The 71,779-nt window shown below is 34.6% G+C and overlaps 8 protein-coding genes, 1 long non-coding RNA gene and 3 pseudogenes across 18 annotated transcripts in view; 6 read left to right on the forward strand and 6 right to left on the reverse strand.

Moving 5' to 3' along the window:
* Positions 1 to 3,040: 3,040 nt before the first annotated feature.
* On the reverse strand, positions 3,041 to 3,854 carry LOC142550322 (2-oxoglutarate-dependent dioxygenase DAO-like; annotated as a pseudogene).
* A 494-nt stretch (positions 3,855 to 4,348) lies between these two features.
* On the reverse strand, positions 4,349 to 7,198 carry LOC142550323 (uncharacterized; annotated as a pseudogene).
* A 32-nt stretch (positions 7,199 to 7,230) lies between these two features.
* Positions 7,231 to 10,606, forward strand: LOC142550324 (proline dehydrogenase 1, mitochondrial-like; annotated as a pseudogene).
* Positions 10,607 to 22,786: 12,180 nt separating this feature from the next.
* On the forward strand, positions 22,787 to 24,228 carry LOC142549928 (S-adenosylmethionine decarboxylase proenzyme-like). Its single transcript, XM_075659166.1, has one exon. It carries the CDS (start codon positions 22,944 to 22,946, stop codon positions 24,021 to 24,023), a length of 1,080 nt encoding a protein of 359 aa, XP_075515281.1. The 5' UTR covers positions 22,787 to 22,943; the 3' UTR covers positions 24,024 to 24,228.
* Positions 24,229 to 25,558: 1,330 nt separating this feature from the next.
* On the forward strand, positions 25,559 to 26,174 carry LOC142548308 (uncharacterized). Its single transcript, XM_075656618.1, has 3 exons — positions 25,559 to 25,636; positions 25,714 to 25,782; positions 25,928 to 26,174. Exons 1-3 carry the CDS (start codon positions 25,580 to 25,582, stop codon positions 26,000 to 26,002), a joined length of 201 nt encoding a protein of 66 aa, XP_075512733.1. The 5' UTR covers positions 25,559 to 25,579; the 3' UTR covers positions 26,003 to 26,174.
* A 4,203-nt stretch (positions 26,175 to 30,377) lies between these two features.
* Positions 30,378 to 30,695, forward strand: LOC142550325 (protein GLUTAMINE DUMPER 5-like). The gene has a single exon (XM_075659544.1). The coding sequence runs from the start codon at positions 30,378 to 30,380 to the stop codon at positions 30,693 to 30,695; it is 318 nt and encodes a 105-aa protein (XP_075515659.1).
* Positions 30,696 to 36,656: 5,961 nt separating this feature from the next.
* Positions 36,657 to 36,983, forward strand: LOC142550327 (protein GLUTAMINE DUMPER 6-like). Its single transcript, XM_075659545.1, has one exon. The coding sequence runs from the start codon at positions 36,657 to 36,659 to the stop codon at positions 36,981 to 36,983; it is 327 nt and encodes a 108-aa protein (XP_075515660.1).
* Positions 36,984 to 41,442: 4,459 nt separating this feature from the next.
* On the reverse strand, positions 41,443 to 44,523 carry LOC142549929 (putative galacturonosyltransferase 9). The gene is made up of 3 exons (XM_075659167.1): positions 44,177 to 44,523; positions 42,093 to 43,331; positions 41,443 to 41,974 (listed from the first exon to the last, which is right to left on the reverse strand). Exons 1-3 carry the CDS (start codon positions 44,333 to 44,335, stop codon positions 41,699 to 41,701), a joined length of 1,674 nt encoding a protein of 557 aa, XP_075515282.1. The 5' UTR covers positions 44,336 to 44,523; the 3' UTR covers positions 41,443 to 41,698.
* Positions 44,524 to 51,451: 6,928 nt separating this feature from the next.
* LOC142550328 (basic leucine zipper 43-like) lies at positions 51,452 to 51,976 on the reverse strand. The gene has a single exon (XM_075659546.1). The coding sequence runs from the start codon at positions 51,974 to 51,976 to the stop codon at positions 51,452 to 51,454; it is 525 nt and encodes a 174-aa protein (XP_075515661.1).
* A 9,345-nt stretch (positions 51,977 to 61,321) lies between these two features.
* LOC142548310 (uncharacterized) lies at positions 61,322 to 62,640 on the forward strand. The gene is made up of 3 exons (XR_012820959.1): positions 61,322 to 61,447; positions 61,822 to 61,884; positions 62,469 to 62,640. It is a non-coding gene; the product is annotated as an uncharacterized LOC142548310 (long non-coding RNA).
* A 1,427-nt stretch (positions 62,641 to 64,067) lies between these two features.
* LOC142549930 (uncharacterized) lies at positions 64,068 to 67,029 on the reverse strand. 6 transcript variants are annotated; one of them, XR_012821285.1, is made up of 3 exons: positions 65,687 to 67,028; positions 64,923 to 65,037; positions 64,068 to 64,083 (listed from the first exon to the last, which is right to left on the reverse strand). XR_012821285.1 is itself a non-coding variant. In XM_075659168.1 (2 exons), exons 1-2 carry the CDS (start codon positions 67,020 to 67,022, stop codon positions 65,001 to 65,003), a joined length of 1,368 nt encoding a protein of 455 aa, XP_075515283.1. In that variant the 5' UTR covers positions 67,023 to 67,029; the 3' UTR covers positions 64,920 to 65,000. The 6 variants fall into 6 exon arrangements, 4 of the variants coding, with proteins under 4 accessions (XP_075515283.1, XP_075515284.1, XP_075515285.1 ...); XR_012821284.1 differs by having other exon boundaries at positions 64,069 to 64,083; positions 65,692 to 67,029; XM_075659168.1 differs by lacking the exon at positions 64,068 to 64,083 and having other exon boundaries at positions 64,920 to 65,037; positions 65,692 to 67,029.
* A 279-nt stretch (positions 67,030 to 67,308) lies between these two features.
* LOC142549932 (WPP domain-interacting tail-anchored protein 1-like) overlaps positions 67,309 to 71,779 on the reverse strand; it is a 4,981-nt gene continuing 510 nt past the window's right edge. Inside the window, exons 2-6 of one of the 5 annotated variants that reach the window (XM_075659173.1) lie at positions 71,219 to 71,273; positions 70,278 to 70,880; positions 68,882 to 69,987; positions 68,214 to 68,411; positions 67,309 to 67,720 (exon numbers count right to left, since the gene is read on the reverse strand). In XM_075659173.1, the coding sequence (XP_075515288.1) occupies positions 67,529 to 67,720; positions 68,214 to 68,411; positions 68,882 to 69,987; positions 70,278 to 70,842 (2,061 nt within the window). In that variant the 5' untranslated portion in view covers positions 70,843 to 70,880; positions 71,219 to 71,273 and the 3' untranslated portion in view covers positions 67,309 to 67,528. Of the gene's footprint in view, positions 67,721 to 68,213; positions 68,412 to 68,881; positions 69,988 to 70,277; positions 70,881 to 71,218 lie in introns of all 5 variants that reach the window. The other 4 variants (XM_075659172.1, XM_075659177.1, XM_075659174.1 and 1 more) reach the window with 4 other exon arrangements.

Raw genomic sequence — 71,779 nt, forward strand, 5'->3', positions numbered from 1 at the left:
CGTGACTCACATGGTTTGTATTTTGGTAATTAACCGTCCAAAATTCAAAAGACAGGGATCCATATGCCTCGGCCCTCGCGTATCCATGTGTTATAGGTGGTAGGGTGGGTGCCACAATCTGATTCATCTTTTCAACTTTTTATAATTTAATAGATGTTTGACGGAGTTTACAACCATTCATAAATTGAATATGACTAATAGATGTGTAATATATCAAAATTTTATGTGAATTTCGATGATATATCATCATCATATTGGATATAATGAAACATTAAACTGGCACATATCAAAACTATATATTTGATATTTATGTGATCACTGATGACGTATTACTCATCTATTATATATATATATATATATTATATATATTGGTTGTGACATTATTTTTAAGACAAAAGGAATTTAAAATAAATAGCTATAATTAAGAACCCTATGATTAAATGATGCTTCGTTCTGCTCAATGTTATAATTATTGATAATAGTACATTTTAAATTTCATAGCGCACAACAGCTTGAATGTTTGTGCGTCTGTCGTTTTTGTAGCAAAGAATTATAATTCTCCTTCAATCGGCTATCAAGAATGGCGCTCTTTATAATTCATTAAAATCAAAACCATGATTTTATTCAATCATAAGAGCAACCATTTATCGTTTAATCCATGTCGGAAAAAAAATTATTTATTTGCAATCATATTGCTAAAATTTGTAAAGAAATATGAAAGGAGCCACCAAATGAAAAGGTGGAGAAAAAGGACTTTAAGAATCATTGATGAGGGCAGATGACTACCAATCAAACCAACAAATCAAAGTTGGTTGTGATGTTAGACAGTGTAGATTCATATATTTTAAAAAAATCAAATATAAAATTTTATGTATAATTTTGAGAGTAAGTCATTGTGAGACTTCACGAATCTTTATATCGAAACGGTAACCCACTCATATTCACAATAAAAAGTAATACTCTTAGTATAACAAAGTACTATCGTTTTTTTTTATTCATTATGCATTACAATTATTAATATGTGATTTTATTCCACATATATATTTTAATTATTTATTAATTTCAACATCTCTTATTATTTTTCCACCCCTTTCCATCAACTAACTCTTACATAAAGGTAATCACATTTAGTTCATTATTTATAATTTTTAGATTAGATGCAAAATTATAACTAATCAAATATATGAAATCTTTATTTTAAAAGATCTTAACTAAACAAATTATTTTAAAAATAAAAATATTCATATATAAAATTTTATATTATATTATACACACAATACATGTGTCGTCGTATAAGTTTTTCAACTATCCCACCAAAAAGCGTTAAAGAAATTGAGATTATATATTATCTGCCTACTATCGATTATTTTATATATAAGCAGAAAGTCCCATTAAACAGTATTATTGTATGTGTGAATAAAAGTTACCCTTCACTTTTAAATTAAAAGTTATAACTTATAATAGAAATTTATAGTGAATACTTTCTTAATTTATTTAATATCTTATAAATCTAGCAATTATTCATGATTTTTTAAATTTAATATCATATTTTTTCATTAATTTAATCATTCCTGTACATGATATTCAATAATATGATGTTGCTCTTTTTAAAAAAAAAAGGAATTTTTTTAAGACAACTCGAAGCGACAAATATCTACGTCTCCCGATCTATAAAAAAAATATATCAATAACACAGGATTGACACATTAATACAGCTTTTGACATTTAAAATTTTACATCCACGGTAATTTAATCAATATTGCTTCGGAAAAAAAATACGAAAGAGCTAATTAAATGTAATACAAAAATCTCTGTTTACTAAAAGTTATAGCTATAATAACTGTGTAATTTAAATATTTTAAACCTTATAAAATCTGTAGCATCGCATTACGATTATTTTTTAACAACTATTGCATCCCAACAATCATCCTAGATTCTTGAATTTCTTACTCCTTATGAAGCTACAGTTGTATCAAACTTTTAACAATTACCTTAAAGTTAGAATAAATTTTTCCTTGATCACATTTTGAAAAATTAGTCTAAAGTATTAATATATATGTTTATTAAATTGTAGTAAATTACTGCATCCCAGAAACGCAGCTTGCTCAAACACTTGTAACTTATCGACGCCGCCATCTCGGCTCCTCGCACTTCAATTTGCAACAAGCTCGAGCGGAGCTCAGAATATGGTGGAAAGCCAAAAAATGACGTGAACAAAATGGTACATTTAATATTTCGTGATGTAAGAGATATCAATACAACATGCTTGTCAAATGTTCTCAAGAATCACGAGCTATTGTTCCTACAAAATCACACCAACAGTTATTCATCAAATAACCGACAACACAACATCATACGACCCTCGTCAAAACTTTTCACGAGTCCACCACGTAAATGTGCCAAGACCTTCACCGCTGTGAAACTTATTTGACACTCGAAGTTTTCTGTAATCCTGATACATGAAAGGAGTGTACATACGGGATGTGCCAAATCTATGAGCTCTGGTGGGTTTCCACCATTGTCTCCTCCTCGGCCCTAAGAGAAACGAAGCTATAGAGAATCTTAAGCCAGCTTCCTTGCACATTACTCGTGTTCCACATTCAAGAATCGTCCCGTTGCTCCACACCTTTAGTTTATGCATCACAGGGTTCAAGAACAAGTTCAAGACAGAAGAAGGTTGTAGTTAGTCGTTAAGAGTTTTTCTTACAAATTTCAATCAGGTAAATTTTTTACCCTTTATTGGCGCTCCTAAAATTCGGGAACTAGAGCTCGGATTTTATTCACACACGTTGAACTTATAGATTCTAATGGCGTTTTAATCATTTGCACATGCATCACTTCACTAGATATTGGCCAAGTATAAGTACAGGTCGATCAAACTAACAATGTTCGACAAAGAGAATCATGTGTTCATCCAACAATACCTACATATGAACTAGTATTGACTAAGATTTTCAAATTGAAACAGGAAGCAAGCGAACAGACTTTTATCCACATATCATTAAATATCACCAGGCAAATTTGCTGAAAGATTTTATACTTACAGCTGCATATCTCCAAGATTGACAAGAAGCGTTCCAGGGCAGGGTCTACTGCCACAAAGTTCCACACCTTTTCTTTACTTCAAGGCCACCAATTATTTCATCGTCCTGCAGAATAGTTAGAACTGAATCTGTGTGTATTGTACTCCAGGCGAACCCACTGTTTCAGGGGTGAGGTGTATTTATTGATCCTGAACTGGCAAATCCACTTTTCAAAGGAAACGCTACTCAGCCCCAGCCCTTCTCCCATTCTTTGCCCAATATACATCATCAGTTCACTCACTGCTTTAGCATATTTCAGAACAACAGTCCTGTTGATCATAGCATCTTACAAATTAATCACGAGTACATAGCACTCTACTTAAGGTTTGTTTACTTCCATGTCAATAGGAAAAGTGGAAATTTAACCAGATTGATTTAATTTGTAATAGGTGATGCAGTTGATGAAATGGAAAGGTTGAATTTGCAGATAAGGAAATTATCCAACCTCTGGTGAGGAGTTGCATCCAACTTGGAACAGAAGGAATCGACGGCTATAGTATTCCCCATATCATAAAGCCCTAAAGCTTCGTAAAGGGGATTGATTTGCGAAGGAGCCATGTACCCTCTCCCCGCAATCACGTCCACGTTCTCCTCTGATTTCCTCCGCAACTCCAGATGATTTCACCACCGCCTTCATATCCGACATCAGAGATCCCGGAAGAATCCCGTCGAATTCACGATTCTGAAGCATCCCCATTCTTCGCACGCCTCTATAAGCTTGGATACCTGGCCCGGGAAACTCGGTATCGATAACCGGGACGGTGCCGCCATTATGCCGGAAAATGTTGGGCTTTACTTGCGGTAGCTGGAGATGGCGTCGGAATTTGTTGGAGTCGGTCGGTCTCAGGAATGTGATTAACCAATAGATTGGGTTCGGAATTTAGCGGAGACGGCGTTTTTAGTCTCTCGCATTTGGTCGGCTTCATCAGGGAAATGTCCATTTCCACATGGACGAGCATTAATTAAATCGAAACAAGAAAATAACATTTACTTTTATTTTTTTTGTTTGGGGGGGGGGGGGGGGGGGGGGTGTGGAAACAAAAAATAAGAATGGATATCATAAATTAATAGAAACTTACGACCAAGGTTATCAGATTTCTGAACAAAATAAATGGAAACCCATAATTACAGATCTATTTATTGAACCAAAATAGTAAGGAAGCACAAGCTCAGTCCACAAACTTCATGGGAACAAGCATATAATTTATTGATGGCTTGCCATAGCTTCCTTTGTCATCGATAAGCGAAAAAAGTTTGTCATTTTATTACTCAAATAGGTTCCAAATAACGGGTTGACTATAATTGTAGCTTCTGTTAGAGCTTGATAAATGCTTAATGATCCCCATCATTTCACTACCAGGAAATCTCCCGAGACATCCTCTAGCTGCAGCCAACTCGTCGAATTCAAGCACTGGTCACCGTTGAAAGCTGGATCTTGTTTGCCTTGTTTCTTTTCGACTTTTGATATCATCTACAATCTCTCACAGATGCTACGATTGGAAGTGGAAATGGGTCGAGAGAAGTTTCCAAGAACATGTTGATTCCCCCCCCCGCAGCACCAACAAAGTCTTTCAAACGACACAATGTGAAAAGGGACTGATTCAAAGCTGTGGTCCCATACTCAACTGGCGTAGAGTGGTCGCCGGTGACACAAATGTAATATTGGAATGCCCCACGTGACTCTGCTTGCCAAAGGAGCTTAGCCAGCTGGCCTATAGCTCTATCAACAGCTTCCATCCTTTGACTTTGAAAATGATCGCTTATCATGACCTGCATCGTCATCGCCTGCAATTACATAATTTAAAGCTTCATTACAGCAAAATGTTAAATCATGAATAGATTATAGATATATACATGAATATAGAAAGATTTGTAGATCAACACCTTATGTGACGAAATCCAAAATCATAGCCATTAGATTGACCAGGTTCATGCTCTTCTCACCAGGCACAAAAACATTGGGCAATAACTGCAGAGGAGCTGAGAGGGCATTGGCTTATGGCAGTTTGCCTTGGAAGTTAACAGGGTTCTGTAGTCCACCCATGGGCTCCAGGGAGCTCCAGAATATCGATACCAAGGGATAAACCCAATCCAGCAATAATTTTTAGTCGGAGCAACCATGCATGGCCGTAAACCATGTATCTTTCGAATGAAGGAACCCTGAAATAACATAATCCGTGAAAACATATAGTTTCTTGGCCATCTCAATAGATAAATTAAATGAATTCCGGCCAACAATTTAAATACTACAGGATATTATATTTTTCAGGAGAGAGGAAGTAAGATTACCTAAGTCCGCAAAAAGATTACCTCTATTCGAATACCACAACCTCGTAAAAGAACGACATTTGCAATATTCTTTCCTCAGCAGCCCTTTTGGCGTTCAGAGGGTGGGCAACCAAAATGCGAGATATTTCCTGGGATAACTCATTAACAACCGCAGCTGTGTTTTTGCTTCATCAGAATCATCAAGTGGTTGAGCTTTTAAAAGTAGGCGGTTATCCTTCAATGGATCCGTTCCTGATATGTTTCCACTTAATTTTGGTCCTTTTACAACCACCCCACATCTATGCTCTGTTGCATATCTTAAGCATACATTTCTCATATATTTTATCAGTTTAACTTCACAAGATATCAGACACAACCTGAAATCTATGTAAAAAATGAGTGCTTTGAAGTTACGACAACATAGGTGAACACCATAGATTATAAATCCATAATCATTCATTTAAGTCACCAGTTACTTTTGGATTGCAGGCTAAAACCCAAGAAAAACATGCACTGTTCCTACGAATACATAGTGTACAGAATGTATGGAACTGGAAAAAGTAGCACCTGACTCTAACTTCATACTGAGGAAAATGAGGCAGCTTCATTCCATCCAATGCTGCAGAAAGAATGGGTCCTTCTTCTTCAAAATGCCTATCTGCCCTCCGGCTAGTAACTACTCCTGTTTCTGCATCCAAGGTAGCCGAAGTTTGACTGAGTAAAATAAAAGTCATCACTGAGCCCAATAACTATAATCAAAGTTGTGCAGAAGGATCAAGAAAATCTACCGTGCGAACAAAATTTACAATACAGTCAGTATAAGTATTTTCCATTTAAAGAAACACATACAAAGTAGAAAAAATTCATAGACATTCATGCTCGAATAGCTGATTATCCGGTGAATGAAGCGTCCAAGATTTTGCAGTAAACTAGAAAATGAAACTGATTAAGAATGGAAAAATAGCATCTTATTCTAAACCCAATCCTCTTTTTCAAGAGAGATATTAATTACTATCTTAGATGAATTCCTTTACAACTACTGATGGGATAATTACGGTCTCTTGAACATGCTAAGAACTGAACCACAAAACAAAATTCTGCCATCGAAACCTGGAGAAATACTGAAGCCAGATTAGTAAGAGAACTGATAAATTCGCAAAATCACCATGTTCAATCTTCACATAAACATCGTCCCAAACATTTAGGCAGCACATAGGAACTAATCAATGCCATGATAAGTCCAAGAAATAGTGAATGCTAATCATAAGAAACTGAAAAAGAGCACAACAGGATGATGATCAAAGAGCAAGCACCTACTTTAAATGCAATGTCACCGGGAGACATTGCCATCCAGCACCCATAGACTCAAATGCACCTCGCCCTCGATAATAAACACGAGGATCATAACCCAATATAGAAAGATGTGCGGTATCACTTCCACAAGCCAACCCAACTTCAACGGGATCCATTAAGCCATTTATTCCAGCCGAAGCTATCATCCAAGTTAGGTACGTGAGCTGCTTGCAGAGGAGTCCTGTAGCCTAAACTTGGAAGTGATAATCTCCCAGTCCATCATTAGGACAAAAGCCACCCTTCTCTTTGGCTCCCCTGAGTCAACATTCCTACGTACTATGATACTACAGCCTGAAAATTGAGACAAGCAACTCGAGAGAGAATTTATCAACAATACATTCACTCCATATCCATGATAAACGAAATAGGAAAGGTCTCCTGATAGGCTGTTTCACAGCAAATTTAAATTAATTTCTTCCTCAGAGATCATATTATTGCAGTGGCTCCTGACATGCAGGAGAAGAATTTAACGAATAACAAGCAAAGGTAAACATATTACCCAAAACTTCCGAATTTCGTTCTTGGAATGGCTGGATTGTTAATCCGTAATCCAAGTATTATGCAGATGTTTGAAGAGCTTCTCCAAGGATTCGATCGCGGCGGCGAGTAGGTTTTCGGCAACCGCCGGTGAAGCGGAAAGATTTACGTAGGCTTTAGAGTTTGGAGTGAAGAAACTCCATCTCCACCGTCGAATCACTAATAGGAACAATCCTTTTTATAATGGAAAAATTATTTTAGATCGACTTTAATATTGTTAAAAAAAACAAACAACAATTGGATAGGAATTTAATTATTTTTCTATATATCAATTTGATAAAACATATTTGATTTTTCTAATTAAAATTTCAACTCAATAGTCAATAAAATACTACTCAAATAAATGCTAAATTAAGTTAAGAATATTATTATTAGAATAAATAAAATTTGAGGAGCAATAATGAAAAAGAAATTTAATAACTTGAAAAACATTATAGGTGTTATTTTATTTTCATTATATAAATCTTACAAGAATGATATGACGTATTTTGTTACTTATACATTTAACTATTTCTAAGTTCTTTAGGGGTCATAGTGTATGAGCATAACATTTTTTAAGTAAAAATTTGTGTTGAGACGCGTCTCACGAGTCGTATTTTGTGATATAGATTTCTTATTTGGGTCATCCACAAAAAAATTTACTTATGCTAAAATATTATTTTTTATGTGATATCGATATGGTTGACCTATCTCACAGATAAAGATTCGTGAGATCGTCTCAGAAGAGGACTCTACGTTATATTTCCAATTTGTTTTTAAATCGACGATGAGATTCATTAAACATTGTACGTTGTGGTCATAAAAAAATACCGATTTTTTTTCAAATCGAAATAAATTTCGATTTCAAAATCAGTATAACAAACTCCTCATTTCATTCAACATAAATATATAGAAACTATAGAAGGATCAAGTAAATATTTTATTGTATTAGAAGGTAATTAAATCTGGATGGATAAGACTAAGACTAAGCCTAAGACAGTGCGCATTCTGTAAGTGTAAGTGCTGACGGTGCATTATCATCTCATTATCTTTATATCCGGTAATTGTGTGATACATAATAATCATATTTTAATAGTTCTAAAATCAATTTTTAATATATGTGTTATAAAAAATATCATTAAAATTTTAGAGTTTTTAAAGTAAATATCTTATTTATTTATTTATTTATATATATAAGAGAGAGTATTCTTAGTGACTTTATACTTAATTTACAATTTTAACATATATAAATCACAAAATAAGAATTAAATAGGTTTTAGAAAAATAAATTTTAATTATAATAAATACACTAACAACTTATAACATGTAATTTCACAATTCCAATTATGAAAGTTAAATTAAAATATATATATATATATATATATATATATATATATATATTTAAATAGAAATATGAAAAATAATTATTTAATTCCCTTTACGCTAAAGTAATCACGCCAATGATCTAAATTTTCTACAAATAACCAATGAACCTTAATATCTGCAAAGAGCTCCCTTAGGCATTACCACTAGTGTTCTTTGATCATGGCCACCCGTAGCGTCCACCCAAAGCTTCTCAACAAGCTCCCCTCCTCCTTCCGCCGCCTCATCTCCGCCGCGCCGTCCCTCCATCTCCGCCGTCCCTGCGTTCAACCTTAATCCGGAGGCCTCCGCCTCTAAACAAGGCATGATCACCACACAAACCCGTGCGACGGACCCATCAACATCGATGATTCCAGCAAGATTTTCTCGACGGTTTCGACCTCGAAGCTGACCAAATCGTCGATCATTCTTCACATGACCTCGATTGAGCCTATGGTCGATTTTGGCATGTGGTTCTGAATTCAAAAGCTCATGGGGACTCCCCTGGTGAAGAGAATCGTGTTCGGAGCAATAGAACGTTCGTTTTACGATCATTTTCTGCGCGGGGAAAGGTTTGAAGGAGGTTGGCGGAACTGTGAAGAAGCTTTGGGATTCTGGACTTAGAGCTATGTTGGATTATGGTTTGGAACACGCAATCGATAACGAGGATTGTGATCGGAATTTGGAGCAATTTATTCAAACTGCTGAATCTGCTAAATCGCAACCTGATTCTTCTGTAAGTTCTAATTAACTTTCTTGAATCGGAGATTAGTTAGATTTTGTTATCCAAGAATCGGAATACTTATACAAGAAGATTTTCAATCCAGGTTAGTTTTATTGTTTTGAAGATTACAGCAATTGCTCCTCCTAGTTTGCTCAAGAGGATGAGTGATCTATTAGATGGGAATAAGGATAAATCCTTGCAGCTTCCTTGGAAGCTCAAAACTTTGCCCCTTTTTCTGAATTCGAACCCGCTTTTTCACACTCCGAAGAGGCCAGAGAATCTAACCTTAGAAGAAGAAACCAATCTCAAGTTAGCCCACGAAAGATTAGCCAGACTTTGCATGAAATGTATAGAAGCAAACGTGCCTCTGCTAATTGATGCAGAGGATACCTCCATTCAACCGGCGATAGACTACTTATCCTACTCTGCAGCTACAGAATACCGTAAAAATGACAATGGCCCTTTAATTTTCAACACAGGTTCAGGCTTATTTGGGGAGATTCAAAAGAGAGATTGGTTGTAGTTAAGAAATCTGCCGACGTAATGGAGTGTGTGTCGGTTTAAATTGGTGAGGGCGCATACTTATCGAGTGAGAGACAATTGGCTACTTCTTTGGGAGTCAAGTCCCCAATCCATGACACCATACAGCAAACTCATGCCTGTTACAACGATTGTGCTGCTTTTATGCTTCAAGAAATCTTCAATGGATCCGGTTCTGGCTACTCATAACGTTGAATCAGGTAGGCATTTACAGAACATTAAGAATTTTCTCGGGCGATGGTGTGTAATGAGGTTCTTGGAATGTAGGAAAATTTGCGGCTTCTAAAGCAATCGATCTTGGACTGGAAAAAGACAGTCAAAAATCTCCAATTGGCCAACTCTATGGAATGGCAGATACCCTTTCTTTTGGTTTGAAGAAATGCAGGTTTTAGAGTGAGCAAGTATTTGCCCTTCGGGCCTATAGAGCAGATTATGCCTTATCTGTTAAGAAGAGCTGAGGAAAAACAGAGGTTTATTATCTACTTCAATCTCTTGACAAGCACTTATGAGGTATAATCAAACTTTGATCACACTACTTCATTCGAATTAGATTCGAAAAATATAGCAAGATTCTTGAATCAGATTGAATCTAATGGTTCGGCGTTTCTTTTTTCTTTGCAGGAAGGAATTGTTTCGGAGATTAACTCCTAGATTTTCTTGACTTTTTGAAACAATCCAAGAATCTGATTGTTGCATTTGTACGTAGATTTGGGATTGAAACACAAAAGGGTTAATGAAAATTTGATATACATAAGAAAAAGAAAAACTTTTTTATCTTTCTGGGATAATGTCATGTTTCTTGACATTGTATATTTGGAATGAATGTAATTTGGTACATGGCTGTCGTAAGTTTCTTGTAAGACAATCTCACATAATTATATATGTAAGATGTATCGACTTGATCTATATTTGGAATGAAAAGTAACAAGTTTTTCACGGTCGAGTCAAGAAAGAGATTCGTATAACGAAATTGACTCGTGAAATAGTCTGATAAAAGTTTTTGTGATCTATTTATAATCTTTTTCTTTGTCTACGCTAGATAAAAACAATTAAATTCAATAATATCCAATGTCATGTCCCTAAAAGTAAATGAAATAACCAATCTATTTAACTAAAACTAAGTTTAAACTACTTATAGAATCAAAAACTAAAATAAAACCCTGCTATAGAACAAAATTTACAATTTTTCAAACCCCAAACCGTATAAAATTAAAAATTAATTTGTAGCGAATTTACAATTTTTCAAACCCCAAACCGTATAAAATAAAAAATTAATTTGTCCATTACATTGTTTAATGGAATTATTTTGTCCTAGTGCACCCAAGTATATTGGAGAAACACACATAAAGGATGGGGGGTGTGTGTCATAGTGTCTTTATCCAAGCCAATCATTTCCACTTGGGGCGAAGAAGACATCCAAGTTGTTTTCCATTGATGAAAGGTCCATTTAGCCTGATTTTGCTTCGAATTATTCATTTTTTATCTCAACAAAATAAATAAATATAATCATATTATTTTCTGTTTTAAGTTCAAACTATAAATTATAATAAATTTCTACACTCCCTAATGTAATCAATATATTTAATTTTATTTTACCTATTTCTCACAGCTTAATTTTTAATTAAACATAATATTTCTTTAAATTTTCTAAAAAATAATTATTCCGTAAATATCAATATAATCATAATAAAATAAAATTTATGAAATAAAATCTTATTAAATAATTCGATGCAACAATTTACTCCAAATAAATATTTACTCCTCCTTAAATGGATTGGGGACAGGCACTGCTTTTTATTGGGCTTTGGCAACATTTAAACTATTTTCCCATTGGGCTTTCGTCAATGGGGTTTGTTTAGTATACACATATATAATACATTTGTAAACATTTGGAAGATTTCTCAACCCTACCGATATTCACAATAAAAAGTAATACTCTTAGCATGAAAAGTAATATTTTTAATGGATGACTCAAATAAGAGATTCGACCCACGAAATTGATCCGTGAGATCGTCTCACGAGAGTTTTTGTGTTTTAAAATTCATGCACATTTTCCCGAATTATAAGAGATTTTATGTCAAATTTTTAAACACAAAAATTCTGAAACTGACTTATGGATCGATTTCGTGAGTCAGATTTTCAACATAACATGGTTGACTCATATCGTCATAAAAATCCGTGAAATCATCTCATAAAAAATCTATTCGTTTTAGATAACGAAAATATTGATCCAACTTTATCTCATTAAATACATGTCATCTATCCATCCTATTTACAGTACAAGAAACTCGAGTTTACCGAATTATTTTTTTCCAAAATACCATAATCGAATCACAAAAATTTGCGATTTTTAAAAAGCAAGAAAAATAAAATTTAAATCCCATGAAAACAACATAAATTTATTTATTTTTTAAAAAAGAAGTGAGGGTGACTTGGCGCCAGGGTGGCGAAGTACCGCATTGTCAGGAAGAAAATCTATTTAATTAATTAATTAATGATATACAAATTTTAAAAATTTATTGCACGTAATATATTTTTGTCCTGTTTTGATAATTTCGTTCGTTGCCAAATTTTAGTTTCATGCGAACCAGCTCATGATGATTGTTCCACCGATTGGCAATCTTATCCCCCGATCTTTCCTTTCAATTCAAAAATATTATATTAATTGCACACTCACCCACCGCTGATTAAACTTTAGATTCGCAAATATTTGTTAATAAAATTATCATGATACAATTAAAAAAAACTAATGATCCTAATGACTAGAGTACGTCTATTCTGAGACGATCTCATGAATCTTTACATGTGAGACGAGTAAAAATTATCATGATCCAATTAAAAAAACTAATAATCCTACCGATATTTACAATAAAAAGTAATACTCTTAGCATAAAAAGTAATACTTTTTCATGGATGACTCAAATAAAATATCTATCTCACAAAATACGACTCGTGAAACCATCACACAAGTTTTTGTCTAAAAATTATTGGAAAGTGACAAATTTACTAAAATATAATTTTATAAAAAAAAATTCATTAGATAAAAATTGAGTATTTTTTTATAATTTGATAGAGATATTTTTAGCATTTAAAAATGTGACACAAAGACACCGAAAGCGTTACTTTAACTCTCATGATTTATAGTATAGATATAGTATATGAATAGTATAGATACTTTATTCTCAAATAAAAAAGAAATAAATATCATTTATTGATAAGCCTTTACAAATCAATATTTTTCCAAATATATCAAGTGAGAGATTATTCGAAATGATTTAAAATAACTTATATCAATATAAATTTAAATTTATCATAATTACTCGAAAATAATTTACGAGATTTGAAATCCACCCAAGTTAATATACTCAAACAAACTAATTGATTCGAAATCTTTTATTTCAACGTGAATCCAAGTCAATCAATCTTATTCCGTAATCTCTTTCACAGACGTGTAATAAAAAAATATTTAGGTTAGAATGGTGAAACACATGTATATATAATTGATGTCCAGGGATGAACCAATCAAGATCCGGCCCAAATTTTCGGCCCATCATTAAGGCCCACAGGTGAATGGCCCATGACAAGCCCATGTATTCTCCTATAAATATCAGGTTGGAGCGTATGATTATTGGATTCACTATATTGTTTTCAGCAGCGCCCTTAGCTGCTCCCCCCATATATCCTCAGTCTCTGACTTGAGCGTCGGAGGGGCTACGTCGGGACACCCTCCTGGCCCCCTCCTAACGGTCTTATTTGTGATTTCAGGCCCATGGTAATTTTGAAGCCCGTGTCTGGATTAGTGACGCTTGCGTGGATCGGACCCTAAATTTTTCGTAAGTATCACTTGGCGCCGTCTGTGGTAATATCTGAGTTGAGACGTAGAGATGGTAGGGAGGCGAGGGAGTAGAAGAGTTAACTCAGCGTCATCGCGTCCTCAGAGGGGACCCGAACAGTCTCATGCTGAGGCGAGGCAGGAACAACCCCATCAGGAGACAAGAACTGAACAACCTCGTCAAGAGATCAGGGTCGAGCAACCCCGTCCTAATGAAAATGTGGGAAACTTGACCCTGGAGCAGTTGGGTCAATTTATCACTCGGACAGTTGATGAGGCTATGAGTAGGAACCAAGAATCTGTGTTCATTGAAGAGCAGGCCACTCGCCAGGAGCGAGAGAAAAATGTTGAGGGCCAGCAGAGTAGAATTGAAGAGACCCAGCCCCTCCCAAGCGAAGGGAATGCAGAGATTGGAGAGATGTGAAAGGAAATACGGATGTTGAGACAACAGGTGGGAAGCAGAGCGCCAGCCCAAGAGAGGAAGTCCCTTTTCACTAACCATTTTAGAAGAAGGGCTTCCTCCGAATTTTCGACAGTCGAATGTGGGAGAGTACGATGGACATACTGACCCCGAGGAACACTTGGGGAGGTTTGAGAATGCGGCTCTGTTGCACCAATATTCGGATGGAGTCAGGTGCAAGGTGTTTCTGGGCACGTTGGTGAGGTCAGCCCAGCAGTGGTTTAACACTTTGCAGCCCAGCTCTATACGTTCTTTTGAGGACTTCTCAGCTGCCTTCTTGCACCGATTTGCTAGCAGCAAGAGGCACCAGAAAAATTATTTGAGCCTGTTCGTGATGAAACAGCAAGAGAATGAAACTTTGCGAGAATTTGTCCAGCGTTTCAACAATGCAGCGCTGGAAATACCAGCGGCTACCCCTGACATCATGATAAGTGCCTTCACACAAGGACTGAGGGGAGGGGAAGTTTTTCAAGTCGCTGGTCAAGAAGCCTCCGTTGAGCTATGATGATCTGTTGGCTCAAGCTGAGAAATATGTAAACTTGGAAGATGCCCAACGGTACAGAAGGATGGAGAGCCGGCCCGGAGGAAGTAGAGTTGAGGGAGCGGAGAAAGGAGGAAGGAAGAGGGGTGCGGGGGAAAGAGAGGAAGACAGAACTAGTAGTAAAAGACAATTCTCATCCCATGTTCCCCTAGATAGGAGTCGGGACGAGGTGATGGAGGTGAGGGAGCCCGCGAGGAGGTGGGAGAAGTCGCGAAGGGTTGGGTACAGTGCTAGATTGTCTTCAAGGGATAGACGAGAAGGATCCTCATTAAGGAGTCGACAAAGGTCTCGCTCGCCCCCTAGACGTGGTCCAGGCCCTCCATGGATAAATCAGAGGATCGGGGAGCAGAGAGGGGAAGGTCGATGTCAAGATGTCCCTCAGGAGCTCGTCGAACCGAAGAGGGGAATGAATGAGGATAACCACCCTACGAGAGGAATGATTCATATGATCTCGGGGGGTGCTACTGATGGAGACTCTGGGCGAGCTCAGAAGGCACATGGGAGAAGGTTGGAGAACTTTGAGATATCTAGGGGTGCAGACTTACCACAAGACCCCGTCATCAGCTTTGGGCCGGAAGACCTCCGAGGCGTTGTGACTCCACATAACGATGCCTTGGTGGTAACGACCACCATTGCCAATTATGATGTGGCGGGAATATTTATTGATAATGGAAGCTCCGTGAACGTCTTGTTCAAGAGCACGTTAGATCAAATGAAGATGAGAGGATTTGAGTTTGAGCCGGTATCCACCCCGCTGTATGGGTTTGCAGAACACGTCATCTTGCCTTTGGGTCAGATTGTTCTTCCCCTATCCTTGGGGACTGATTCTCGGCGGGTTACAAAGATGATAGCCTTCACTGTAGTAGATACCCCGTCAGCGTATAATGGAATTCTAGGACGACCAGCCCTGAAGGATTTTAGAGCAGTAGCTTCCAGTTATCATCAGAAGCTTAAGTTTCATGTGGGAAAAGGAGTTGGAGTCCTGTGCGGGGACCAAAAAGTCGCACGTCGTTGTTATGAAAGAATCATGACGGAAGAAGAAACGAGAAGTCACGAGCATTCGCATGGAAGCTTGAGCTCAGTCTTGCAGTTGTAGAGTCATTCGGAGAAGCTTCTACGTGGGTAACTTTGTCTTGTGGAGGTACAAGAGGAGCAGAGAGGAAAGTTGGAGAATGCGCTGGGTAAGGCTCTAAAGAGTCATGAGAACGCTTACCACCTTAGAGAATATTATACTTCATTTTTGATGTATTTCGTTCCTGAATTTGTCTTACGTTATCAGTTGATATTTAATAAAGCCAAGTTCTTATATTAAGTTCGTGGTTGTTCTTGTATTATGAGGATTATATGAATTTTATTTTACCTACTTAGGCTGCGCCTAGTAGAGGAGAAGAGTGGGGGGGAGAAAAGTTAAATTTTTCCTGTTAAGGCATCGCCTAGCAGAGGAGTAGAGGGTGAGGTCGAGAATATTTATTTTCCTGCTAAGGCATCGCCTAGCAGATGAGCAGAGTCGGCGATGAGAGGAGCAGAGTGGAAGAGAAGAATTTTTATTTTTCTGATAAGGTATCTCCTAGCAGAGGAGTTAGAGGGCGGAGGTGTTGATTTTATTTTCCTGCTAAGGCATCGCCTGGCAGAGGAGTTAGAGGATGACGATGTTGAATCTTTATTTTCCTGCTAAGGCATCGCCTAGCAGAGGAGCAGAGTTAGGGTGGAGGTGTTGAATTTTATTTTCCTGCTAAGGTATCACTTAGCAGAGGAGTTAGAGGGTGGAGGTGTTGAATTTTATTTTCCTGCTAAGGCCCGGCTTAGCTGGCTTAGAAGAGGAGTTAAAGGGTGGAGGTGTTGATTTTATTTTCCTGCTAAGACCTGGCTTAGCAGAGGAGTTATGAGATGATGAGGTGAGAGTTTGATTTTTCCTTCTAAGGCCCGGCTTAGCAGAGGAGTTAGAGGGTGGAGGTGTTGATTTTATTTTCCTGCTAAGGCATCGCCTAGCAGAGGAGTTAGAGAGTGGGCGCGTTGAATTTTATTTTCCTGCTAAGGCATCGCCTAGCAGAGGAGTTAGAGGATGAAGGTGTTGATTTTATTTTCCTGCTAAGGCCCGGCTTAGCTGGCTTAGCAGAGGAGTTAGAGGGTGGAGGTGTTGATTTTATTTTCCTGCTAAGGCCCGGCTTAGCAGAGGAGTTATGAGATGATGAGGTGAGAGTTTGATTTTTCCTGCTAAGGCCCGGCTTAGCAGAGGAGTTAGAGGGTGGAGGTGTTGATTTTATTTTCCTGCTAGCAGAGGAGTTAGAGGGTGGAGGTGTTGATTTTATTTTCCTGCTAAGGCATCGCCTAGCAGAGGAGTTAGAGAGTGGGCGCGTTGAATTTTATTTTCCTGCTAAGGCATCGCCTAGCAGAGGAGTTAGAGGATGGAGGTGTTGATTTTATTTTCCTGCTAAGGTATCACCTAGCAGATGAGTTAGATGGAGGAGTTGAATTTTATTTTCCTGCTAGGGCCCGGCCTAGCAGAGGAATTAGAGGGTGGATATGTTGAATTTAAATTTTCCTGCTAAGGTATCACCTAGCAGAGGAGTTAGATGGAGGAGTTGAATTTTATTTTCCTGCTAAGACCCGGCTTAGCAGAGGAGCTAGAGGGTGGGGGTAGTGAATTTTTATTTTCCTGCTAAGGCATCACCTAGCAGAGGAGCAGAGTTTGGGAGGAGAAAAATATTATTTTCCTGCTAAGGCATCGCCTAGCAGAGGAGAAGAGTGGATGAGGAGAATTAAATTTATTTTTCCTGCTAAGGTGTCACCTAGCAGAGGAGTTAGAGGGTGGAGATGTTGAGTTTTTATTTTCCTGCTAAGGCATCGCCTAGCAGAGGAGCAGAGTTTGGGAAGAGAAAAATTTATTTGGTTAGTCGATAACAAAAGATGTTTACGGGGAGCAGAGTTTACGGGGATTATCAAATTTCTCAACGTATTGGACGAGGCGAAGGCGTGGCCGAAGGCTTGAGGACGAGCCTGTGGCGCGAGGGCAAGCGAGTGGCGGGCAGGCAGGCTCTCGGCGAGCTGGCGTGGCGTGGCGGGGGCGAGCAGGCGATCGGGAGAGCCGGAGTGCCGGGCGAGCTGCCGGGCGCGGGCGAGCTGGCGTGTGACGCTCGGGCACGCGGCGAGCAGACGCTCGGCGGGCGAGGGCGGAGAGCGGCAGGCGAGGGGCTAGGGGCGAGCTGCGGGGTGCGGGCGAGCTGGCGTGGCGTGGCGTGGCGTGGCGCTGGCGAGCTGGCGCTAGGGCGAAGGCATGGCCGAGGGCTTGAGGGCGAGCCTGTGGCACGCGAGCGAGCCGGCGCCCAGGCGAGCGTGGTGCGCGAGGGGGCGAGTGCTTCGGCAGGGCGCCGGACGAGCTCGGTGAGGGCGTGGCGCGCGGGAGCTGTGCGGCCGCGCGGGGCGAGCGCGCGAGGGGGCGAGGCGCGCAAGGGCGGACGCACGCTGTTGGGGCTGGCGTGCAGGCGGCGAGGTGATGATGAAGCGGTGCTAGGATTGATATTTGATTTGTTTCCAACTTTTTGGAGACTGACGGAGGGCTGGAAGAAAATGCACAACTCACGTGTTGTAAACCGAGAACAACGCAATCAATCGAACTTTGAACCTACGATTCAGTTCGACTCGGGAGGGGGAGACTGGTGATACTCAGGGATGAACCCATCAAGATCCGGCCCATCATTAAGGCCCACATGTGAATGGCCCATGACAAGCCCAGGTGTTCTCCTATAAATACCAGGTTGGAGCGTATGATTATTGGATTCACTATATTGTTTTCGGCAGCGCCCTTAGCTGCTCCCCCCATATATCCTCAGTCTCTGACTTGAGCGTCGGAGGGGCTACGCCGGGACACCCTTCTGGCCCCCTCCTAACGGTCTTATTTGTGATTTCAGGCCCAGGGTAATTTTGAAGCCCGTGTCTGGATTAGTGACGCTTGCGTGGATCGAACCCTAAATTTCCCGTGAGTATCACTAATAATAATAATACATACAAATGTCGATAATTTTGTAAGTAGAAAACATTTCGACGAAGCGTGTAATTTAATTAATCCCAACGGTGTGGAATTATTATTATAAAAAGAAAAATGGGAATCACGTTCTTTTGGGGGTAAAACGGGAATTTCAAGCGGTATTTCAGATGGCTTTCGTCAATTGGAGGGTTATTATAGTAAAGGAAAATATAGGAGAAAATGTCAAGTTTAAGAGGTGTGGTGGTTAATAAATGGGACACGCGGCGGCCATGCATGCATGCATGCATGGCCGAGAAAATTAAATTCTGAATCCCAATAAACATGGAACATATTCCACTTTCTTTTGTTATACTTTAATGAAACTATTTAATATGGGAAAATGATTTTACAGTTGTATTGCAAATGCTATTAATAATTGAAGTAAGTTTTGTGTGAGATGATCTCATGAATCTTTATCTGTGAGACGGGTACCCTACCGATATTCACAGTAAAAAATAATACTCTTAGCATAAAAAGTAATACTTTTTCATGGATGACCCAAATAAGCGATCCGTCTCATAAAATACGACATGTGAGACCGTCTCTCACTTTTCCCACTTCTGATGTTACTGAAGTCATAGGAGTCACGTTCAAGACTATTCAAAGTAAAAGTTTTGTAGCAACGGCTCTAACTCGATTATTTCCTAATAATTGTTGTACCTCACAAGTCACATTAATTGGTTGACCAACAAAATCTCGACCTTCAACCTTCCTCTTGATTCGGGGGAAGAGGTCTTTCTTGCTTTAACACGCAATCATCAAAAATTTCACCCGCCTGAATGTTATCGAATAAGAGAATCAGTGTGGTCATATCAAAAGATACGTTTTATTTTACTTAAAAGGCAAATATACCAGATAACAAAAGTTCTAAGATGGTCAAACCCTCAATTTGCCTCTGGCTCTATAATCCACCCGTCTTCCAGACTATTGGACAAAAAAGAACTGATTAATATATTCAAGATAACTATGTATTTATCTAAAATAGTCTATAAAGAGGAATCGAAAAGCTCATAAAACAAGGTAAGATTTTCTCTTTATAAATATTTTTTTTTTCAAATTTTATTTATATTTTACTCATATATTTTACCATCGACGATTGTTTTTAGGCAAAAACTTGTGTGAGACAGTCTCACGAGTCGTATTTTGTGAGACGGATCTCTTATTTGGGTCATCAATGAAAAAATATTACTTTTATGTTAAGAGTATTAATTTTTATTGCGAATATCGGTAGAGCTCATCCGTCTACATATAAAGATTCGTGAGACCGTCTCATAAGAGACATGCTCTTGTTTTTAAGACTGTCTTATTAATATTAATAAGATGAAACGAGATGGGTACACACGAAATGCATATGACAAAAACTTGTATGAGACGATATCACGGGTCGTATTTTGTGAGACAGATCTCTTATTTGGGTCATCCATGAAAAAATATTACTTTTTATGTTAAAAATATTACTTTTTATTGTGAATATTAGTAGGGTTGACCCATCTTACAGATAAAGATTCGTGAGACCATCTCACAAAAAACATGTTCAATACATGATAACTTAACTAAGTACCTAACATATGCCTCCATGGAGAGAATTAAATTTCTGGATGAACACGCAAATTTATGCGAGGAGATTTCCCAAGGTACGTGTCCATCTTCAGTCCAATTTTTATTTTATTACTTTTATTATTATTATTTTAATCAAAATTCGATTTTGACGATGGAGAAAGTTCGGACCAGTTGGATAGTATAATGTGGACGTGATCGAATGTGAACATTTGTCTCCAAAATCAAAGATGGTCTATTACATTTGGTTTCTTGCAAAAAAAAAAAAAAAAAATTAAATAAATAAAAAAATAAAAATTATAGGGGAGAGCTGTGTGATGGGAGTATACGAAATGGGCACGAAATTTACGGTTTACCAAGACATTTTAGTGTGGTCCAATAATTAAGCGATTATTTACGTTTAAAATGACTAACAGGCTAAATTATTTATTCAACGATTTATTTTTAAGTCAATGAATATGTGATATTAAATAAAAATTTTAATATTTGTTTTATAATTATGTTAATGTCAACAGAAACGTGTGTTGCTTAAGTTGTAATGATATCAGAATTAAGATCACGTGTTTTATTTTTATTAATTAAAAAATTGTGCGATTATTGAATCCGTGTCGAGAGAATAATCAAACCATGGTTTTGGATTGTTTTACTATTTTCTAAATTTGAATTTTGTCAGCTATTGTTTTCTTTAAAACGATAAATTACCCCAAAATAGTGCCTTCAAATGCGGTCAATCTTCGATAATATATGTTTTAATATAATATGTTCAAATTGATAATCTAAATTTAAAATAAAAATTAAGTTGATCTATCATATTAATTGACCAAATTGTATTAATATAACAAGAGTGTTATTTGAAGTGTACCGCGTACTCAACCGATCACTCTAGAATTATTGATTGTAAAAAAGTGATAAAAGAATATATAATGTGGTAATCAAATTTCTGTGAGATAGTTTCATGAGTCAATTTTTATCTATAAAAATTATTATTTTTTATAATAAAAATATTATTTATTATTATAAAAATGAACGGATGTATCCTTTTAATAAATAAAAATTTATAAAATCTTCTAAAAAAGCTCCTAAATGTGATATGATGTATCCCACGAAAAACATGCTTTGACTTTGGTTCTTCTCCAATTTTCCATTAAAAAAGAAGAAAAAATAAATTACTTTTTTTTAAATAAAAAAATACAAAAACTTGTGTGAGACGATCTCACGAGTCGTATTTTGTGAGACAGATATCTTATTTGGGTCATCCATGAAAAAGTATTACTTTTTATGCTGAGAGTATTACTTTTTATTGTGAATATCTGTAGGATTGACCCGTCTCACAAATAAAAATTCGTGAAACCATCTCATAATAGATATACTAAAAAAAATATTTAAGGAGCAGGAAATTCTCCAGAAGAAAAGAATCACACTAGCCAGGGAATCTTTTTTATTAATCTATTTTCTTAATCCCCGCACAAAAAAACAAAAGGGTAAATTAGTAAATGAAAAATCAGTGGCCCGATGGAGCGGAGGGCAATATTGTAGTTTACACATATCCGGTATCTTTTCGTTCCCCTATTTAAGGAGACCTCTGGCGTATCAATTCCCATTCCCCCATTGATTCGCTTCATTCAAGTTTTCCGAATACAGATTCCTCTCCGATTTTTAATTTAATGATTTTCACGACCACGGGTTCTCGATTTTAGGGCTGGTTTTTTATCGTTTCAGGTTTGTTGGTTTCGATTTGTAAGTGTTGGTTTTTTATTTTTTAAATATCGTTATTTGTTTGTGGTTTGTGATGTGCATGATGTGTTAATGAGGTTTTATTTGATTTTTAATTCACAGATTTGATATTGGAGTATTACGGGAAGAAAATAGGTTCTCTTCGGCCATTGTTGCGTATATCGTTTCTGGTTAGTTGTTGCATCTCGTTTCCTTCTTGTTCGTTTCTTAATTTCATCGGTGAATTATGATAAATCTGTTGATTTAATAGAAATTTTAGTTTTTTTTTCTGAAATCAATGTCCTATTCGTGGGTTGTTGCAGTGGAATCCACTTGTTGGTTTACATAATTTTTGTTTTCTCTGGTGACCCAGTGTCCCTTGATTTTGTTTACAACGTTTAATCTTCCAGATCTTATCTTGTATCGGATGCATACAAGTTAAAATCGTGAACTTTTGAATTCTGTTGAATTAATACTTTTTTGGTTCACGTTTCGTGCTTGAGTTTTGTATTGATTTATTTGGTTCTGATTCTCGTTTTATTGTACAGTCAAGAAGGATTGAATGTTTTAATGGAGTCGAAGGGTGGTAAGAAGAAGTCTAGTAATAGTAAATCCTTATTCTACGAAGCTCCCCTCGGTTACAGCATTGAAGACGTACGCCCAAACGGTGGAATCAAGAAATTCAGATCTGCTGCATACTCCAACGTGAGTTTTACCTTTTGAAAGATCTGATTTTGTTTCATTTAATGGATTCTGAATGCTAGTAAAATCACTGTTTAAACATGAATATTAATTCGGCTTTCTTTGTTACAGTGCGCTCGGAAGCCATCCTGAGACTAGCTAAATTTTCCTAACCACCACCTTTTTAACAAAAGAATAGTGTCTTAACTCTTTGCTCTCTATTTTCTCTTCTTCCTCCTCATTCTTGTTATTCCTGCTTGGGAGCACCACTCTTTTCTCACTAGTCCAAATGGATGTACCAATCTCTGCAATTGGATTCGAAGGTTATGAGAAGAGGCTCGAGATTACTTTTTCTGAGCCTGGAATATTTGCTGATCCTGGAGGCCGTGGCCTTCGATCTCTGTCCAAATTCCAACTGGATGAAATTTTAGAACCAGCTCAATGCACCATTGTGTCTTCACTAATGAATGAAGAAGTTGACTCCTATGTTCTATCAGAATCAAGCCTCTTTGTGTACCCATACAAAATTATATTGAAAACTTGTGGGACTACCAAACTGCTGCTTTCCATCCCACCTATCCTTAAGCTAGCTGGTACACTTGGTCTTGCTGTGAGTTCCGTAAGATACACTCGTGGAAGTTTCATTTTTCCTGGCGCGCAGCCATTTCCGCACCGTAGCTTTTCTGAAGAAGTTGCTGTTCTCGATAACCATTTTAGCAAACTTGGTCTGAGTAGCAAGGCCTATGTGATGGGTGATTCTGATGACCTTGAGAAATGGCACGTTTACTCTGCTTGTGCCAGTGGGACTAGTGGTTTGAGCCCTGTTTACACTCTAGAGATGTGCATGACGAATTTGGACCGGAAGAAGGCTTCTGTGTTTTTCAAGAACCAATCAAGCTCTGCATCTGTTATGACTGAAGTGTCTGGAATCAGAAAAATCCTTCCGCATTCTGATATATGTGATTTCGATTTTGATCCCTGTGGTTACTCGATGAATGCAATAGAAGGCGGTGCAATCTCTACAATTCACATCACACCAGAAGATGGCTTCAGTTATGCAAGTTTTGAAGCAGTGGGCTACGATTTTAATCGAGAAGATTTGTCTCTACTACTGGAGAGGGTGTTGGCTTGCTTCCAGCCAGCAAAGTTCTCTGTTGCTTTGCATTCAGCTGTTGCTGGGAAGGACCTTGATTCTGAGTTTACTCTATGTATGAAGGGATATAGCTGTGGAGAACGAAACTGTGAAGCACTTGGCAATGGAGGATCCATGATGTACAGCAGCTTCACTAGCTCAAGGAGCTGCGGATCACCCAGGTCGATTCTGCAATCATGTTGGAGTGAGAATGAGGATGAGGAAGTTAAGAAATAATTTCATGCTTCGTATTAGATTTGGTTTTTCACTGTTTTTATATTTTCAATAAATGTCGAACAGTTTACTCTATGTTTCTTGATTGTCAAGCATTTTCTGCGTTGATTTGAGTTTGAACGTTGTGGTATGAATAAATATATCGCTTGTGTGTCTTTTCACTACCGTTGGATAAAAAAAAACATGTTAATCTGGTTTTTCTGTTCAAGCATGCATCCCTGATTTAAGACTGCAATTATGTTTCGAGGTTGAGTTCATTGTGCTACACTGTTTCATGTTTCACGCCAATAATGAATTGGCTTTTTAGAGATTTGAACATTCCATTCGGCGCCATGAATAGATTTCCCATGGCTAATTTGTATGCCCAAGAAATTGGCACCTGTCATGGCCTTTTTTACGGTGGTTTGACGCGTAAGAATTAGAATAAGATTCCAGCCCATTGTCGTCGTGGAAGAAGCGAAAGCAGAATGGATGCCGACCGCTGTCACCACCATAATTTTCATATTTTTATATATTAATAATAAAAATTGTAATTTTATTGTTGTGAGTTTTAGTAATATAATTTCTCACTGTTTATTGGATTTTTGAGGGTCTTTTTTAAGTCAAAAATCACTAACTCTATTAAATATTATTTATTTGACACTAATTCTCTCAATCGTAATAAATTTAAACAAAAACAAAGGTGAAAAATAAAGTAAAATGACATTTAATATTTCAAAGTGTAATTATATAGATTTTAATACGTATAATATATGTTTTATTGGGATTTGGATCTTCTATTGTATTGAAAATACAACATTTTGTGCTGTATATTTTTTATACGAGATTATCACATGATCATCTCGTTTAATCTGACAACTTTTAAATTTATCTCATATGGTGCGATGTCCACAAGATGATCACGTGATCATTTCGTGTAAAAAAATGCACAGCAACAAATGTTGTCTTTTCAACATAGTAGAGGATCCAAATCCGTTTTATTGGCAAAAACTTGTGTGAGACGGTCTCACGGGTCGTATTTTGTAAGATAGATCTGTTATTTGGATCCTTAAATATAGTTTTGAAGCCACTCTATTGTCTGAGGGGCTTAAATATTGAAGTTCGACACAGATATTAAGAATGTCGGAATGATTAAAGAAAAGGCTTTAGTTATTATCTGTGTACTTAAGTTAAAAAATCTATCAACAAACTTGTCTGTCGTCTACGTACGTAAAACAACAGACGAAGCAGAATTATGGGATAGAATCAAGTTTTATTTATATCACGTTTTTGACAAAAAAAAGATATTACCCGATTTAACAGGATCTGGGTAGTCCGTATAAATTCGGGTAACTAATCACAAAGCAAAATCATGAGTGGTGTGGATATATATATATATATATATAGATATTTTCAACAAACGATATATCCTAGTATATTGCCTTTGAATCGATCATACAATTAGTAACAAAAAATCCCTATATTAATTTTATGTATGACACACTTGGCGAACATCGAGCATGCCCCAAGATGCTAAAAATACCAGCTGCTACAACCTCATCCATCAAATTAATTAGAAAATGGATAATTCACAGAACATGAGCTACCAAGCCGGCCAAGCCAAGGGCCAAGCACAGGTGTTAACTTTGCTCTCTTTAAGTAAAATGAGGCGTCCAAAATCCAATTCTCATAAAAAATTTCTTTCTCACTGCAGGAAAAATGTAACCAGATGACGGACAAGGCTAGTAACGCTGCACAGCCGGCTAAGGAATCAATGCAGGAGGTAATCTTTCCACGATGCTCACCACTTACGTTAGACGCATCATGAACTATTCATGATATTTAGACACGGAAACATACCAAGAGTATATATGCTAGTATGGGTCCGGATACTGTGTCGATAACATGACGATTTCGTGTACGTTTAGGCTGGACAGCAGATGAAGGCTAAGGCGCAAGGTGCAGCTGAATCTGTCAAGAATGCCACTGGCATGAACAAGTGACGACTGCATGGTCTGATTTCATGTTTTTGGTTAAAATTTTTTTTCATGTTCCATTAAGGATTTAAAGTTGGAGTTTTATTTTGGCCATTTTGGGTTGCTTTGTGGTTGGAGTTTTGAGAACATCGTGTGCATGTTTTCTATTTATTTTAAATAAATATCAATCTTCCCTCAAGTTCTTCAATATATTATTAATTTTTTTCCATTTTATAGTGAAAAAAGTTGTGCATGTTGATGGATCAAGACGAATTTCGAGACTCAATTTTAACAATATATTCCACTAGTTAGCAAAATTTAGATGATAATTTAGCCTACTTTCCTAATTTATTTCGCACATATTTCGTCTAACACAGAAATTACAAGATAGTTTATGACTTATGAGCATGGATGAGAAGCTCATACATTTCGTGAGACAGAAAGAAATGTTGAGTTATATTATATAAATCAAAACCCAAAACCTCACATTGCTGAGCTTTCAATTACTTTCAATTTAAAAGTTTGTAGCTTCTTATTTCAATTACATAATCATAACAAAACTATAAACGTAACTCGACAAAACTCTAAAAAGGAAATTTATAATATTCTCAAAAGAGTAGGCAAACCAAAATTTTATAAGGCAAATAATTAATTAACGAGCCGATAATTGTGGCTTGTACTGGTGATATTAACGAGCCGATAACGTTAACAAGATTAAAAAAAAAAAAAGGAGAAAATGGTTTTTTTAAAAAGAACTATAATATTTAAAAAAATTGAACGTATCATCGTTTTTCTTGTTAGTTCGGAATCACATATCTGTAACAAAAAAATTAAATTTTTATTAACATATTTTTTAAAAAAAAGTTGAAAAAATTATAAAAGAAAAATTAATAAGAGAGACGTCATTTTACACTCATAATATATATTTGTAACCAAAAATAAAATTGTAAATATAAATTGGATTATTAATCACATATTTTAATATAAAAATATAATTTTGATTTTGAAATAATTAAAATATAAAAATACCAATTTTTAAAAAAATAAATTTTTTTTAAAAGTGTTCTGGACTAAAACAATGTTCATGGCACCCCCACAGCAAAGGATCTTGATCATGATATTTCATATCTGGAGGGTAAATTTTAAGTTCGCATAATTAATATGTGCTTTATTAGAAATCATATATATATTTTTAAAAAATTCTAATTAATATGAAATGACCTAATATTAATTGTTTCATGGTTCAACGTAAGAGCCGTTGGGCCAAGAACGCAAATTTGGCAATCAATTATTTAGTAGACTTCTTACAAGTTGTTAAGATAGAGTGATTGGTTAGAATGAGACGTTGAATAAACCATCACACTAGTTTATCCAAAATTTGGTTAAGTTAACAACTTTGAATTTTGTAATTCTCGCTAAGTCAATATCGGTCAATTAATTAATCAGATAAATATGTACGATAAGCTATGTACGAAAAGAAGCTAGACTGACATATTGAACACTCTAAAATGACTAATTAAGAAAAACAGTTGGATTATCAAGAGTATACTGAGTGAAATGTAAATAACACAAAGATGTTTCTCGATGTTCGGATATTTGAACAACTTCTATGTCACTCCTTTTTCTTTGTGGAAAAGATATTTAGTATAAGACTTTGGAAAATACAACTACCCGATTTAATCAGGCTTTATCACTATCTAACTGAAACTCTTATTTTAGCTTACTTAAACAACACTGAATAGTACATTATATGTAAGTTTACAAGTATTTCGAAATGTTAAGTACAAATAAATTCTTAATGATGTGATATAATATTAAGTGTGTGCTAAGAAGATTTAACAGCTGTTGGGCTATTATAAATTTGAATATTTAACCTATTACGATAATTTCAAAGCGTCTAACCGATTTACAAGTTCATAAATTTATATACTTTGATCCAACGGTCAGTAAAATCAAATATTATATTCGTTCTAAATATGTCATTCATTAGTCTCGTCTTTTTCATGACATTGTTTTTTTCTGACAAATTGTACAATGTAGGTAGTGCTCATGAATTTCTGACAATTCAGATACCGTTTGTACGAAATAATTTATCCAATAATTCAACTTTGTAACTTTGAGCATTCTAAATGATTCTTCGGAAAATGTCTTTTCAGTTTAGCTCAGCTATCTTTTAGTTCAATTGGTCTCCAAATATCAGTTCGATAGGCTTAGATAATCCGGATATGCTCTGCAATTGGCTCTGCCATGGAGAAAGGAGCGCAATAATGTATATCTTGAATTACGTACTTTGAATGCAATGGTTTCGAAATCACCTTGGCCCAACTCGAGTTTAAAGCCTGCAATGTACCTTCTTTGACACCAATTAGCTCCGCTAGTTGCAGAGGAAAAAAAATCAGATGACCATTTTTGTCCCTGCCCACAATCCTCACAGTGAAGCGATCCATAGATTCAAGGACTGCGGCATTCACATTAACTTTAAGAATAGAATGTGTATTTTGTTGTAAACCGTAAGTGATTTGTTGAGGAGATAACATTCGGTAGTGTTCTCCAATAACATCCTTCCATGATTGTGTCTTTTCGTGGAAAACTAACTAGTTTCGATCACTTCAAAACTTGTGTTTTTTTAAAAACTTTTTTACACTTGTGCTTGACATAATGTTTGGGATAAAGCATGAATGATAGAGAGAAGAACTGAGATGGAATGGTCTTTTGAAAAGCTCTCGCGGGTCAAGTTATTGATGCTGTGTTGTGTAATCTAGTTGGTTAGATGAACATTGAAAGAGAGACTTTAAATCTTAATGAGTAAGACTGATATCTGTTGGAATGACATCAAAAACAAGAAAATGATATGATTGATATTTGTTGGGGACTATGTCAACGACAAGAAAATGTTAAAAATGATTTTTATTATGATAAGTGATATCATCAATAACACAACACGTTCCTCCCCAAACTCGTCGGCCTTACAAATCCCTATAATCGGCACTCAAATAGGTGCAACGTCTCTCGTACCTACCTGTCACTTGGTATGAGACTTCATGATCTCACAAATATAAAAAAATAAAGTTTTATATTTGTCAACATTTATAATTTTTGACATAATATTAAGCTTCTGTACCCTAATAAACTGATATAACACTTTACTGCAATTATCGTGGTGGCACCAAATCAGTCTCTCTAAGTATTTGATTACTACTAATAGCATGCAACTAAAACCGCTCAAATAGCATATATCACATGTGTGAAAATCCCAAAATTTATATAATTCCTCACGTCATATTAAATTAAAGATTTTAAAAAATCAGACATAAAACCTAAAGACATGAGGTAAATGTAACTTTTTTTTTTTTAAAAAAATGTTTTAAAAGAAATTTAATTTTACATACAAGGCAAAAGGATGATAAATACAAATTTACCCGAATAAAGTTATTTGCATGAAATCACCACCCAGTTAGCTGGAGTAGTCCACTTATATTTGCCTATTTTGGGGTTAGAATTCAAGAAATGGAAAGACCTCGTTCGGGGGATACTTGACCCGAATGAACACGCTTAGTGGGCCCGATGGGGATGAGTGAATAAAGCCCATTTCGAGGAAATTGGTTTTAGTTTTATTAGGACAACTTCACACTCATTCTCATCCTTGGTTTGCTTTGTGGACTACTTACGATTCTATCTACATACGAAATTATGAAAATGCCCTCTTAATCATCAAATAAATTAATTGAAATTTAGAAGGGTAAATATGGAAACTCAGTAAATGAAGTGACTTGCAAAGAAATCAATCCTCCTGAGAATTTCACGGGAAAAAAAAAAAGCAAAAGAAAGAAGCAAAGTTCGTTTGGGTCACTCCCACAATTTTCATCATATTATATACATACATATACGTATAGAAAATATCTAAAGTAAACTTCTTAAAACATGAAAACGAAACTATCTTAATATTATTAAATCTAATTCGAGTTTGAATAGAAAATATTATAAAATTTACGGAAAAAACCTTATAAAAAGAAACATACACAATTTTATATTTCATCTTGATTATAAATAATTTTACTATTCATAATCGTAATATTTTGAGTAAGTCTCTTGTAGACGGTCTTACGAATCTTTATCTGTGAGACGGGTCAATACTACCGATATTCATAATAAAAAGTAATACTCTTAGCATAAAAAATAATATTTTTTCATGGATGACCCAAATAAGAGATCCATCTCACAAAATACGACTCGTGAAACCGTCTCATCCAAGTTTTTAGCTACTATTTTATATTGACATATCATAATATATAATTAATAATTATTATTGGCAATAGTGATACACTGAACCTTTGCCCATATTAAATAAATAATACACACACGCAAACATCCTCGTCCCATAACACAAACAAAATACCTAGAAATGAGACGGATACCAGAACATCCCACCGCCACCCGAGCAGGTGGCGAGTTGCAACAATGGAACTCGCCGATGCCTTACCTTTTCGGTGCTCTGGCTCTCATGCTTGGGCTTGTCGCCACGGCCTTGATAATCTTCGCTTGCTCTTACAGAAAACCGCCACCGGCTGATCAATCTCCAGACGATAAATCGCAAAGTCCGGAGCACGCTTTACAGCCTGAAATGGATCCCAGAATGGTGGTGATCATGGCAGGTGAAACTAATCCTACGCACCTCGCCAAACCAATCTCCGCTGCTCCACGCAGTCAGCAAGAAGTTTGACACGTTTTTTTTTCTTTTTCTTCGTATTAAAGTGAGAGCTACATAATGTAGTGTGTTTATTCCCTTTCAATAATTAAGTTTGGTTAGGTTACTTTATTTAATTTTCTGCTAATTTTGGCACGCGGAGAATTTTTAAATAACTAATGAGCAATTTGCATCATTATATCTGCTTTTGCTATGCTACACTCGAAAATTCACCCCTAAACTTAAAATTGTTGGATGATATCAGTTTGTTGGGTGTAATAATTGTCTCTGTTGGAAGAGAGACCGAACTGTAGTGTTTCAGTTCATATATTGTTTAAAAGATTTGACCAACGTACTATAATTAATATCAAAGCAAATGTCACGAATTTAATTTACATGGATAGCAATGAATGCAGTTACGGAGAGCGAGATTGTTGGATGCAATAATTGACTCTGTTGGAATAGCCAACGAACTGTGGTGCTTGAGCTATTATATATTTTAAAATATTTGAGTTGCACAATTATCATCAACTATAAATTTTAGTAAAGCGGAAAACGTTCGGTATTACACAACTTCTTATCTTTTCATGGGAGGCCCTCTCCACGTTTCAGGATCCGATGCTTCTTGTGTTTCGTCAAGCAACACTGAGTGGATTTTATCAAATATTATGAGGCTAACAATTAAGAAATGAAATAGTAATTATTTGCACAAATATATATTTAATTTAATTTTTGGCATATGAATTTTTTTGGCTTTAAATGGTGAGTCCTTGTCGACCTTCAAACATTAAACCTCAAGACAGTAAATGACAATGTTGTTACCTGTTGTCTTCTTGTGCAGCTGACGATTAACGACACCCAACAAGTTACATATTTTGTGCCATGGAACGATGGCGACCAGTAGACCTCGTCGATCTGTAATTTGTTTATTTGTTCATTTCTTCTCTCTTTTTTTCTTTTTAGAATTATATGTTTATGCGAAATTTAACGAGGGAAAGGCTGGCCGCTGAATTGAGAAATCTTGTTTTTTGGTTGTTCAGCTGACGATTAACGACACCCAACTCCTTACATGGCACTTCCCAATTGAAGGCTTTAATTATTACGTGTTTTTATTATTATTAAAATTAAAAATTTAATTTTTAGGGATTTTTTTCCCTAAAAAATTGTTTTAAAGCAAAAAATTTGGGTGATTTTTAAATTTTTGTCTCGCTTATTCTTTAAAAAGATTTATAAGGTTCTATAAATAATATATTGAAACATAGAACAATTTTAATTTTTTCAAAAAAAAAATTTTCCACAATGTTGCCTAAAATTAATTTTTAAAGTTAAAACTTATATATTCAAATGCCCTTCAATTTTTGTGAATATTAAGTTATAATTTGATATTTTATTGTTTAAAATTGATAAATAAAATAATAATTAATATTCTTAGAATATCTATTTTAAAATAAAGTTCGAAGTTGCTCAGTTGAAAATTCAGTGAAAAAATCACACTATCATGATTTAAAATTTGTTCCAAACTTGAATCCTGGGTATACAAAAAAGTTAAGGTGATTTGGTGGCTGATTCATTCAATTTTCTCCCAAATTGTTTGTTTGTTTTGAAAAACCAGTTATATAAAAATCATATTCAAAATGTAAATTTGGAAATAGTGTGTAAATCTAATTTATTTTCATAAAACTTATATAGTATTTCTAAAATCATTTTTTGTGAGAAGACAAGCAATTGCTATTTTATTTAAAAAAAATTATAATTGTGGTAATTGTTCAGTTTGAATCTTTTATACTTTATATCTACATGAGTGTAAAATATCGATTAATCTCTCAGCTTAGATAATTATTGATTCCTAGCAAATTACATACACTACTTCAAATTACGATTAATGAAAATCAAATGCATGATCTTCGTTTTGATATCAATTTTAAAAGTGGGCACTTATCGCTTTAATTATATCCAGATTTGATCGAATCATAGCAGTTCAAATATTTTAAATCATATGATATCCCAAACTGTGATTTCTCTATAATTTTTCCATGGAGATATCTCTCTTAAAGAGATCAAAATTGGATCAGTCCAATGAGATAGATGGAAAAATTAAATCTGATTTCCTCCCTAATTGTAAATGGTTAGATAGATGAAATATGTGGCGTCTCGATCATGTAATTTTGTTAAAACCTCTAAATAAAGGGTAAAAGATATTGATTGGATAACGATTTGAAATTTTGTCAAAGGTTGGTTTAATGAAAAGAGACAAGTAAGTAAAAAGTCGTATTGCGTTGCAATAAATTGTCGCAAATTAGTCTAAAGGATGCTTCAATTTTCTCATCAATTTCTCTAGTGGAAGACACACGCACACACATATTAATTACTATTTTATAAATCACAAAAAAAACTTTCTTGAAACAGTCTTATAAATCGATTTTGTGATACATATCTCATATTTGGGTCAATCATGAAAATGTGTGACTTATTATTGTAAATATTAGCATAGTTGACTAATATCACAGATAAATATATATATATTTTAAACAGAAACATCACATTTCGATCGCTCTCTTAGCATGAGCATTTATCATACTCTCAATACTATAAAAACCAAAAAATATAAAATAAATTTGTGACGTCTTTCTAATGTGTTATACAACATATATAAATAAATATATATAAATATATATATATATATATATATATTATATTTAAAATGGAGTAAAAAGTTAAATTCATATAAATATATATATATATATATATTATATATATATATATATAGATATTATATTTAAAATGGAGTAAAAAGTTAAATTCTTTTTTAGTGGAGGATCGCAAATAAAAGGGTCAAGATATCATTAATTCCAAAATGTTCAAAACCAGTGTTCACATTTGCCATATATGAGCCAACGGTGTTTGACAAATGCTATCAATTTGTTTCAAAATTTTTGATAAGAAGCGATTTAGTTTATAATATAATCATTTATATAGAATTAAATAGATTGAGATTGCAATTTCGACTGTTAAATAAATTATTTAAAAAAAAACGGTTTTAAAATACGATCGTTTCTGCCCGTTCTATTGACATTAGAGTAGGTCTCTTGTGAGACGATATCACGAATCTTTATCTGTGAGACGGGTCAACCCTACCGATATTCACAATAAAAAGTAATATTCTTAACATAAAAAGTAATATTTTTTCATGGATGATCCAAATAAGAGATCCGTCTCACAAAATACGACTCGTGAGACCGTCTCACACAAGTTTTTGTCATGACAATATTGTTTGGAAATTTCAGTAAGACATCCTTACTTTAAAATTTTCAATAAGTTATTCTCAACTTTAAATATTTCCTCTTGGAAAAATTATGATCTTATTGGATTAAATATGTGGCGCCTCGGCTGTGTAATTTGTTGTAGCCAACGATAAAGGTGAGAAGTGTGATTGGTCAAGTAGTGTGAATTTATTTAAGGTTGGCTTAAAGAGACCGCGCAGGCCAGAAAATAAAAAAGTGTAATTCCCAGCATTAAGTTGTGGCAAATTGGTCTAACATAAGGTTTTTTAAACAGGTATCGTATATTTTTATTCGTGAGATGAGTCAATCATGTTCGTATTTATATTAATAAGTAATATTTTTAGTATAAAAATTAATATATTTTTTTATTAATGACACAAATAAAAAATTTGTCTCTTAGTACCAGAACTCTTGATATCAATGTACTTATCCTTTATGTCATGGGATCGAGTCCTGGGGAGGCGAAAGAAACCCCTTGGTAGGGAGGGGGAGATCCTATGAGTAACCCGTACGACGTCTATGGAAAGCCCGTGAGGGAAAAAGCCCCTTTGAGGGAGTCCAAGATCGGGATAGCCTTAGGTCGATCGGGGCAGTGGGCCGTATGAGCGGTCCACTGGGCCTGTAATGGGTCGTATCTCAACTGGTACCAGGACTCTTGATATCAATGTACTTATCCTATAGGTCATGGGATTGAGTCCTGGGAGGCGAAAAAAACCCCTTGGTAGGGTAGCTCAATTGGTACCAGGACTCTTGATATCAATGTACTTATCCTATAGGTCATGGGATCGAGTCCTGGGGAGGCGAAATAAACCCCTTGGTAGGGAGGGGGAGATCCTATAAGTAACCAGTACGACGCCTATGGAAAGCCCGTGAGGGAAAAAGCTTCTTTGAGAGAGCCCAAGATCAGGATAGCCTTGGGTCGATCGGGGCAGTGGGCCGTATGGGCGGTCCACTGAGCCTGTAATGAGTCGTTACAAGTCAAAAGCAAAGTGGCAACACACACATGTACATGTAAAAACTCATGCAAATGAGATAAATTAAATATGACAGATTGGGGTAGTGAAAGAACTTTAATTTGATAAATGTGGTTTTATATTTTTCGATATTTTGCGGTGATAAAAATTGCAAATGTCCCCACTTTGTTAATCAAACAATTTTCGTGCTTACCTGGTTTCATGTTGATTTGACGATCCTCGCATACTTAATTAACTAATCATTCAAAAAATTTCATAAGTTTCATATACTGAATTAATTGAATCAAGTTAACAATAAGAAAAAGTAAAGTGAACCAAAGTTAAATTAACACTATAGTTAGTTAGGTTTGGCAATATGACTTATTTTACTGTAACATTCTTGAAACATCGATCCAATAAACCTGCTACATTTCATGTCATTTATTGAAAATGATCGTAATCTACTAGTCATGCAAAAAAAGAACAGAATATATGTCATCAGATATTTATTGTTGAGTAGGTAGGTCTCTTGTGAGATGGTCTCACGAATCTTTATCTGTTAGACGGGTCAAGCATATCGATATTCACAATAAAAAGTATTACTCTTAGTATAAAAAGTAATATTTTTTCATAGATGACCCAGATAAAAGATTTGTCTCACAAAATACGACCCGTGAGACCGTTTTACACGAGTTTTTGCCTTTATTGTTTTATAAAAAATTATCGTTATTATAATGTATTATTTTAATTATTTTAAATTATATAGTTATCAATGTTTAATTGTTTTTTAATTAATACAATTATTGGATCTCAATATTCTTCTTATCAATAACAACGCTCTTTGTAATTAATAAGTATCGAACATAACATTGACTTTAATATCGATTGTAGGATCAAACGTTTGTCGTTTTACCAAAATTTATAATTCATGATAATAGTTCAACTCAACCATTTTAAATCATATAGTTAGTTATTCAAACGTTATATTTTGATCGTCCTCCCAACAAAAAACAACTATTATATCATTACCATAACAAATTAAATAGTATTCACCGGTGATTTGATTATGACCCACCCAAATTATGATTTACAACTACGCTGAATTGATATCAATAGAATTTTCTCGCTAGTAAGGCTTGAGAAAAATATGAGCTAAACATTTGTCGACAGTTTGATGTGTGAGTATTTTTTGAGATGGTCTATAATTATCCGGTCTATATAATTATCGTAAATAATAATATTTTTGACAAAAAAATAATATTTTTCTATGAGTTATGTCGAGTCGGAAATTCGTCTCACAAAATTGATATATGAGTTCGTTTCACATAAGTTGTTTTTTTAAAAAAAGAGTTTGGGACACCGAGAGAAGCTGATTAGGTGACATTCGACGAGGCTTCGAGGATCTTTGTTAGATCTAAATAACTTCAAGACATCTCTTATGCGAAACGTGCGGTAATTGATGATATTTGAGTGTCCCAAATGTATGTTATAACTTATATGGGAAAAAAGTATAGAAGTAATTAACCCAAAAGAATAAAAGTAATCAAAATAGTTAAAAATATCGTCCTGGTTAGAAGGATGAGTGTATGTGTATGTATGTATATATCACAAACAGGACATAATAGTAATTTCAGAGCAAAGCAAATCCCATCATCTTTCACCACTATAAATCACAAACAATCATATTCATTTCCTCTCAATTCATACAAGGAAAAAGAAGAAAGCTAAGACACGTAAAATCACACACAGAAAAGGTGGGAGATATGAGGCCAACACCAACAGCAGATGCACACAATAATCCTTCTGGATTCTTGAACTGGAATTCTCCATTGCCTTACTTATTCGGCGGCTTAGGCTTAATGCTTCTGTTGATCGCTACAGCCTTGATCATCTTAGCATGTTCCTACCGGAAATCCTCTTCACGCTCCACCGATCAAGGCGGAGACAAGGCCACTCAGCTACCCACCGCCGTCGCTGCCGCGGATAACACGCCAAAGATTGTGGTGATCATGGCCGGAGATGATAATCCAACCCGACTCGCAGTTCCTATCCCTTCTTCTTTCTCGATCAGCGCCAAACAGCTGCCTTGATCGAGATTTTTGGCAGAAATTTAATTGTGGTGTTAGATTATAGTAGTTTCTTGATTAAACAATTATGGGTTTTTGGTTTTTTTCCAGTTTCCATAGAGTTTATCAGGGAATTAATGTAGATGGATTTAAAGAGCTTGTAGTTTAGTAGATTTTGTGTTGGTTATATCAAGAAAATTTTGATCTGGTGAAACTTTCTTTCTTTTTTCTTTACAAAACAATTGTACAACAAATTATTCAATCTAAATTGGAAATTTGACATTTATGTTAAATGTTAATTGCATCCAAGTCATGGTTCCATTAGTTTCTTACTCCAACAAAAAAAATTTCCGACCGAGTGAACTTTAATTGGTAAATATTTGTTCAAGTTAACATAAAAAACGATAATTAACGATTTTCTAAAAATAAAAAATAAAAAACTCGGTGAGAAAGATGCAAGAACTTAATTTCCACCTCAAACAATAAAAAAATAATAATTTTATGTAATTTATGTGTATCTTACAATAAGCAAAAACTTGTGTGAGACAGTGATCTCACTAGTCGTATTTTGTGAGACGTATATCTTATTTAGGTAATCCATGAAAAAATATTACTTTTTATTATGAATATCGGTAGTGTTGACCCGTATTACGGATAGAGATTCGTGAGACCGTCTCACAAGAGACATACTCTTTATAATATTGTTACTATCACTAGTAACATTAAACATGAGTGATTTTGTATTATCTATTACTATTATTTAAGTGTGTGCATAACATAAACAAATTCAATGGTGTCGTGGTCTATTTTTTTTATATGTTTTTTAATTAATTATTTCAGAATTATAATTTAATATCTCATTAATTTTCGCTGTTATTTATGATATGAACCTCATTTAAATATAATCAATATGAATTACAATGTATATTAATAATCATTTCAAATTACAATACACATCTTCATTTATTCTTACAATTATATTATACTTTTATTTAAATATAAATCAAATTATTTTTAAAAAAAGATGATAGATGCAACGCTTACAAAAATTATTTAATATTACATAATAAATTAGGAAAAAAAAATAAGATATATTTATTTAAATTGAAAGGCTTCTTTTTTTTGTTTTCATGTGAAGAGAGAGGCGGACGCGGCGGCTAGAGTACGCAAACATTTAATGATGGCGTAGGAGAATTTTGTTTCATTAGAAAATTGGATTTTTATTTCTTTACTTCGTTTCATACACTGTGATTAGTGGGAGACAACTGTGGTATCATTAATACTCTTTAGTTCCTTTATTTGTTGGCCATTTTTTGCTTTTTATGGCGGACAAACGAATCTCTTATTGGATATTCCGGGTCGCATTTGGTTCTGCGGTGCGGTCGGAGGCACATTCTTGGATGGCACTCATCACCCCGGGACGTACGAAATCCTTTGCTCCATCAAATTATCTACATTTTGTTTAAACAAGTCATGAATTACTAGATTAAACAGCACATACACTTAACATTATATATAAACGAAATATAATAAATCATATATGAAACATGTGCTTTATGGTTTTTTTTTTTTTAAAAAAAACAAGAGATGAATAAAATTTTTGTGTGCGATTTATTATTATTTTTTTATACGGTGTTTACTTTTTAATAATTAGTGTAAACATGATTTGTTTGAGCAAAGTATATCACAATTTAAAAAAATATGATTTCGTCTCAAATCTGAAATCTTATTTAAAACTTGTACATTCATTTCAGGTGGATGATTGACCGACGATTTCGGTTGAGAATAAATCTAGCAAGCGGACTAGATCAAGTTATAGTAAATGGATGATGAGTCCAAGTATCGATCACGCGAAGACAAATATTTAATTATTAGAATTTTTTTCATTTAATTTAAGCTAGACAAAATAAATAAAAAGATGATATTTGAATTATTAATCTAAGCTATTAAATAAAATAATTACAATTAAAAACGACGAATTCAACGATCAAGGAGAGATTCAACTTCAAATAAAGAACTAAGACACGCAACTGTACCAAACTCTATTATGTTGACACGTGTTAAAATTCATTTAATTATTTAATTATTGACAAACACGGTCAAATTCCCAATTTTATATATTAAACGATTCATCGAGTTAATAAACATATTTAAATCTATCAGTCCAATTATTTCTAATTTAATTTAATTATATCTAAATGCATTAAATCTTCGTGGAATTTCAGTTTTCATCTAAAACAGCACACTGAAATCGAATATTATTTCTAGTCAGTTTAATCATGTATTGATGACGTATTTGTTGCTCTATTTAATCAATCATCTTCTAATTCGTGATTAATCAACAAACACGTAAATAGTTGATCAGGCTCTTAACAAAAAATTTTAAACTAACATCAATCAATAATTAAAATCAAGAAAAATAATTTATTGAAAATAAACCAAATATCAAACAAAGTATTGTTTGGCCCTATCGTGGTCTTAGTCTAAATAAAATTATTCCATTAATTCAAAACAGAAGTGAAAAGCCATATTTAATTTCATAGAACAAAACAAAATAAAGAAGGAATAAGAAGAATTCTCGGTATTTTTGGCGTGTGTTGATGAATTCCTCATACTTCTGCCTCTTCCTCTCTCGTGTTGTCTTCTGTGTAGTCTTCTGTTCAATTATGTTCTCTCTCCTTTCTTCTCTTCTCTCTGTGCGCTTCTGCCTCCCTATTTCTTTCCTTTTTCTCTCTCCTCCTCTATTTTGCTCTATTCCTTCCTTTTTTTTTCACGTCTCTCTCCTTTATCTGCTCTCTTCTGTGCTGCTTTTTCTTTTCCTCTTTTTGCGCCTCCCTCTTGCTGCTCATGTGCGTTGCCTTTTATATTTCTTTATGGGCCTAATCCTCCAACTTTTGAAGCCCATGTCAATTTCAAAAATTGTAGAGATTTTATTTATCAAGATCTGCAGAGATTTTCTTCCAAAATTTCAATATTTTCGAGATAATAAAATATAAAAATATTTATTTCTTTTTTTTTATATTTTGTTTCCTTTGAATTTTTGTAAAATCATCTTACCTCTTTTATTCAATATACAAATATTATAAAATTAATTCAGATAAGCACATAATTAGGGATAATAATTACATATATGTACAAATATTATAAAATAAAATCCTTAAAATCTCTATAAAATTTCCACTTATCAATGATCATAAGCCATGGGCTGATTTTCGCATGAGGAAATAAAAAGCATATGAATCATTCATGCATGGTATATATGAGTTATATACATATACATATGCTTTGCTCAAAGTATACCTCAATATATAAATATTAATTAATAGACAACTATGGTGTTTCTCGGTGTCTCCAATTAATAAAACGGGAAATTGGCCTTCAGTCCCCAGCCGTCGATTTTTTGTGTGTTTAGTCTTTGGGTACTTTTTTAGTACCACATTTCCACATGAAGTGTACCACATTTACACATGAAGTGTACCACATTTTGTATGACATAGCACCACAATTTTGTGGGTAGGGAGTGAACTCAAAAAAATGTTTTGATTAGAGATTTTTCACCAACTTCCCCTTAATAAAACGCATGGGCAGAGGAAATTATGTTCAAAAATCACTCTAAACAGAGGAAATTATTGGTAGGAGCAGCGAATAGCTCGGTTCTCAATCCTCTCACTTTAAACAAGTTCCATGGCAGCATAACACACAGCTTATAAGCCGAAAAAAGCAATCTTATATCCTCTCTCTCGAAATGACCAAGCACATAAGCTTCTGTGGTCACACAAATAGGAGAATATTGATAATCAATAAAATATGGAATACGCCGCGGAAAGGACGTGCAAAAGCAACGGATCAGGTTTTTGCACCAAGAATAATCATCATTGTTATCGACACTTTGTCTTGTATTTAGTACTAATCCACGTACGGCATATTCCACTTTTACTTTACAAACAGAAAACATAAGCTTCAACGGATGCCGGCCATTGCTGAACTCCAACTACCTTAGGCTAATATCATATTGCTTTTAAATGAGTGAGAATTCAGTATTCACAGTGTGTTTACACCGTAACACCAATTAAACAAGATTAATCTGAACTTAGGGGTGTAAACTAGCAAAGGTTCGAGAACAATCTTTTTTTAAAAAATGCATCAACAAACGAAATTCATGGGCATCGACGATTCCAGAAAACGAACGGAGATTCGAGAATAGTAACATGTATAATTACCAATTCAGATGTGTGTTAATACGTGAGGAGGTGAAACAGGAGAATCAGGGACAGGTCTCGAAGCATGTCATTTCTAACATCAAAGGTTAGGGAAAAGGATGCCAGCAGTCATTGATACAACTGACTTGGGAAGATACAAAATATTCTCAAATATTCCAGGGGAAAAATCATTTTTAAACTAGCACAAATAACAAGAAACAAAAATAAATGTATCGTTGAAGAACACTTTGAGCCATCTGATTGTTGCTTGCTTCACACAACTGAACATATTATATAGATATTAATTGTTTTAGATGGTATATAAACTATCTTGTACAACGAATGTGCTTCAGAGCATAAATCCACTATCAATCTTGGCTTCAGGCCACCACATAACAACTGCACAAAATGGTAACTAAGTGGAACAAAAATGTAGGAGAAATTAATAACTAAAACCTTTTCTTTGAAAGTTACAACTTGCGATGAACATTAAAAAAAAGGCTGGAATTTATTCAGTCGAGTTGAAGTGGGGATGCTTCTTTACATTCCAAAATTGCACATCTGAAGGAATTCCATTTCATTATCGACATACTTTGTCCACAGATGTTTGTAATGGTTCATGGCAATGTCCAGCCAAGGCTTCATATCTCCACTGAAATGAATTACCGCAGCTTTGTTGATTTCATCCATACTTATGCTCGGATTTATCCCAAGACCCATGACGTGCCATGCTTTATCGAATGATTTGGTAGTAGAGTAAAAAGTTAGAAGCCCTACAGGTAATGTTCCCAATTTCCATAATGCAAGGTCCTCATTCTGATTATTCATCAATCAATAAAAAATAATAATCAGCAAGTGTGTTTGAAAACCGAAGAACAACACATAACATTTTTCGAAAAACAAGCGAGGATAAAAAACTAAATATACAGCTTACCAAATTTTGCCAATAATGGTATTCATCGGTGCATTTCTCTCGACGCCAAGCATCTAGGTCAAACATGTTCATGCCAAATGCCCAGGCACAGGCCCTGGGATTAAACTTCTCCTTGATCAGAGGATGAGAAAAGTTTAAATATTCAGAAAAGCGTCGAAAAGAACCAAAGCATGTCTCAACTGCACCGTTCACCTTTCCATCCATATCAATTTTCCATAAAGTAGTCAAATCCTTCTGAACTACAACGTCATCATCCAGAAAAAGAATCTTATGCAGTTTTGGATAAAGTTCAGGCAAGTAGAACCGTAGATGATTGAGCATTGATAAATACTTTGGGTTTCTATACTTCATGCTGCTCATATCTTTAGTGGTATTCTCTGCCCTGGTTTCGAAGTAGAACTTCTGCAGATTTGTGGATTCAAGTTGTCTGAGTACTGGTGCATATGAGGGTGTTAAGAACTCAAAAGTGTCCACTGCATTGATCTCAATATGGGCCCCCCCTTGAATTGGCCTCATCTTAAACCAAACCTTTGTCGCAGCAAAATTCATCCTATCGGTAACAATATGAAAAACATGTTTCCATGGCTCATCTGCATTCTTAACAACAGAGTTAACCACAACAGATATTGCAATCACATTATCCGAAAAAATCGCATAATGGTATAAACTCGGGTCTTCAAACTCAGGCTTGGGCTCTTCATCCTTGTACTTCTCAGGATGTGAAATTCTCTCCTCCACAAGCCGCATGGCAAGACAATGCAAACTCTTGGGAGTCGATTTTGCAGAAACCAAGCTAGTAAAAGCCCCATTTTTCTTGGCCTTCACCAGCAACTCTTTGACAGCAAATATTGTATCTTTCAATTTCTGAATTTTTAACTGATTGTCATATGACTCCTTTGACTCAACAATCATTAACCTAGCTACCTTAACTCTATCTTTAACCTCCTTCTCAAATTGCCTCAAAATATCCTCATCAATTGGCCCATTGGATTCGAACAATGCCGTGACATACTTTGGATTCATTTGAAGTTCCGAGAAATTATTAGCTAAATCATCAAACATCTTAAGCTGCTTAGATATCTCAAGTTTTAACTTCCTAGCATAAGCAGCATATGCATTCACCAATGCAACATGATTATTTGCTTGATTTTGTATCAAATCCAGCCTTGTCTTCAGTGGATCAGACTGCCATGCTAGAAAAGTTCGTTTTACATATGCATTTCCTGTTGTCTCCATTATCTGTTTATAGAAGAAAACACATGCTTTTAGGTACACCAAGGACAAAAATAAAACACTATGTTTGGCACTTGGATTTTTTTGGTGTATTACACACCTAAGAATAAAACGTCACTTTATCTGATTTTAAATAAAAGCACAGAGGAAAAGCATGCAAGATTTTAATAGTTTAGGAATTTATTTCATTCCCTATGGTGCACTAACTGCAAATAATTTGGATCTAGATTTCTGGTGTAGGACAAGTATTATTGATTTCTTTGTTGATAATAAAGTGATAGGTATCAATGAATACGTTTATCTTTATTCCATTTTCACAATCTTCCACATTATTAACCCAAGAACAGTACCAATTTTCAAGTCGCCGCAAACTAGTGAAGTTGTCTCTGGTGATCCTAAACAAAGCTAAATACACGTCACTGCATAATTTCATGGGGAGAATAATCCAAATTCATCGAGTAGAAAATAAATTGCTGCATTCACCACCACAAGTCGAGCAACCAATATTTCGCATATTTCCCAAAACTTTATGATGTACAAAATTATATAGTTATCATTCAACTATGCATAAATAATGATTATCAAGAAAAACCAAACTCAAATCTCCCCAATCGGCACAAATAAATCCACATTCTCGCAAATACTATCATAAATTTTGAAGTAAACAAACACGGGAGTCTAACGGGATGCTTATCAACCACTCCATTTAATAAAACAAACGCACCGTTTCCTTGTCAACATCAATTGAACCAAGCAAAAGGTAAATCAATCACGAAAATGCAACAACGGTGCAAATGTAGACACAGATAGAGATAAAATACACAAAGTGCGAGCTAAAGGCTAGCACTTACGGCTTCGTCGTGGGAGGGATGAGATGTGAACAGCACGGAGAGAGTGGCGAGGAACAGGAGCGTAAACATGGCGGAAACAAAGATCCGGTAGCTGAAAAAGCTTCGAATTCCGGATCCACCGCCAGATCCAACCCGAACACCGCGGACCACAACCGCCATCACGATCGTCCAACCACAGATTACTCAATTCTCTCCTTCTTCGAGTGGATGATATAAAACGTAGTATAATGTTAGGGCTGTAGATACGTGAGAGGTTTTGTGTGTGTGAAAAATCTGGAATTGAGATCGGACAGCGTGAAGAAGAAGAACAGGAGGACCAGTAGCCGGTTCGACCCAAGCCGCATCGGCGTCGGTGGGTTTCATTAAATAAATAATTTGATATTTACATTCTGGTCCACTATTTGTTATTAATTGACAATAAGGCCACATGCTTTCCTGATTTTTATTTAGACCCCTATTTCTTCTCTCTCTCTTTTTATTTAAAGAAAATTATCTCATGATTTTAAATATAGTCATTCTATGTATGTTGAAATTCAACTTAGCATAAAAAGTAATATTTTTTCATGCATGACCCAAATAAAATATCCGTATCACAAATAGGATCCGTGAGACCATATCACACAAGTTTTTGTCTTTGAAAAACTGCATTTTCGTTTTCCCATGTGAACACTTGTGCCTCGTATTAAGACATCTTTAATTAGTATAAATGTTTGTGTTTATTTAGTAGGACTACTTGATTGTCTTATCTGGAACATTTGAAGTATATATAAAAAACTAGAAGTGGGGGGCTAAATTCTCGGTTCAGTCACATATGTTTGGGGTAGTTCCCGATATAGTCCTAAACGAATATAACGAGCCGATTTAGTCCCAAACGTTACCAAAGTTGTCTCAATCCTATTTTTCTGCTAGTTTGCTGTCAAACTTAATAGAGTAGATTGACTTCATAAATCAATTAGAACAAAATTAAAATCCCCAAAAAATCGATACTTTCTCTACGCTAAAAATTCCCAAACTCCTCCATTTCTCCCCCCTCAAAATACCCAGAAAAACTGATGCTATCTCTACGCTAAAAATCCCCAGAAATACCCAACCTCCTCCATCTCGCCATCTTTCGCTGTCATCAAGGTATGTACGCAATGCTTTTGACTGGAATTAATGTAATTCTTGAAATCTTTAAATCGAAGCATCGTGAAATCTTAGAAATATAGCCGCATCTGTAATATCTTGAAATCGGGCATAAATTTTTTTCGTTGATGATGGTCAAATCCGTTAAATATTTCAGCGAAGTATCATTTTTCGTAAGCTAATTGCTTGTTATTTATTAGCAGCCGAAAGTTACATCTGTGAAATCAAAATGGTGAGCTTCATTTTTTTAAATTTTTTTGTGAAATTATATTGTGTTGTTTGCTTGTGTGAAATACTTAATTGTTCTTATATTTTTGTTGTGATATAGGGTAAAACATATGTAGTTTTTATTGGACGAAAATCCGGAGTATATGAGACTTGGGAAGAAGCACAAAAGCAAGTCAATAAATTTAGCGGCGCATCCCACAGGTCATTCTTGAGTAGGGAGGGGGCTATAAAAGCTTTTGATTCTTATATGGACAAGCAAGCTCCAGTGCAAGCTTCTTCCTCCACCAACACTGTCGAAGAAATGTCGAACATAACTTTTAGTGCAAATTCAGATGCAAGTGCAAGTACAAAACCCACTGAAGCTGGAAAAATAGATAAATTGAACGAGACGCTATCAAATTTAGTGAAGATAACGGAGGAGATAAAACAACAAATCGAATCTCTAAATATTAGTGGTGATGGCAACTGATGGATTGTATTGAGCATGTTGTAGTATCTTGTAACCTTTTAATAGATTGTATCGAGCGCACAATATTATTTTGTAAACTTTTAATAGAATGTATTGAGCGGACAATGGATTGTAGAGAATTGAATCTAATATTATTTTGTAACCTTTCAGATTAAGTTTGGTCCCAATGTTTTAAACGGTTTATTTTTTTAACAGTTGAGGTGCTAGACTTTTTTAACTTGTGCATTTTATTATGTCGTTGGGGAAGGAGAATTTGGACTTCAGAATGGCAAGTGCATTTTTCTTGAGGTGCTAGACTTCAGAATGGCAAGTGCATTTTTTTTTTCTGTTTTCTGCTATGGTCCCATTATCTGGCAAGCAAAGCTGCTGGATTGGCAAGTTAAATAGGCAGTTACATGGACCTATTTTGCATTTAAAGCTTCAAATCATGGCAACCAATGTGAGAAAAGTTTATATACCACTACAGTATGTGATTTTGAAATGAGTTTGTGAGCTTGCATGTGGTAGAGTTTCATGTGTCCCATATTAGTTAGGTACTGTATTTGCTTTCACTTTCTAATGGAAGCTGCTATTATCTGCATTTAAGAACCAAAATATGAATCTGAATATGGGAAAAAGAGAAAGCATTCAAGCGAGGAACAAGATGATAAAAGTGAGCAGAGTCAATACCCATGTTCCAGTGAAAAACCGAACACCAGAAAGTAAAATACCCAAGATGATAAAAGTGAGCAGTCAATACCCATGTTCCACTGATAAAAGTGAGCAGTCAATACCCATAGACAAAAATTCACCAATAGTTGAGGATCAAGATTTCAACACACCCCAATTACAAAACTACCAACTTTTCCTCATATCAACATAACAGTAACAAAGACAATTGTAGGCTTTTTAATGACAGTAAAACTACTACCAAAAAACATGGACGCCAAAAAAGAAAATACAAATCCCAGCCACAAAATCACTTGTTCCTGCTAGATTCTTCGGACGAGGTAGACTTCATGGACGATCGTAGTTATGAGACAGTTGTGAAGTTGACGTCGTCTTTTACAAAAGCAGGTTTCTTGATATTCACCGGTCGATTACCCTATAATAAACATACATTTATTGCCTATTATTGAAGACATTTTATACAAATATATATTACAAATAATTTACATTTATCAATGATATTAAACTTAAGCTTACTTGAATATGAACACCAACGTCTTGTGGTCTTCTCACCTGTAGTTTTATAGATACACAAATAAGAATTTTCGTAAACAACACAAAAACTATGAAATGAACCAAATATGTTTACATGTAGTTTTTCTTTTCGTATTTTTTGTGTCGCGGTCTCTTGTTGGACGTCTTCATTCCCCTTACAAGTCCTTTGATTATGTCCTGATCCACCGCATAATTTGCATTTATTGAACTTTATCACACCTTTCAACTTATTTCGAGAAGAAGGGGGAGGTTCATCTGGTTCTCTTCTTCGCAATTTCGCCGGTCTTCCAAGTCTCTGTTTGTGAATTGGAGGCAATGGAGGAGGAAAATTACATTCAGGCCACAAACTTGGACCATTGGTAGGCATTATGGACATTGCATAACATCTTTTATAGGTCTCGATCAGGTAATACGAATGAACATACATCTCTGGATCCCCTTTTTTGCACCAAATGGCGCATACAGCGTGCTTGCAAGGAATGCCAGTCAAATCATATCTCCTACAACTGCATGACCTAATCGACAGGTCAACTGAATGTTGATCACGTATATCATCTGATCTTGATATCTGGTAATGCATCTCATCGGAATTCATTGGGAAATACCTAACAGCCTCCATATAGATCTTTTCCAACACATCTTTGATGTTTGGACAAATTCGACCCTTCTATTTTTTTACCTTCTCTCTATTAACTTGAAATCTAGCCATCAAAAGATTCCGTAGTGTTTCAAACATATCTATCACTGGCTTTTCCCTGGCATCTAAAATAATGCTGTTAAAAGTTTCACACATGTTGTTCAATAAGATGTCAGATTTAGGGGAGGTGCTGAAATATGCTCTAGACCATTGATTTTCATGCTTCTTAGCAAGCCATTCATATGCATTTTCATCAATAACTTTCATCTCATTCATTTGAACTCGAAAATCTTCAATTCTTGTCGCTTTTGCAGCAGCCCAAAAGGTGATCTTAACAGCTAAACTCTTGAATCCAGCACGTTTCATATTGCTGTGTAAGTGTCGGACACAAAATCTATGCTCCGCATCAGGAAATAAAGATTCAAGTGCTGGAATCAAACCTTTTTGCTTATCTGACATAAATGTAAAGTCATACTGAGCACCACTAATCCCAAGGTCTTCATCTAAGAGCCGGAGAAACCATGTCCAACTATCTTTTGTTTCACGTTCAACCAACGCGTAACATATTGGGAATATGTTGTTATTCGGATCTAATCCCACAGCCACTAGCAATTGTCCACCATGTTGTTCCTTTAAAAAGCATCCATCAACACCAATGACACGACGACATGCATTCTTAAACCCTTGCTTACACGCTGAAAAACAAACGTATAATCTTTGGAACCTTGGCCCTTCTTCGTCTTCTGTCAACTTCAAAACTACTGTGGCTCGAGAATCTGATCTTTTGAGTTCAGCAAAATATTTCCTTATTTGATGATATTGCTCCTGTGCAGTCCCTTGCACCAGCATTAGTGCCTTTCGGTTTGCTACATAAGCTACCTTCCTCGAAATGTTTACATTCAATGTCCTGCAAATCTCTTGCTTAAACTCATCGGTTCCCATTTTAGGATTTGTCGCTATTATCCTGGAAAAAGTCTTTGCCAACCACGTTGAGTTGATGCTCTTGTTGCTAAATTCCCGAAAACATTTATTATGCTTGTCATCAAAAGTTCTTATTTGCCAACAACTGTCATTAGTCATCTTTGCAACATGAATAATCCAGCGGCAACCATCATTGTTGCACTTCGCCCAAAGACGAATATTATCATTCTTCACAAAATTTACTGTCATTCCTCTTCTAATGCAGTGATTTTGAATCGCAAATTTCGCTTCTTTCTTTGAGCAAAAAATCATACCAAGCTTCAAGTCCGGGTTTTCAGATTCTCTCTTTGGATCAAACTTTGGATAATTTTTTGCTTCTTCCTCATCAGAATCATGAATACTATCCAAATCTTCATTGTCTACGCAAACATCTTCTTCGTCGCCATCATCATCCTCCAGCTCATGCACCACTAATTGCAGATTATCTGCATTTTCTCTGTCAACAGAAATCGTATTCTTTCCTTTCGTAGATTGAATTTCATGGTCAATGAATGCATCAAACAACATATCATCCATGACAACATCTTCATCGATGTCAAAAAATTCACCGACAGCTTGAACTCCACTTTGTTCGTTTGGACCATCAATTGAATATGCATCTAAGTGTTCCATATAAATTTCTACCTCATAGTTTGTTGGAATATTCTTTCTAACTTCCAACACATCTGAATCATTTTGTAAACATCTCTTTTTATTTAGCGCATTCCCGATCTTGTGCCAAAACATAATAGCATCTTTATTTTTGAATCCAAGATCATCTGCAAACCCCCACAACTCAACCATTGCTAGCTTATCAAGATCAAAAAAGTCGAAATATTCAAAACTTCCCCCAACGTATTCATCGTGTTCTCCTTTACATTTAAACCTTCCCCTGTAATGCATTTTAATAGTAATCAAATCTTGTTTTCCAAGTAAACCTACACATATAAAAACGAAAAAACAATATAAGTCTTGACTGAAAAATGCATGTTACAAAATTAAGTAAAAAAAAGTGAAAATATAATAAATTACCATAATTTGGAGTAATCTCGATTGTCGAGTTACTGCGTTTAGCCATTACTTATTAACCTTGCGGTGACGACACATAGAGAAAGTCATCGGCTGAGGAAGGAGAGAGTGAGGACGAGGATGAAGACTTCCTTCAACTGGAAATCTATTTCAAGCAATGTAACTTTCGGCTGCTAATAAATAACAAGCAATTAGCTTACGAAAAATGATACTTCGTTGAAATATTTAACAACGGATTTGACCATCTAAGATTTCACGATGCTTCGATTTAAAGATTTCAAGAATTACATTAATTCCAGTCAAAAGCATTGCGTACATACCTTGATGACAGCGAGAGATGGCGAGATGGAGGAGGTTGGGGATTTCTGGGGATTTTTAGCGTGGAGATAGCATCAGTTTTTCTGGGAATTTTGAGGGGGGAGAAATGGAGGAGTTTGGGAATTTTTAGCGTAGAGAAAGTATCGATTTTTGGGGGATTTTAATTTTGTTCTAATTGATTTATGAAGTCAATCTACTCTGTTAAGTTTGACAGCAAACTAACAGAAAAATAGGATTGAGACAACTTTGGTAACGTTTGAGACTAAATCGGCTCATTATATTCGTTTAGGACTACATCGGGAACTACCCCAAACATATGGGACTGAACCGAGAATTTAGCCGAAGTGGGGCAACCGTATGTCTGGATCGGTTTTATGTAATTACGGTTCAGTTTTCGGTTTACGATTTTTGAAATAGCTAATTCAATAACCAAATCATTTTATAACGGTCTGATTCGGTATTATAGTATTACAATTTAGTTCAATTTTTGATTTTTTATTTTTCGATTTAGGCCATATTATGTCCATTCTATAAAAACCAAAAGAACACATAAAGAGATTACTTTAGCAAAAGACCAAGTAAAGGCATAGTTACTTAAATATGTCAAAGTATTATGTTCTTTGCAGTCCAAATTATGTGATATACATTAATTTTGTAAATAAAAATTACTCTTATGCCTGTTTACATTTCATTTTACGAAGAAAATTACTCTAATATTCTTCATAAATTAGACAAATAAATTAGCCACATAAAATTAATCTTTTCAGTATTCATGTAATAAACGATTTAATGATTGATAAGCAAACTAATAAAAGGATAAACAGATCATCATTAACTTAGACAATTTTTTTAAAAAGAAAAATCAATATTAACCAATCATTGTTTCATAGCATCATAATATGACAGATATTCTTGGACACTGTATTCATTGAATATAATAATATATATACATATGAATTTTTTATATTGAATGGATGAACGTTATTTACACTCAATATTTTGTTCATGTTTCATCCACATATGAAATTTAACTTATCGTAAGTTAATTTTGTAAGACGATATTTTATATTCTGAAACAAAAAAATGCTAGACAGAACACAGATTTCCATTTCCAAAATTTATACAACTCATTATTTTGGAGAGCTCTTAATCTGAACACTTAGGGAAGATCGTTTGCAACATCTGAATAAAAGTGATTCCTCACTTTTCATTTGAATTTCATTTGAAAATTTTCAAAAAATTAAAAAAAAATCACTTTTATTTAGATTTGCAGACACTCCTTATTCATTCATAAAGCGAAATCATTTCAAGGATCGCTCATCGTCAAGCTCCTAAATCCTTCAAAAGGGCTGTTCAGCTGCATGTGAACGATCATCTGACGAAGCTCCGAAGCCTCCTCTTTGAGCTGCGAATTCTCCTGCACCACTCGATCATGGCGGTCCGAGAAGTCGTTCAATCTATCCATGAGCTGACTGTTCTCATTCCTCAACCAGACGACCTGTGACCAGAGCTCGTCCAACTGCTTCTGCTTGCGCATACGCGACCTGCGAGCGGACTCCCTGTTAGAGATCATCCTTCTCTGCTTCCGCTCGTTGATTATGCTCAGCTGCTGCTCATCGGCTTCGTCGGAGGTTGAGTTGCTGCTGAAACTACACGTGAGTGGTTGGGGGCTGATCAGTTCTTGCATTAAGTTATGATTTGGATACGGCGAGTTGAAGTGGTGGTAGGCCGGTGGGTTGATGCCGGGGAGGGGGAATTGGGGCGGAAACTGATGAGACGGTTGTCGTGGGAAGAGGGGGTAGCGGAGCTCTGAAAATTCTCTGGACTGCATTGCTTTTGGATTCGGTGGAATATGTGTTGAGATTATCTGGATTGAATGGAGGAGAAATTTGAGGTTGAAGACGAAGTGAAGCTTTGGTTGAAGATGTGAATTTATAGTATGATGAAAATGGAGAAACTTTTTGCCCCATGTTTAATCCAGGATACCTACACCTCCGTTACACAGAGGATAATCCAAAATAAGAATTCATTACTCCAAAGTATATAAGTGAAATTGGCTTAGACTGTTTATTGGTATTTTTCGTGCCACTAAATACGTCAGTATCATGTCAATATCATATTAACATTATACGCAAAAAACTAAAATTTTTAAAAGCAAAAAAAAAAATTAGTTTTGAAATTCAATTAGGTAGAAAAATGGTATAAAAAAAAACAAGCATAATAATTTATTAGTCACAATATTTAATTTTCTGCCGTGGAGCAATATTTGAACTTAGTAAATGTTCAAAAAAAAAATTAAATGAGAGAATAATTTTTTTGATTTCATGTTTTCTTCCATAACTCTCCCTCACCTAATTGGGACGCCTTAAATAGAGATGAGAATAGCATACGTATGGTTCTAAGATTAATCGAGCTTCCTCTTTTAGGGACTAGACCCAAGATCCTCTCGAGGGTTTCCATGACACCTTGTGCTACTAGTGCTTACGCACTCCCATCCCAAACCGACAAAGGCTGAACACCCTTTAGGACTCGTCCACATGATTCATCTCGTGGTAGACCATATGAAGAAACTTTAATAGTTAACCAAGGACTCTATATAGCAAGGCACACCAACATTATCAAGTATCAATTAGAGATCTTAGCATCGTGGATATCGCTGACGTGTTCGATTTCACGTAAACACTATGATGAAAAATGAATAAATTGAAGAAAAAAGTATAAGTTAATTATTAAAATCATGAATTGACTGATAATAAGACCCAAAATAGAATTGTATAAGCAGCAGAACTAAAAATGTCATTCTCTCATTAAAAAAACATATTATGACGAGGGATCTACGCAACGCGAGTTAGCTCATCTCTGCCAGCAGTGGAATATATATTATTCAATATATTTTGTTTTCTATTTTTTAAATTAGCACCGAGATTAATACTAAGGACAACACCATTAGGTCTTGTTGTATTCGATGCGTATATTTTAAAACATTAAAATATAGTAAAATTTATTTTCGAAGGAAATATTTTGTATCTAAAAATATTATTCTATTTAATCGAAGAAAATCTCCTCTCAATTAAAAAAAATTACGAGTCTCTAAGCGAGTTTACTCATGTTGAACAAAAATTACTTATATAAAATAGAAATGACAGAGAAGAATTTTATATCGAAAAAATCTTGACTCTCTGTATAGTTTGATTATCGAGTTTTTGTGTTTTTCTTATATTTTATGAATTTGACATTTACCGTATATTATATTTTTCGCATTAAGGTAAAAACTTGTATAAGACGATCTTATGGGTCGTATTTTGTGAGACGGATCTCTTATTTGGGTCATTCATGAAAAATTATTACTTTTTATGCTAATAATATTATTTTTTATTGTGAATATCGGTAGGGTTGACTCATCTCACAAATAAATATTCGTGAGATTGTCTCACAAGAGACCTACTCTCGCATTAATTAAATTAAATACAAGATCAATGAATGCAAAAAAAAAAACTTGTTTGATTATTGCATCTTATTTTTTCATTAATGTACACATGAAAACTTGCAATGTTTTTTTGAGTGAAAAACCTTGCAAATTTTAATATTTGACTTCATTTAAAAAGTCAAACATACTTGCAACTAGAACCGATGAAAACTGGAAAAAAAAACAAATTCTTTTAATAATTTTTTTTTTTACTGAATCGTCTTTCTATATTAGAAACCCAAAATTAGATATAATAGCATTTCATAGTTGATTTTTATGGAATCACTGGGAAAACATTACTTTAATTCATTGGTTATTATTGAAGTTTATATCAGATCATATTATTTAATTGTTTTTGAGGATAATCTTTTCAAAAAGGAAAATATTCTTACATCATAGAAAATATTTTTGTAATGGGTGGAACATGAATGACAATTGGAAATTAAAAGAAAATGTTTATTGTGGAAGAAAAAGCCTCAGTAAGAAAATGCTATGGGGTAATGGTCACCCGAAGTAATAATTTCTTCACTTTTTGGTAGGTTTTGATCGGTGGCAAAAACTCGTGTGAGACAATCTCACAGATCGTATTTTGTGATACAGATCTCTTATTTGAGTCATTCATAAAAAAATATTACTTTTTTATGGTAAGAGTATTACTTTTTATTGTGAATATCGGTAGGGTTAACTCGTCTCACAGATAAATATTCGTGAGACTATCTCACAAGATACCTACTCTTAATTGTTTTATAATTTCAAAATACTATTTAATCATTTTCAATAATAATATTTCTCCTTTAATTTTTTCTACGAAACATATATCTCATGTTTTAAGTATTTAATTAATGATTTTTTTTGCCATTCACTCAAGTAATTTTTTCATTGTCTTATCCAAAGATGTTACTAAATTCATACTCTAAAAAAAAATAAAAATAAAAAGAATATAATTAAGTTTACTTTTTTTTATTTGTTTTATTTCGGACGAACCTGCATCTAACACCTCTGTAAAAATGAACTCAATTAACAATTATCTTTTTAAATTTTGTATATTTAAAAATCAGACACATTTATAAAAATGGTATCCCTGATATTTAAAAAATGTAGTATTTTATGAGTCCACTATCTTTTTACAAGGGGTTTTATATCTTTTCGTGCTAAGTGTCGTATGTTTTATTTCATTCTGTTATTACAAATCAGAGAGCCATGAGTGCAACTTTACATGATAGAAAGGGATGTCTTACATAAATGATTTATATATATGTAGATATATTATACCTAAATGGCTAAATGAAAGTTAATGATAGTAGAATGAAATTAGGTTTTTCGTAAGACAATCTTATATTTTTTTCTGTTAGATGGGTCAACCTGATTCATAATTAAAACGAAAAGTGATATTTTTAGCATAATAAATAATATTTTTTCATGAATCGTATCGAACTGATGATCTGTCTCACGAAATTGACTAATGAGATCGTCTCACAAGAAATTTTTTTTTATCCAAAAGAGTGATAATATTTAATTAGTGTTTAATTAATGGTCGATATGTAATGGGAAAGATGTTAAAGGTGGGATAAGTACAATGAATGTGATTTAATATTAATCATGCTAATATTATATATAAATAATGGAAGGTTGTGTTATGAGACCTAATTTTGTTAATACATACGTTTTAATAATTGTAAAGAATTTTTTAATAAACATGTAGTACTTATCTGTGCTTTTGATATGATCTCCAATTTTCATGATTGTTTCCTTCGTGTTTAGAACAAGAAACAACTGAGTTATTTAAGTGTGTGTGTGTGTATATATATATATATATATATATATATATATAAATTTGTTATATGTGTATATTCTCGTATATTACCTGGTCACACCTGACGATTTAATCATAAAATGATCATACCACTCTTAATATAAAAAATAAAACTATAGAAAACTATAAATTGAAAAAAATTGAAATAATTATTCTGATTATATCTAGATATATTATATATATAATATTAATTTAAATAAATTTTATAAAAAAATTAGACGAAAATAACTGATGCCAGAGAATATGTATTATTTTAAACATATGTCCTGATTTTAAGAGCAACTGCTACAAAATAAAAGGTACAATATTTGCTGATTTGGTGGGAGCTTGATAACTGTCATATTCTTCTTTGTTTTATATTATCTATGTGGTCTTATCTTTTGATTGTAAAAGATTACATATCTGTCGGAAAAGTTGGATTACTTGAATAGAAAACATGGCTTGAATTTCAAATAAATGAGAAAATATTGAAACGGAATATTTCCATTTCAAAATCAGAGACAAGTACTACAAGAAAAACATGGAATTCGGTCTCTACAACAAAATAGAGACCGATTATCGATCGATTTGGTTAGTATAAATAACCTTGGTCACTAACTGTGAGAATTGAGGAGTTATGGAAGACATCCTTGTAGTTGGTGGTGACAGTAGGCGGCCGACAAGCGCCGATGGTGTTGAAATAGTTGAAAGCACAAGTTTTTAAGGTTTTGAGAGATGATTGGAGCGAGAGGAACACTAGTGGTGAGTTTTAAAATATTTAGGTTTTATTATATACCACTTTCATATTTCAGTCTCATATTAGAGACCGATATCGCAAATTATAGAACTAAATAAAAATTCGGTTTTCAATTTGTGTGTAGAACAAAAAATCGAGCTACAAAAAAAAATATGAAATTATAAACATCACGAAAATAATTTATCGACCGATATTAGTAATAATTTATGTCTCAAATTACAGACTGAAATTATTGTCGGTCTCTAATATAGCTACAAATCTCCATTTCTTTTGTAGCGAAGAAGGCCTTCATCAACAGATTTTTGATATGAAATATTCTGTCCCAAACTCTCTTTTGAGACGGAAAATTAGTCTTCAGAGACGAAATTTTCCGTCTGTTTTATTGCAGTGAGCTATTTGAAGTATTTAATGGATTAAACCCTTTCATTTTCTATTTTTTTAATGTTTATATAGTGTCGGAAGGGTAATATAAAATTCAATAAATATGAAAGTATTGTTAGATTAATGCCTAAAAGTCAAGTCTGTTCATTTCGACTACCATACGAGAAGCTCCCTTACTATTGAATCTTCCTGAATTTTAGCTCGCTTCTTTGGTTAGTTTTTACTATGTCAATCCGAAGCAACTTTAACCCGTTGTATTTTTGAAACCGACAAACTCTTATGAGATTGTTTTACAGATTAATTTTGCGAGACAGATCTCTTAGTTGACATAACTCATGCAAAAAATATTAGTTTTCACTCCAAATATGGATCGGATCGATCCGTCTCACGGAAATTCGAGAAATCAACTCTTTTGGGAAATCATTATCTGTGATTCTTAAAGTACCACTTTGAAAAGACCGATGTATTTTAAGAAAATTGCATGTTTCACATTGTATAAATTTTAGTTAGTAATTAAAATTAAATTCTTCTCTAATCAACTGAGTTTTAGTAAGATCCAACTTTTATTTATCTCCACTAAATCGAGGTCTAGTTTATATGGCTCAAGAGTGTTCTGAATTAAGAAACTGGGAATGGACTCTTCCACCTGCTCGTGGCCTACCATTCAAGAGTTGATACTCGGTACTACAATTCGATGTTCAGAACTATCGGTTGCTCTTGCTCTATCTTCAATTGACCAAAGGAAATATTGTCATTATGCGATTTACAATTTTGATAACTTTTTGTCATGTTAAATTTTCGATCTTATAAGTCTGCTACCTTTCTTCTTTTTTTAAAACATTTTTTGTATTTTTTCTAACGTAACTCAAATTGTTTCACTGATATATATATATATATATATGTAAACGATAAAATTCTTCTTTACAATTTTGATAATCTATGTTGTCATATTTCATTATTAGTCCATAAACTTTCAATTTTTTAAATTTTTAATCATTTTTTTATTAGAATACTGATGTGTCAAATATATATATATATATAGGCAAAAACTTATGTGAGACGGTATCACGGATCATATTTTGTGAGACGGATCTCTTATTTGGGTCATCCATGAAAAATATTACTTTTTATGCTAAGAGTATTACTTTTTATTATGAGTATCAGTATGGTTGACTTGTCTCACATATAAAGATTCGTGAGACCGTCTCACAAGAGACCTACTCATATATATATATATATATATATATATATATATATATATATATATATTATTGTATTATGTATACTACCTTCCTAAAAGAACACCACTACAAATACTTTATGTGGCCTTTAATTTGTTTCCTTTGATTGTTTAATTTTAAAAATAAAGATTTGGAGACGTAAGATTTTGCTTTTTGATTCATTCCTATCTTCACAAATCAAAAATACAAAATATGTAAGGCAAGGAAAGAAAAAGAACAAGAAAAGGGTTGGCTGGAAACCTTGTTCTTTTTGACGTTAATGATAGAAATTATTAAAACCCACTCAAGGCACAACCTCTGTCACCAAATCTTATCTGTGTTTCAAAATCGTGCCCGTATCTCATCATCTTTCCCATTATAACCTCTTGTTTAAGTCGTCACCTATCGTCTAACATCAAATTCTCAAATTTAAGACGGGTTATTGATTTTCTTCCCAAATTAATTAAAGTCTCGTTTTTCCCATGGACGCAAATTTAAGACGGGCTATTGATTTTCTTATCGAATATCTATATTTAATTGTATATTTTTGGGGAAATTATATTAATTCTTTATTATATGAAGATTTTGGGAAATCAAAATTGAAGAAATCTAATGAATAGAGACAGGGCCCGTAAGTATCGGAGGTGGTGGGATTTAAAGTGACTTAGAGCTGCATAGGCATGTGTTATGTGTCTATCAGGTTGGTAAAAAAAATTATTTTTGGTAATTTAATATTCTTTTAAGAAAAAAAATTAATTTTTCGAATAATATTTATAATTTTTTGTATATATTTATATTAAAGTAAATGCTAAAATATTTTTTAGAACTTTGGAATTTACGATGAAATGATTTGTGGTAAGGTCAATTTGTTGGCATATGCATCCCACTTAACCTACATGTGGTTTTCTCTTTCAGGTGTTTGTGTAAAGCAAATGATTTCGATACAAATAAAAAACATGTGGTGAGCCCTATCGAGTTTTTGTCTGGATTCGGAAAGGTCATACGTGTGATCATGTCAACTTTTTATTTATATATTCAATTACTAAGAATTCGTATGGTATAATTTATGTAAAATTAATTTTGGATAAAGTATACATTATTTTATAAATTTGAAAATTGAGTAGTACTTTTCTGAGATGGTTTCATGGATTTTTATTTGTGAAACGGGTCAATCTTGCTCATATTTACAATAAAAATTAACATTTTTTCATCAGTGACCCAAATATAATATTCATCTCACAAAATTGACCCGTGAGTAGGGGTGGAGAAAAATACTAAATTTTCGATATACCGAGGTTACCGTACCAAAAAATACCGAATTTATCGAAATTTTTGGTATACCGAAATATTCGGTAGGTAACGGTATGAAATTTGGAATTTTCGATACATACCGAAATAATATATAAATTTAAAAATATATAATATTTTTAAATAAAAAATTTAAATTTTAAAAAATATAAAAAAAAATTAGTATAAAACAATATATATCGATATTGTACCAAAATAAAAAATTTAACTTCTGTTTGGATTCATCATGTTGGAATAGTCTAAATCAAAGTTCAGTGAAGCAACTCGACTCGTAGTTGAGAAAAAATGCTGAGAAGTATTATCTCTGTCGCCTGAACTTAGAGCTAGCTAGAGGACTGGATGCTGGGCCTCAACTTGTTAAAAAACTGACAGGCTTCAGAAATCTTATGACCTCGGACATTGTTGCAAAGATAGCGGATGAAAAAATCGCACATGTTGCGATTGAAATTTATTGGTGTTCATTGATATCTTGGATCTCCAGACAAATGTTGCAGTTGATGTTTATTGTCTTGATGGATTTGTTTTGTATATATCTTTTCTGGTCTCTTTGAATGTTTTGAGGGATTTATTTAGCATTGGTAATCGCTGACCTTGAAATTATAAGAGAATGAATTTTTTTAAACATACTTTCGGTGTGACGATATTTTACCGATGTCATACAAAAAATTCTGCATACCGATTGGTACGGTAATGATATCATTTTTCTTATACGGTGTTTTCGGTACGTTATACGATACCTGAAATTTTGGTACAATATACCATACCGACCACTTCTACTCGTGAGACTGTCTCACATTAGTTTTTTTTTTTTTTTTTTTTTTTTGAAATTTAGCTTTTATCTGATTAACTAGATTAGTTTTATTTGTTGTAACAAATTATTTGTTCCTATTTATATTTATTATTATTTATTTTTGTAATTGATAGAATCAAAGTATTTAGATTCAAATTTTTAAACCTTCTTTTCAAAGTTCTCGAGAGTGAACGTCAATGTGATTATTGAAAAGTATATAATTTATCATTATTCATAGATCTACCCCATTAGGATATTAATTAGGGGATCAACTTAAATAAAAAAATTATGGAATATGATAGATAATTCATGAGAGTTAGATATAATAAATTGTTTTTGTTTTATTATTGTATCACTTTTAATTAACTCAAAAATTAGATTTAAAAAGTATATTAATATAAATACCATGCCTTTATATATTTTTTTTTGTACAAAGTAGTTTCTTAATACGTATTTATTTTTTAAATAATAAAAAAATATAAGACGAATAAGATAAGAGAATATTAAGAAGAATATTTTTTTAGCGATAGTTATTTATATTTCATGTACTTTACTTTATTAATAAATTTCTGTATATAATGAAGTTTAGTAAAAAAGGATTAATCCGAATAATTTAAAACGTTACAAGTAACTAGGATTAGCAGGAAATCGCCTTTCGATAGGGTGGCGGGTGATCGAGTGGGAGCGGTCGGCCATGGGCTCGACGAGATGTGGTCGACGGGACTTGTGTTAGGTCCGCTGGTTGAATGAGGCTCTGATCGTACATAACAAAGTTAACCAAAAAAACTCAGGATATTGGTTAAGAGGGGATAAGTTCAAATTTCATCATCATCGAACGTAATTAATTGTTAAAAATCATATTTTATTAATTATTAATTAATGGCAATAACTTTTTCTTGCACTACATCCTTCTTAATTCAGGGTGCCAAACATTTAGTTTAGGGGTAGGTCTTTTGTGAGACGGTCTCACGAATCTTTATCTGTGAGACGAGTCAATCATACCGATATTCACAATAAAAAGTAATACTCTTAGCATAAAAAATAATACTTTTTCATGGATGACCCAAATAAGAGACACGTCTCACAAAATACGGCCCATGAGCAGGGGCGGAGCAATGATCTTGGTTCAGTGTAGGCAACAATATATTATAATTAATAAAGCAAAAAAATAAAAAAAACAATTATTAATCGACAGCTAAAAATAATGTGTCATAAAGTTTGAACACAAGTTACGCACATGTAAGGCCCGATATTTTATCATTTTAATTCGAGATTATTTAATTTATGATTTTGGAACGTTGAGGATTGAAATTGAATTAAAAAAAATTGTGAGGACCAAATTGCAAATAGTGAAGTTTCAGGGGCTAAAGTGCAATTAATTGGATTGAATGGGACACTTGGCTTTCTTATGCAACTTGATATGTCAAATATCATTTCCTTCTTCAGACTCTAGCATGAACCGAACGAATTCCATAGCTATTCTCTCAAATTTCCTCAAAGCCTAGAAATTTATTGTGCAAGATCCGTTTATCAGAATTTGAATCCGAACACAGTTATGTGCTCCTCTCATCGACAGCTACAACTGGACGTAAGTTTTATTAGGTTCTGTTATCATTTGAAATTATGATGTTGAAAGAATTATTATTTGATCATTATTATGTGTTCTGGAAATATTAGACATCGTAGAATCGAAGTCAGATCAAATAACAGATTGATTATGGAATTGTTATAATTTTCTGATTATATTGATTGGAAATTGGACAGATTTGGATTATTGACTGATTTTGGATTGTATTGGATATGGGTTATAGATTGTTATTGATATATGTTGATGTGGTATTGACGGGAATATCGAGATTGTTCCGTTATGCCGTTGATTTTGAGTTAGATTCAGATTGATCAGATTCAGTGTTGAATTGGGAATGGAATATTGATATCATTATTCTCGATATGTCATTTCAGATTGATAGAGACAGTCTTGAATTCAGAACTTCCAATTCGTCAGACCGAGATTACGAAAGAAAGGTATAAGTCAATGTGGTACCGGGAGAACGACTCGATTATGATATACTTGAGTTTCCCTAAATCACATACTTATTGTTATTATTTACATTGATTTGAATTGATATGCTTGTTCTATTGATTTATAGAATCATGTATTAGATGAGTATTAGACGAATGATCTTATGACATAAGTGCCGATAGTGATGGAATCGTCACTGGCACATTGCACATTGTCACAAGATAGTGAATTGGCGATATTGCCACAGTCTGTGACGGATAGGTCAAGACACCGGATGTTTGGTTATATCGATTGAATAGAATTGGAGTTTCTTCTATTACTGAATTCGATATAGGAATGCCAACGTCTGGAAATCGGGATCCCTAGACTAGGATTGAGTCTAGTTTGAGACGTGGAGTCACGAGTCTGATTGACAGTTTTATATTGATTATGTTTCAGATTTTGATACATATTACTGTTATTTGTTTCATGCTTTATATTGTTTATATGATTGCATGTTTCGTTGATTTATACTGGGATGTATATCTCACCAGAGTTATCCGGCTGTTGTCGTGTTTGTATGTGTGCATGGCAACATGTGGGACAGGTTCAGGGTTGAGGAGATGAAGAGAGATCGTGATTAGAGTGGAGACTACGGACTTTGATTAGAGATATGGTTTAAACACTTGATATGTAGTCGTTAAACCTTAGTTTTGAATGATTGTATATAGTACAAGACTTGTACTTTAATACTGATAAGTATGTTAGAATGTATTCCATTACGTTCCGCATTTAATACTGTATTTAAAAAAAAATTTAGATCTTATTTATTATAATTGATTAAATTGTCCCAATGATGATTAAAAACATGATTAGCGTTCGGGTCCCCACAGCACACCCAGTAGCATTGATAATTGATGGGAAACGTCAGAAAAACGACGAAGAACAGCGTGTACAAAATCCGAAATCAAAACAAAATATGATATAAAATATACGTTCGAAAAATAAGCATGAATTCATTATCGATTGGAAAAAGCATAAAATTATAAAACAATTGAATGATCGACAAACATTGAACAAAAAAACGAACCTAAAATTTGGTAACATTTTGGATATTTTTAGAGATTATGAAAGATGAAGCAGTAATTAAAATGAATTTGAATGATTTTTAATCAAAGTATATGACGTTCGTGACTCGAGAAGAGAAAACACATACAGAAAGCTATAGAGTGTGTAATTGGATACTAATAACATGTAAAAAATTGAGTCTAAAATTTGGGTCTACAAATTATTAAAGGAAAACTGGATCAGCCAAGCATATAATAATAGCATACACAAATTAAAAATTTAGACATAAATATATCTAGGGTGCCGGGAGACACAAATATGAGACCGTCTTACATAAGTTTTTGTCTTAGTTTAGGGTACATGGTATATTCTTTTTGAAATATATATATTTTAAATTTAAATAAAAATTTATATATATTGTGTGCGATAACTATTATATTGTGGCAATGGATATACATATTTTAAACGCATTTCCAGTTCATTTTCTAACATAAAGCCAGCGTAGCACGAATTGAGCAGTGTAACATCAGCATGTTACGAAATTGGATCGAATCCCAAAAGAATGTTTGTATGATGGAAAAATTGCAATATTTGAAGGGATATATATATATATATATATATATATATATATATATTATATGCAGCCTTTTTGTGGAGCCAACTATTGTCTATTTGCAATATAATAATTCCTCGATCAACAAGCAAAACTCATCGTAGTACATAGATTCACCTGCAAAATATTTCATTGATATGATAAGAATTAATTAATTCCACCTAGATATCAAGCTAGCTACGATTTATCAGATATATAATTAATTAATGAATATTTAAATATAATCTTTCGTGGGTTCATTCTATTTTTATTATTATTTTTTTAAATTTTGCGTCCCGAACCACTATAATTCCCCGTGTTTTGTGTTCTTGTTTTTCCTGTTTTCGGAAATATCGACTGAATGGGGGTGTTGAGTTGCGTGCATATACGAGGTCGAGTTTGGGAATCATTCACAACAATATATATTTCGAAAAATTAATAATGATTCATTTCATAAAAAAAGAATTTCAGGGTGGACTTGCTTTAAATAATTATAATGTTCAGTTGTACCTGTGTTTGAATACTCTCCAGAGAACTCGACTTTGATACATGTCGGGAGTACCTACGGAGAACTTGAAGTCAAGGAATTTATTTTTTACTTTTTATTTTCAATAATATTATCTATGTTAACGTTTACCCGAACGTTTATAATTATTACATATTTCAAAGCTTAATTTTAAAAAAGGTTTTCTAAATAAAATGCTAATACCGCAGGGGCTTGAAAATAGGAGTTGATTTGAGTTTGAGCTCGAGCTCGAGTTGTATTATTTTTTTCACGAGTTGAGATCGACTCGAGTATAGTATTATTGTGACATTCGGAGTCGAAGGCCATATGTGGTCCATGATATGGGTGATTAATACTTGGAAAGCTAAAATCCCACCAATGAATGAGCAACGAGGAGCGTGAATAAATTGATTACACATTAGCATGAGAGATAAAAGATTTGATATATACTGCTCGTATCAATAAGATGAATATTTTTTCGGGAATTCGTAATTTCAAAACTCCAAAGTTAAGCATGGGATAGTGATCAACCCTGAGGAGTTTCTGAAAGAGTGTGTAAGTGGAAAAAGTAAACTGAATAGACCAGTGTTTGCACAATAAAGATAGTTATCGAATACATGACATACAATTATGGCACTCAAGTCAAGTTGAGAGCTATACATATCGACATATTGAATGCTCTCATGAGGATAATTGGTTAAAAGGCAGTAATTAAAAAGTATGTGACTATGCATAAAGGATACCGAGCGATTACACACAATTCAAGCTGTGATAATTCAGCAACTGAGGCACAAGATTTATTTAATATAATGGGATGGATCAAGATGTAATGATTCTTGTTCGAAAATGAATGTAAAAATTCGAGTGAAAACTCCGAAGACAAAATAGAAGCATACTTTTTTTGAAACTCAAGAATGTTGGATAATCAGCAAACAAGGGCGATCCATAGGCGGTACAGATTTTAAGTAGTCAGGCTAAGTGTGCATGCCTGCGGCGTGTGTGTTGAAAGTTCTGTATACAGATAGAGAAGGAACGGCAGGTAAGACTACCCGTAAAATAGTAAAGTTCACGAGCATCGACAATGATGTAATCATGTAACTGAATAATTGGAAACTTTACATAACACTAGAACTGTAGAACATGAGCAGGAAACAAGCAGTAAAAAAGTTTGCAAATTCGATGGTTTCAACAAACCGAGGCTAAGTTTTGTCTAACACAAACCTAATATGTATATCAAACATAGCTCCTCCAGCAAAAAATACTCAAAAACTACTCGTATATTATCTTCTTATCCCATTGGGGTTGGGGTTCGACTGCAATCTGCATCTTATCTTTACACCAACTAATTCGACCTTGATAAATAGCCCAGATCGGCAAACCATCAAAAGGCAGGTAAATCCAGAAGGAAATACCCAACTATCCAACGATTGTCTTCCATATGACCCAATATACAGCTTTGTGGTGTTAAAAGAATTATAGGCAAATCACCTAAAACTCATATATTAAACATGGCAGCCATAAACATAGTAAACTTTGAGGTTTCACCAATTTTATATACAACACCAAATTCACGCACACCCAAATATCCAAAATCTATCATCTTTGAAAAAATATTTTACATAATAATCAACATTTTCTAGGCATAAGTTCAAAATTGTACCTTACCTCAAGATCGTTAGCCTTGAAGCAGAAATTCCACCTCCTCTCTCAAACCTCCTCCTCTCATAATCTGCATCATCTGTAGGTAACTCGTATCGACAAACAGGACATGTATTCCTACCGTGGAGCCACGGAAAAATGCATTCACCGTGGTATAAATGGAAGCAAGGCATCCTCCTCAACTTCTCCCCGACAGCAAACTCATCCATACAAACTGCACAAGAAACCACACGACTAATTTCCTCTAACTCCTTTGTAAACACCACCGAAGGCAGGTTCTCCACCACAGATTTAGCAGCCGGGGGACTACCCTTTGAAGCATTCTCATTCTCTACCAACTGCCCGAAAAGGGCATCATATTCCATCGCCAAAATATAATCTTCACGGTCCCGCAGATTGCCATGGGGAATCCCACTCTCCTCAACACCTTCTGCAGAATTTTCCAGCTCAAAATTCCTCTCCAAATTATTCATTGCCAACAGCACTTCCCATTCTATATTTCTTTCATCCTCTTCTCCCATATCACCACCTAACCTCGAATTTCCACTGTCCGAGGGAGAAATATCCGAAGAAACGGATATTTCCTCAATCCTATCAATAACAGAATTCAAATTCTCTACCTCATCAAAATGGAGTCTTTCACTCACCTCCTCCCATTCAAACTCTTCCCTCTCATTTGCGCTATGATAATTATCATTATTAACCTCAAAGACATCATCATAATTACCATCATCGTTGTTGAAAAAACCAGAATTTACCTCAAATTCTTCAGAATCCGACTCTGAATCCATGTCCACAACTCGAAGGCTCTCGTTTGTCCCAAGGCTCGGACCAAACCCGAACTCAAGTCCAGACTCGTCTACCGGTTCTGAATCAAACTCCCAGATCGGGTCCTCCGCCAAGTGGGTTTCACGCGATTCGAATAGATCTGTGACGAAATTCATCTGCTCCTCATCTTCTTCGCCCCCGAAGAACAAGTGATTAGGGTCCTCGTATTCAGAATCCAGGTTCTCAGCTGCGTTCACCTCGAAATCGAAGTTGAAGGAGCTCGTGTAATCATCCAAAAATGTGGGGTCTGATGGATTACCTGAAGAGGAGAATGAATCAAAATTCAAAAACAAAGGGTCGGGATGACGATAGAATTCTTCTTCCTCTTCTTCCTCTCCGGTTTCTTCTTGCAGAGACCCAGTCGTGGCGGTGGATGACACGGAGCGCCGGGAAAGCGGCAGCGGATGGTGGTTGAGGCGGTGTAGATTAGACACCTCCGCCATTACAGAAATTTGAGACGCGTCGTTATTGTCTTGAAAAATGTTCTCTTTGTTTTGTGATAAAAACATATAAATAGTAAAAATACTAACATTTTAGACAGATCATATTTGGTATATTAAATAATGAATGCAAATAAATATTTGTATGATATTTCGCGATCCATAAATTTACAATGCAATGGCTCACAATGTTGTCTGCGACTTTTAAATGTTAAATTAATTAAAATAATAATAATAATTACTAAGAGAAGGATTAGGGTCAACTTCTCAATTACATAAGCAGTAAGATTTAAATATTTGGACTGAAGCTGCCCTACGGCAATGACAAAAGAAACAATGAAATTCAAGGTCAGAATGATAAAATATAGCATTGAATTGCACTCGATGTTTCGATTTTCTTCATTGACAGATCATACAAAAGATTTATTACAATTCACTAACCAAGCAGAGCTGTTTCTTGGGATATTTCGGATGTACAAAAATTGCCAAAACATTACCTAAAATGATACATCACAAACATTTCCCTCTTGAACATATCGCGTTTAGGTGAATTAGTCTGAGTTCTTCGAATTTTGCTATTCACAGCGCTGGAAGAGAGAAGCCCCCAACAACGACATCACCATTACAAGAACAGCAACGGACACGTACTTGAAATTTAGCAGCTGACTTGCTTCTATGTTCCTCACGGGCTCGAGCTTGGAGGCGGATATGGATTGCTTCATCTTGATGATCTCACTTGTTGATGAATCTCCAGGATCGTTTCCAATCTAAAAAAAGCAAATAATAAATATTTTGGGTCAGAAAGATTGGATTTTATGCTATCTTAGCAAAAAGAAAAGAACCATCCTACTTAAACTTTGGTGCGACACAAGAATCAACCAACTGTTCTTTAAAATGCAAATGTGGAACTAAGGAATAAAAGATTATGCCGCATATGATAAATTTGAGTTTTGCATATGAGCAGCTTAAAAAGAAAGTACTAATGGACCCCTAACTTCACCCCAATGTTGCTATATATCGAAGTGGAAAAGGATATGACAAGAAAGACCAAATGAATAAAAGACAGGCTCTAAACTGCGAAGTGAGTAAAATAACCACTGGAGAAGCTATTCACGCACACTTCGACTTGCATCTTTCCATACCAGAAAAATGGAAGTCCATCAAGGCTGATAACCCCAAACTCGTAAATGATAAAACACGTGGTATTAAGTAATAAACAGAATAATTACAACTGACGGACAAAGTAATAGAAGCACTAACCTGATAATCTGTAGCTGAAGACCCTGTTATGTTCTCTTCACTTTCATTTGCCGAGGTCCCATGTTTAACACTAAAATTGGAGACGTTCAATAATTTTGTGTCGGCAGCAGGGTTTTCAACCATATTGAATGAATTGTCCTCATTCATCTGCTTCAAATGCTTAATCATTACCTTTTTCCCTTTTGTTAAAGTTGAAATCTGAAACAATATAACAATGATAAATGAACAAGGAGGTTTATAAAACTAAAAGCAGAACATTGCTTCTCAAAGTTGAAAAGTAAAATAACCACTAATATCATTGCGCTTGTCCACAATAAGAATGACTAAAGTAGAGAAATATGTTTTCACTGCATGGAGGCGTATCCAACATAGCTTTTATGTTCTTGCCTCAATAACTTTTAGAGTTGCAGACTGAAACTAAGATATAGATGCCTCATATTCAATTGGAACTATATCAAGTAGACATGATATGGAGATCCACATCCACTGCTGTCTATGTAGGCAAACCTTGTAAAATTAACTGAAAATTTCACCGCAGACTGACAGCTTAAGACTTTCATGATGAAAACATCTGGACCACAGGGTAACATCTCCTTTAATAGAAACCAGAATTTTCTCACTAGTAACTCAGTCAGGAACCACCATGATAGAAAAATCAGAATGCTGACCTGCTTGTGAAGACGTTCCCTTTCAAGAGCCAACTGCACAACTAAATCAGCAATGGCTTTAGTATACATCCTAACATCTTTTACAGTCTCCTTCTTTGCATCATCAGCCTGATGCAAAGATGTTTCCAAGTGTTCCACTCTACCTCTTAGAAAATTAACTCCTCCAACGAGTTCGGCATTGGACTCTGACAAGGTGATGCACTTATCTTCAACACTCTCTGTCTGACTTTCGGCCTTTGAGACCTTAGATTTAAGATCTTTGATCAAATCTTCCATATCCTTGATCATGCTATTTAGCATATTTAGTTTCTCTTCACTAGCTTCAGCAGATGCCTCTGCATGTAGTCGCTTAATTTCGGAATCTTTTAACTGCCGCTCTAGTTGCTCCACCCTCTCAGTTGCATCAGCAATGTCACTTCTCAAGCGATCCAGGTCATTATTAAGCTCCATATTAGAGGCTCTAAGCAATTTACACTCAGATTCATAGCTCTCAACCCACTTTTCAGCTTCAGTGACTTTTTCCATTGTTTCGTCACTTATATTTTCCGTGTCATAAATCTTTGAGGAAGATTCTTCATTTAGTTCTGAAGTATCCTCGACAGAGTGCAGTTGAGCCTCATATTCGCTCAGTTTCTGCTCTACTAAATTAACCTTTTCCAAAAGTTCAGCCCTGCAATGCTCTGAGTGCAGTAAAGCAATGCCTTTTTCTTGCAATTGCTCATTTAAACCTTTACACTGAAATGTCAATTCTCCTTCTCTCTGAATATATCCATTTAAATTGAATTCTGCCATCTGAATTCTTCCAACTAGCTCATTCAAAATCCCCAACAGAATTTCTGAACCATTTTCTGCCACATACAGTCTTTCCCAAATAATTTCAGCTTCTTCTTCAAAACCGATGACTTCTTGTTGTAGCCTAATTTTTAAATCTTCCTCAATTTGTCTAGACTCGGTTAGCTTCTTCTCAAAATCCATTTCCCGAGCCAAAGACTTCTCCAGCATTCTCAAAATATTCCTCTGCTGCTCTGAAGTCTGCATTCTAATCTTTGTACTCAAATTAGAGAGGTCGCCATTTTCCAGACCTGCAAACTCCTCGTCATATTTCGCTGCCAATGATACCATCAGATTGTTAGACTATTAAAAAAGCAAATCAATTCCCAAGAAAACGCAATTACAGAAGACGCTTCAGGACTGCTGTACTAGGGATGCGATGGTAGCCTGAATAAAAAACCAAAAAGATTCCCTCTATTTATAATCAAGGCTGAAATCCCAGCAAATATTGCTAAAATATGCACATCGCAAACTAATTATCGAGCCACAATATTGAATCCTATGTTCAAAAGTTATAAAAAGAGGGGGAAATGAGGAAAAAAATATGAGAAAGTGACGAACATACATTTTTCATTTTCAGAAGAAGTTGACAAGATCCTCTGGAAATTGGCAGATTGCACTTTCATGTCTGATACCTGTTTAAATGACAGCTTCAGGGATTCCTCACAGTCTCGCAACTTTTCTTCCATTTCCCTAAAACCATCACCAAGCTGCTTGAATGATGATATAACCTTTCCGGAAGTAACAACATCAGTTTGAAGATCCAATAGAAAAGTATCCAGTTCTCTGATTTCAGCGTCCAAGAATCCATATAAAAGGTCAAATTGAAATGCTTTTTCATCTGAGCCTTCCAGTGTACGCTCCCCCTCCAAAGCAAAAGCCTCAAAATCATTTTCCCTTGAAGCCACATGCATCACAAGTATATCCAAATTAACCAACTTTTCAGAGCAACATGCTAAATCTAACTCAACCCTTGTTAAAGATTTTGCTGCGCTATCTAGCTCTTCAACGATGTCTCCATGAGATGAAACAACTTCAAGTGAATCCACATTATTTGATTCAACTTCCATTTCACCAGAACCGACAAAATCAACAGCTGCAGATCCATCTTGAATGGTATCGGAACCCATTTCAAGTCTTCTAGTCAGTTTTTATTAAAGTTTAGACCCTGTAAAATTGAGCTTTTATCAAAGTTTAGACCCTGTAAAATAGAGCTTATACATCTTTTCTGAACAAAGGCGAAGTATGATTCAACAGATCAATCATAATGAGGAGTCATGTGGAGTGGATGAGACCCTTAAAGAAAACTACTCGAAGTTCAGCCAAACTACGCACTCACAATGTTTTTAATAGATGGGTTTAAAATAAAAAAACTAATATAAATTACACGGGCTTCATATTACATGAAGAGGATTGCAAGTACTTTGCTTTTGTGTTGTGTAGTTTTATTATGAATGGTGAACATACAGGCTAAAGCGTTGCGAAATAATCGGCGTAAGAATTTACCATGTGTTGCTCGTGGTTAGAGTTACACGGATGCTGGCCAATTCAGCTTCTACACCTTAAAAGATGAAACTGTGTGAAAAGCAAGAGAAGCAGACGAAATGAACGAAAATCAAAAGTTTAAACTGTGTACAGGGAAGAAGTGAACAGATGAGCTTAGCAAATCATCATAATCGACTTTCACTTAGCTTTACTTTCAGATTTTTTTTTTTACATATTTTCATAACCAACATCAGCCCCTAAAATCTTGACGCAATCTTGGCAGCTGTCTGATGAAACTTGCTGCCTGATCAAACCACGGTGTGTACATGTGAAAGTCCCTCCATAAAAATTCAAAAAAAAAAATCATAATTTCTCTAACTAAGAAACCTTAATTCCAGAAAGTACACCCAGTCGACCCTGAGTTCTCTCACCCTCACCACCAGACACCAGATTGCCCTAACTTTTCACCAATCAAGAAACCTTCATAACAGGGAGCCCAAAATCCCATCTCAAGTTCTCACACACACACACCGAGTCTACAACATGAAAAAAGTACCATTCACATCTCCCACAACACTCAAA

This window comes from Primulina tabacum, chromosome 6, assembly GCF_025594145.1.
Source record: "Primulina tabacum isolate GXHZ01 chromosome 6, ASM2559414v2, whole genome shotgun sequence".
Lineage (NCBI taxonomy): Eukaryota > Viridiplantae > Streptophyta > Magnoliopsida > Lamiales > Gesneriaceae > Primulina > Primulina tabacum.

Bases quoted from the DNA above. Each gene is read 5' to 3' on its own strand.
- LOC142549928 (XM_075659166.1), top strand. From the start codon at position 22,944: ATGGATGTACCAATCTCTGCAATTGGATTCGAAGGTTATGAGAAGAGG.
- LOC142548308 (XM_075656618.1), top strand. From the start codon at position 25,580: ATGGATAATTCACAGAACATGAGCTACCAAGCCGGCCAAGCCAAGGGC. The intron at 25,637-25,713 runs GTGTTAACTTTG...TTCTCACTGCAG, and splicing joins AAGCCAAGGGCCAAGCACAG to GAAAAATGTAACCAGATGAC. The intron at 25,783-25,927 runs GTAATCTTTCCA...GTGTACGTTTAG, and splicing joins CTAAGGAATCAATGCAGGAG to GCTGGACAGCAGATGAAGGC.
- LOC142550325 (XM_075659544.1), top strand. From the start codon at position 30,378: ATGAGACGGATACCAGAACATCCCACCGCCACCCGAGCAGGTGGCGAG.
- LOC142550327 (XM_075659545.1), top strand. From the start codon at position 36,657: ATGAGGCCAACACCAACAGCAGATGCACACAATAATCCTTCTGGATTC.
- LOC142549929 (XM_075659167.1), bottom strand. From the start codon at position 44,335: ATGGCGGTTGTGGTCCGCGGTGTTCGGGTTGGATCTGGCGGTGGATCC. The intron at 43,332-44,176 runs GTAAGTGCTAGC...TTCTATAAACAG, and splicing joins ATCCCTCCCACGACGAAGCC to ATAATGGAGACAACAGGAAA. The intron at 41,975-42,092 runs GTAAGCTGTATA...ATGAATAATCAG, and splicing joins ACCATTATTGGCAAAATTTG to AATGAGGACCTTGCATTATG.
- LOC142550328 (XM_075659546.1), bottom strand. From the start codon at position 51,976: ATGCAGTCCAGAGAATTTTCAGAGCTCCGCTACCCCCTCTTCCCACGA.
- LOC142549930 (XM_075659168.1), bottom strand. From the start codon at position 67,022: ATGTTTTTATCACAAAACAAAGAGAACATTTTTCAAGACAATAACGAC. The intron at 65,038-65,691 runs GTAAGGTACAAT...ATCTGTATACAG, and splicing joins TCAAGGCTAACGATCTTGAG to AACTTTCAACACACACGCCG.